At 56.5% G+C, this 55,481-nt stretch overlaps 1 long non-coding RNA gene across 1 annotated transcript; it reads right to left on the bottom strand.

The window, feature by feature from the left end:
• Window positions 1-15,493: 15,493 nt before the first annotated feature.
• LOC131279807 (uncharacterized) lies at window positions 15,494-31,252 on the bottom strand. The gene is made up of 3 exons (XR_009187267.1): window positions 31,180-31,252; window positions 29,689-29,759; window positions 15,494-16,538 (listed from the first exon to the last, which is right to left on the bottom strand). It is a non-coding gene; the product is annotated as an uncharacterized lncRNA (long non-coding RNA).
• Between the last annotated feature and the right edge of the window lie 24,229 nt (window positions 31,253-55,481).

Raw genomic sequence — 55,481 nt, 5'->3', positions numbered from 1 at the left:
GGAGGCAGAGCTGGGATTGCAACCCTCATCTGGCTGATGCTGGGTCCTGGGCTATGCCTCCAGGGGAGGCCGGTAAAGTGAGGGCAGTGCCTGCCAGGGCAGGTGGCACACACACACACACACACACACACACACACACACGGCGGGCACTGTGTCCTCCCAGGTCCTGAGGGAGTCGTCGGCCCCTGCAGGCCACCACCTCCAGCACACTGGTCCCTTGCTGAAATGGGAGCCTGACCTTCTCCCCTTCCACCCCCACCAAACCCTCCGACGGGGGATGGCTGTCAGGCCCCTTGGTCAAGGTCACTGTGTAGGCAGATTAAGGCTCCCCAAAGATACCCACGTCCTGCTCCCCAGAACCTATGAACATGTTACCTTACATAGCAAAGGGACTCCACAGGTGTGATTAGGTTGAGGGGGGAGAAACTATCCAGGTTGTCCAGGTGAACTCAAATCACAAGGGTCCTCAGAAGTGAACTGCCAAGAGGCAGGAATTCAGGCAGGAATGAGGCAGGAATGCAGGCAGCCTCGAGAAGCTGCAGAAGGCAAGGGGATGGCTTCTCCCAAGAGCCTCCAAAAGGACTGCAGCCCTGTCAGCCCTTGGTTTTAGCCCACTTGAGACGACTGACTCCAGACATAAGATGATAAATGTGTGTCGTCTGAGACCACGGAGCCTGTGGCCCCGCTTGTTACAGCAGCAGTAGGAACCTGATCCACTCGGTAGGACTCGGGGCCCCTGACGCTGGAGCCCAAACCCTCGCCTGTGCGCTGCCCCCTGCTCTGCCCACCCCACAGAGAACTCAGTCCCCACCCACGAGTGCAGCCCCTGACATCCTTGCTGTGCGGCTTCGGGCAGGTTGTGACCCACTCTGAACGTCGTTTCCTCCTGCGTAAAATGGGGATAACGATAGCACTGTCTCCTGGTTTGTGAGGATTAAACGAGAAACCCTTGAGAATGTCAGCCCCTAGGAACACATCAAGATCAGTATACTGAGTATGCCCTTTGGATGGACGGTACATAACATGGGCTGTATAACCCAGGGAACAGGGTGGACTGTGGTTGCAGGACAAATATGAGATCGTTCTGCATAATACCAAGACAGGGCGTTAATAATAGGACGGGCTGGGGAAAACACACCAAATGCAAGACACGGGCTATAGTTAGGAGTAATAGTTTGACAATGTCTTTGTAAGAAATGTTTCACAACAATACCCGGTGTTGGTGGCGGGGAGATGTATGGGAGCCCTGTGTGGCCATGTACATGTTTGTTCTATAAATTCACAACTTTTACTCTACACTTATTATTTATGTGTGTTCATGTATTAATTATATACTTCAATAAAATTATGTTTTTAAAAAAGAGAAGGGGGAGGAAATGTCCTTCCTTCCCCACCAACCACAGCAGGCAACTGAAACTGAGCTTGTAAACGCCGCTTCTGGCCGAGACTCCCTGGCTGCACGGATGAGGCTACATTCTGGAAAGTCATCTTCGCTCCCAAAGACGTCTGTAATCCTGATTGGTTGTCTTGCTTAATAATGTGCTGCCGTGGTATGTTAATATTTAAACAGACAGCTCTGTTTCCTCAAAGGCAGAATTTCTTGTGAGTTTTCTTTGATAAGTCGGAGGCGACTCGTTGGAACTTCCCTTTCACCCACATGCCTGGAGGTAAAAATGAAACGCATGACTCGGCCAGGTTTCAGGTTAGACAGCGTGTGTGGAGTCCTGGGGCAGCTCAGTCAGCTCAGGTAAAGCGCTTAGGCTCTGACTCAGGACTCAGGAGTGGGGGCGGTTTTGAATTGATGGCGATCACTGCTATTCTTACTTCTGCCGTTGGTTAGGCCCTTTGCCAGGGTGTAGCCCAGCTGCGCCCTCGCCCCCGCCCCCAGCCCAGAGAGGGGCTGCGCCGCCTCCGGCAGGCCGAGAAGGCGGCAGCTGAGCAGGTGGACTTCCTGCCCGGACGGCAGGTGAGCAGTGGCAGCCCAGGGCAGCTCCAGGGTGCTGTCCCCTGCAGGGACCCTCCCCTGCTCCCCTAGTTCCTGCCATTCCCTCCTGGCCACCCTCACCACCCCGCTCCCACCTTCAGGCCTGCAGGGCTGGGGCCGGGGGCCTGGAAAGCACGAGAAACCCCACAGCGCTCCCTCCCTTTCACCCACCCAGCAGGCCCACCAGGCCTGGGGCCTGCAAGGGCTACCACGATTGAGGGGCTGGCCCGGGGCTCTTGAGTCCCTCTCCCACTCCCCACACCTAAACCCCGGCCAGCAACGGGGGCTTCGGCCTGCGGAAGGGAGTGACCTCGGAGGGCCAGCCTGGCCATCCCGGGGCCGGGCGCCAGTCCTGCAGGCGGTCAGGCGGTCCATCGGGCACTCAGCCCACCGAGAAGGCTGCCCGCCAGCCAGGCCGTCCAGCGGTCGCTGGCTGCACAGGGGCGCAGTCGTGCCATCTACCGCCCTGTAGCTGCTGCCTCAGCCTCTGCAGGAGAGTCCCCGTGGGCAGGAGGCCCCAGGGCGGTGGAGCTGGCAGCCAGAAGGGTGCTGGCCATCCACAGCCCAAACAGCCGTGCCAGGGCCGTGAGGCCAGACCACAGCTCTGGGCACACCCCAGACGCCGGCATTCTGGCTCATGGGTGCTACTGGTGGGTCCACAGGAGCAGAGCACGGGGCCCGGTGCTGGAGAATCCACCCGGTCTGATGGCCATGCCTCCTCCGAGGCTGTAGAGAGGGACTGTCCCTCCTTGTCCAGGGTCGCTGTGGACCACAGGGTCGTCCCTGGCAAGCGTCCATCTCTGGCAGCTCTCCTGACCTCCCAGCTATCAGCTCCACCCTCGGGAAAGAACCTCGAGGACCCAAGCCCACAGAAATGGGTGGCTCAGGTGGCACACCTGCCGTTAACAACCCAGGAGGAGTGACCTCACCGGGGCATTTCCCCCAGATGGGGGATTTTGAGTTCCTCAATTCCAAACTCACAAAGAGCCAAACAACAAAAACGATCGGCCCTGCTGCGGGCCAACTCGGAGGCCAGGTTCTGGGAGAGGTTAAAAAAGTAAATGGAGGGCAGAGCACTACCATTTATAGTTCCAGCCACTGCTCTATTAAGGCCCTTCCAAAGGAAAACGACTTTTGTCCTGACTAAAAAGGGACAGACTCTACCAGCATGGGCTTTTCGTCTTAATCCTCTTCCTTCTATCAGGAATACAGATGCAATACCCAGAGGAGTGGCAGCCACCTTGGGAACATGAGGACAAAAGCCCTAAGGATGCTAGAATGGAGAGACAAAAGAGCCCAGGTCCCCAAGAGCATCATGGACACTCAGTCCACCATGGCGGCTGCCCATCAGCCAGGCCATCCAGCAGTCACAGGCTACATCCAGGGGCACAGTCACACCATAGACAGGTCTGTTGCTGCTGCCTCGGCCTCTACCAGGAGGGCCCCCCTGGGCAGGGGGCTCCAGGGCGGTGGAGCTGGCCAGCCCTGGACCCCTTCCTCTGGACACCTTATAATGTGGGAAAGAGAAACCCTACCCACCCTTCTGACTCCACTCATTCAACCAAGAGGCCTGTTTTAGGCTCTGGGGACACAGAATGAAGAACGCAGGCCCGGGCCTGCTCCCGGGGAGCGGACTCCTAGCGGGGAGACGGTAACCCAGGAGACCATCAGCAAGGTCATTTCAGGGACGGAGACTCTCGGTCACGTTCTGCTGCCGCCCCAGCTGGCGCCTGGCCCTGAGAGGAGCACGGACTTGCGGTGGGACTCCTGGAGGGTCTTGCCCCCACCCCACCTCTGCTTTCCTCTCTGCGACGTCAGGGAGGGGTCCTCATCAAGGCTTTCTAGGCCCACACTCCCAGCTGTGCCCAGTGCATGGACCCCCTCCAGACCAGCAAATTCCTCTAATTCCTCAGCCGTGGGTCAACAGCAGGGCTGGTCAGGGCTCCTGACTGCCACCCAGCCAGGGCTGCCTAAACATCTCAAGCTACTGCTGAAAGATCTGTCTCCCACTGGCTGGGGACAGAAGAGCTTGACTGTGACCGAGGCCCCCTGGCGTGGTCTCTAGGCCGGCTAGGAGGCGGGCCACAAGGGTCAGGCTGGCCCCTGCTGTGCCTCAGGAGCACCGGCCCCGCTCTGGGCATCCCAGCTGCCGCCAGCCCCCTGCCCCGTTCAGCCACGGAGCCTCAGCCCTGCTCGGGGCGCACACCTGCACACTCGCGCCCCTGCATCCACCCTGCCTCAGCCCTGCTCGGGGCGCACGCCTGCACACACGCGCCCCTGCCTCCCCCCGCCTCAGCCCTGCTCGGGGCGCACGCCTGCACACACGCGCCCCTGCCTCGCCCCGCCTCAGCCCTGCTCGTGACGCACGCCTGCACACACGTGCCCCTGCATCCACCCTGCCTCAGCCCTGCTCGTGGCGCACACCTGCACACTCGCGCCCCTGCATCCACCCTGCCTCAGCCCTGCTCGGGGCGCACACCTGCACACACGCACCCCTGCCTCCCCCCGCCTCAGCCCTGCTCGTGGCACACGCCTGCACACACGCGCCCCTGCATCCACCCTGCCTCAGCCCTGCTCGGGGCGCACACCTGCACACACGCGCCCCTGCCTCCCCCCGCCTCAGCCCTGCTCGGGGCGCACACCTGCACACTCGCGCCCCTGCATCCACCCTGCCTCAGCCCTGCTCGGGGCGCACACCTGCACACACGTGCCCCTGCATCCTCCCTGCCTCAGCCCTGCTCGTGGCGCACACCTGCACACACGCGCCCCTGCATCCACCCTGCCTCAGCCCTGCTCGTGGCGCACACCTGCACACACGTGCCCCTGCATCCTCCCTGCCTCAGCCCTGCTCGGGGCGCACACCTGCACACACGTGCCCCTGCCTCCCCCCGCCTCAGCCATGCTCGTGGCACACGCCTGCACACACGCGCCCCTGCCTCCCCCGCCTCAGCCCTGCTCGTGGCACACACCTGCACACACGCGCCCCTGCCTCCCCCCGCCTCAGCCCTGCTCATGGCGCACACCTGCACACACGCGCCCCTGCATCCACCCTGCCTCAGCCCTGCTCGGGGCGCACACCTGCACACACGTGCCCCTGCCTCCCCCCGCCTCAGCCCTGCTCGTGGCACACGCCTGCACACACGCGCCCCTGCCTCCCCCCGCCTCAGCCCTGCTCGTGGCACACACCTGCACACACGCGCCCCTGCATCCACCCTGCCTCAGCCCTGCTCGTGGCGCACACCTGCACACACGCGCCCCTGCATCCACCCTGCCTCAGCCCTGCTCGTGGCGCACACCTGCACACACGTGCCCCTGCATCCACCCTGCCTCAGCCCTGCTCGTGGCACACACCTGCACACACGCGCCCCTGCCTCCCCCCGCCTCAGCCCTGCTCGGGGCGCACACCTGCACACACGCGCCCCTGCCTCCCCCCGCCTCAGCCCTGCTCGTGGCACACACCTGCACACACGCGCCCCTGCATCCACCCTGCCTCAGCCCTGCTCGTGGCACACACCTGCACACACGTGCCCCTGCCTCCCCCCGCCTCAGCCCTGATCGTGGCACACACCTGCACACACGTGCCCCTGCATCCACCCTGCCTCAGCCCTGCTCGTGGCACACACCTGCACACACGTGCCCCTGCATCCACCCTGCCTCAGCCCTGCTCGTGGCACACACCTGCACACACGCGCCCCTGCCTCCCCCCGCCTCAGCCCTGCTCGGGGCGCACACCTGCACACACGCGCCCTTGCCTCCCCCCGCCTCAGCCCTGCTCGTGGCACACACCTGCACACACGCGCCCCTGCATCCACCCTGCCTCAGCCCTGCTCGTGGCACACACCTGCACACACGCGCCCCTGCCTCCCCCCGCCTCAGCCCTGCTCGGGGCGCACACCTGCACACACGTGCCCCTGCATCCACCCTGCCTCAGCCCTGCTCGGGGCGCACACCTGCACACACGCGCCCCTGCCTCCCCCCGCCTCAGCGCTGCTCGGGGCGCACACCTGCACACACGTGCCCCTGCCTCCCCCCGCCTCAGCCCTGCTCATGGCGCACACCTGCACACACGCGCCCCTGCATCCACCCTGCCTCAGCCCTGCTCGGGGCGCACACCTGCACACACGCGCCCCTGCATCCTCCCTGCCTCAGCCCTGCTCGTGGCGCACACCTGCACACACGCGCCCCTGCATCCACCCTGCCTCAGCCCTGCTCGGGGCGCACACCTGCACACACGCGCCCCTGCATCCTCCCTGCCTCAGCCCTGCTCGTGGCACATGCCTGCACACACGCGCCCCTGCATCCACCCGCCTCAGCCCTGCTCGGGGCGCACACCTGCACACACGTGCCCCTGCATCCTCCCTGCCTCAGCCCTGCTCGTGGCACACGCCTGCACACACGCGCCCCTGCATCCACCCTGCCTCAGCCCTGCTCGGGGCGCACACCTGCACACACGCGCCCCTGCATCCACCCTGCCTCAGCCCTGCTCGGGGCGCACACCTGCACACACGCGCCCCTGCCTCCCCCCGCCTCAGCCCTGCTCGTGGCGCACACCTGCACACACGCGCCCCTGCATCCACCCTGCCTCAGCCCTGCTCGGGGCGCACACCTGCACACACGCACCCCTGCCTCCCCCCGCCTCAGCCCTGCTCGTGGCGCACACCTGCACACACGCGCCCCTGCCTCCCCCCGCCTCAGCCCTGCTCGTGGCACACACCTGCACACTCGCGCCCCTGCATCCACCCTGCCTCAGCCCTGCTCGTGGCGCACACCTGCACACACGTGCCCCTGCATCCACCCTGCCTCAGCCCTGCTCGGGGCGCACACCTGCACACACGCGCCCCTGCATCCACCCAGCCTCAGCCCTGCTCGTGGCACACACCTGCACACACGTGCCCCTGCACCCCCCTGCCTCAGCCCTGCTCGTGGCACACGCCTGCACACACGTGCACCTGCATCCACCCTGCCTCAGCCCTGCTCATGGCGCACGCCTGCACACACACGCCCCTGCATCCTCCCTGCCTCAGCCCTGCTCATGGCGCACACCTGCACACACGTGCCCCTGCATCCTCCCTGCCTCAGCCCTGCTCGTGGCACATGCCTGCACACACGCGCCCCTGCACCCCCCTGCCTCAGCCCTGCTCGTGGCGCACACCTGCACACACGCGCCCCTGCATCCACCCTGCCCTAACACATCGCAAGCCAACCCCTGGGGTGGGCACCTCCAGCTGCCCTGCTGCTGGCTGAGTCTGCAGCATCACCTCCGCCCGCACCTGCCTCTCACCTCCACTCCCTGCCAGGCACCCAGCCCTGCGGAGTCCGCTTCCTCCCACCCCCAAACCCCTCTGCCTTCCCATCCCCCCATGGGGGCCGGCTGCCACTGCCTCCCACCTGGCCTTCACCACCAGACCCTGGAGGGGCAGGCTCTGCTCTCAGACCCGGCCCTGCGGCCTCTGTTCCCCCAGCAAGTGTCTGGGCCAGCAATTCAGAACCAATGTGTGTGGGGGGGGGAGGGTCTGCTTGTGCATATACACATATACACGCGTATATTTTTTAAGCATTTGACCAATGAGGAGGACGGTGGGGACGTGTGCGTGGCTGGAAGGCCGTGCCCTCTCCCCACAGGGTCGGCCAAGGCGGCTGCCGGTCCCCCACTTGTGGGGGAAGGCCTTACCAAGACGCATGTGTGGCTCCAGCACCCTGGGCTCGGCGTCGCGGGAACATGGGTCTGCACCCGTCTCCTCCCCCGGGGGACGGTGCGGTGCCCTCCCCTGACAGGGGACCGCATCATCCTTTCATGCATTTGCCAACGACACTGCAGGCACCGTGCTGGATCCTGGGGAGAAAGCCACAAACGAGCAAGGACCCTGCCTGCGAGGTGCTGCCATGGGGGCAGAGCGCCCGCTGGGCCCCAGCCCCACTCACGGAAGTCAGGGTGGGGGTCTCCAGTCGACTCTACCGAGGCAGGCGAGGCTGGGGCTGCAGGTGGCTGCCCAGGGACCCCAGCCCAGACCCTGCTGGGGCAGGCAGCGGCCAGGAACAGAGCCCACCTTAGCGACAGGTCCGAGGGCCGGGGCACCACTGCCTCTCAGTAAAAGGCATAAACGAGATGACACCAGGAACCTGGAAATAGCCGGTCCCTCTGGTAGAGGGGCGTCAGGTGAAGGGGAAGCCTGCAGGCCCTGGAGGGAGGCAAACTGGGGTGCCCATTCCAGCTTCCACCCTTGCAATCTGTGGGACCCTGGCCTCTCTCGGGCCCTGGCTTTCTCATCTGCAAAATGGGGATAACAACAGCTGGACCCTTCTTGCAGAATGACTGGGAAGGTTGACTTAATGAGGAAGTGGGGCTGGACAGGTGGCCTCTGAGCCCCTTTCTGTCGCCCAGCTTGCTGCCTTCCCCCAGCTCAAATGTACTTCCTAAAGGCTGGTTCCGAGCAAGCCCTGCCTGGCTCAAGAACTTTTGCTGGCTCTCTGTGGCCTCCAGGAGCCAGCTGGGTGCGGCCACTCTGTCTGCGGTTTCCAGGGAAGCCACGAGCTCCTCTGGGGCAGGGCCCACAGGGCGGGACGGCCATGAGGCCCCGGGCCCCCTGCCGGTGTGCTCCCCACCCCCAAGGGCCCTCAGCCAAGTGGGCTTGGGGTGGGATGGCCTGAAGACATCACTGGGGTCCCAGCCTCAGCCCCACCAATCCCCCACCCCTCCTCAGCCTGGAGGGAAGCGTGGGGGCGTTTGTGGTTGGCGCAGCGCCGTTTCCCATCAGGGCTGTCTGAGGCTAACATTTTCCACGCCAGCCCTCAGCTGCTTTGCTAAGCAACGCGACCACGTGCTCCCGCCTCGGGAGGGGGAGGCGGCTTGGCTCTGCTCTGGAGGGGCTTCCCAGGGATGACAGTGGGTGGGGATGTGTCCGGGGAAGCTGAAGGGGAGGGGCTGTGGACAGTCCGCCACCGAGCACTGGCCCACGCGACATTGTAGCCCCGTGAAGGAACCGCTCTTCCCGTCCCATTCTGCAGACGAAGAAACTGGGATTACACTGGGAGCGCCATTAGCATCGGGGGTTGGGCTTGAAATCCTGTATCCTTTTCACCACCCCATGTAACCTCCTGATGCTGCTCAAGACTGAAAGGGATTTTGAGACTTGTCCTGCTTTCTCGGCCCTTCCTGCCTCTTCATCCCCCGCAAGTGATGTCTGAGATCACCCACATGAGCTTGTGTATAGAAGTGATATCTCTGCCATTCCCTTTTTTAAAAATTAATTTTTGAATAGATAACAAATGTACATGGTATAAAGTTGAAATTATACAAAAAAGACATATAATGAAGAATATGTGTCCATCCTGCCCTGTCAAACAGCTACCCCATTATGCTCCCCTGGGCATAATGTTTTCTTGTATGTCCTTCCAGAGATTTCTATGCATATCCAAGTCATATCTGAATATGCATTCTTTTCTCTTTAATACAATGGTAGCATATCTTAAACCTGTTCTAAACTATATGTCCTTCTCTTAACAATATGTTTGGGAGATTGATCTGTTTCAGAATATTCCCATTCTTTATTATAGGTGCATAATATTCCTTTAAGTGACCATCTCATAATTAAATCACCTTTAAGTAATGGGCATTGGGTTGTTTCCAATCTTTTTGGCAATTACAAACACTACAGCAATAAATATCATTCTATTATACATGCATCATTTTCACGTTTGAGAATATGTGTAGACAAATTCCTAAAATTGGAGTTACTAGGATGAAGGGTACAAGCATTCTAGTTTTGATCAAATTGATCTTCATAGAGATTGTACCAGTTTATACTCCCAGCAGCAATGTAAAAGAGTTCCTGTTTCCCACATCGTCACCAGTACAGTGAGTTATCAAACTTTTTGATCTTCACCTATTTGATAGATGAAAAATAATTTTTCATTACAGTTTTGTTCTCTTTATGTTTAGGTGTCATTTGTATTTCCTTTTCTATAAACTGCCCAGATCCTTTGCTTTTTGTTTTTTGTTTTTTGTTTTTAATGGTCTATTTCCTATTGATTTATGTTTTTCCTTAGGTTTTTGTTTTGTTTTGTTTCATTTTCTATTGATATGAAAGCTCTCTTTATGTATGAAGGAAGTTAACATGTAGTAATATAAGTTGCAAGCATTTTTACTCAGTTTTTCTTTTGATTTGTTTGCAGGGGTTTGGGTGCGGGGTTTTTTTTTTGTTTTGTTTTGTTTTTTGCCATTTTTAAAGAGCAATAGAATTTGTCAATATTTTAAGTTACAGTATCCGTTAATGTGTCTTAAAACTTCTCCTCTTTGTTTTTGTCTAGTGCTTTCATGCTGCTGTTGTTGTATCATTCCCTCTTGTGAGGTACTTGTGTGTCCTGGTTTGTAGCATTTTCTGGCCCTGTTGTTTGGTCTCTTCGCCCTGCTCTGTGTTCGTCAGGAGCAGATGCGCTAGCGGGCAGGGGCCAGGCCGAGCCCAGAGTGGGTGAACTCGTTTCTCCACTGAAGTGTCACGGGCTTCCCAGGGCTGCTGGACGGGAGGAGCGTGGCCGCAGGGAGCAGGTGCTTTGCTGGGAGCTGTCCCTTGCTGGAGGTCAGTTCTGATGACTTACTCTCCTGTGCCTCGGATTACCCCTTCATAAAATACGAGTGCCTTCCGTCGTGGGTACTCTGTGATTGTATCACTTGGAAGGACGTCGGTCAGGCCCATCAAGGACATCACAGAAGGCAGGAAGAGAGTTCTAGATCCAGTTCTGCTCCTTGGTCAAGTCCTTTCCCTTCACTGAACTTCTAGGAGGTTGCATTAGAGCCTCACTAAGTTCCCTTCCTTCTCCTCCATTTCCCTCTCTCTGCTGAAATATTTATTATTTGAGTGTGGAGGGCAGAGGTTTGCTGGGGCTATGGCAATCAGGGAAGGCTTCCAGGAGGAGGCAGGCCCCCAGCCAGGCCCCATGTGTTGAGACCTGCATCTCTGTCCCAGTCCGAGGAGAGAGAAGTCTGTGTATCAAGCAGATGCTCTGGACCACTCTCTCCTGCTTTACCTGGTTCAATCCTCACAACAGCCCCGTGGCTCAGAGATTGCGTCACCCTTCCCGTTTTACAGATGAGAACACTGAGACTTTAAGAGGTCAAGTAGTGCCCAGGACTCCACAGCCAGGAAGTGGAGGAGCTGGGACTCAAGCGCAGGCCTGCACGAGCAGAAACCAGGTTTCAGAGGCTGGGAGGGCCGGGGCGGGGTGGACAGGGGTCGGCAGCAATGACTCTGCCCCCTGGTAGCAGGAGGGGCAGGGGAAGCAGGCGGAGTTGGAGGCAGGAGGCCGAGGCCAAAGGACTCAGGGATAAGGCCAGGGGTGGGCAGGCGAGGGGTGCGCAGGCTAGTGCAGAGGCTGGGACCTGCACCGCGTCACTCCTGGGCCCGGCTTGGCCCGCTGCCTGCTCCTCGAGGCCACACCTCACAGCCCAGCCCTCCAGCACCCACAGGGATGCTTCCCTGAGCCTCCTTCTCCACCAGGGTCAGCTGTGGGAGACAGGGTGACAAGGGCAGAGAACAACCCGCAGCAGAGCCTGCCAACTGCCCATGCTTCCTGGGACCAGCCTGGTACACTAACCTTGTGGCTGTTTGACTTGGAATGCCTTCAGGTAGGGCACGCTTCCTCCAGTTCTCCACAGTCCCCACCTTTCCCTTTTGCCCCATACTAGTCACATCACATATTGACCTTCTTTACCTGGGCCCTAAAGACTTTCAAGTTTGAGGACATGAATTAGATGCACAGAAGGTCAGTGGTTTTTTTTCTTTATTTTCTTTTGAATGTTGCCTTCAAAAAATATGAGGTCCCTATATACCCCCCACTCTCTCTACCCCAGTCCTTCTACATCAACAACCTCTTCCATCATTGTGGCACATTCACTGCACCTGGTGAATACATTTTGGAGCACTGCTGCACCACATGGACGGTGGTCTACCTTGTAGTCTACACTCTCCCCCAGTCCACCCAGTGGGTCATGGCAGGACACACAATGTCCAGCATCTGTCTCTGCAGCACCACCCAGGACAACTCCAAATCCTGAAAATGCCCCCACACCATAGCTCTTCTTCCCTCTCCCTACCCTCAGCAGCTACAATGGCCACTTTCTCCACATCAATACTACAATTTCTTCCCTTATTAATCACAATAGTTCCCCAGCAGAACACCAGGAAGTCCACTCTAATCTATACTCTAGTCCTCTATCCTGTGGACCCTGGGATGGTTAAGTCCAGTCCCCGTCTATATCAAGAGGGGGCTTAGATTCCACATGGATGATGGTTGCAATTCTCCTGCTTGCAGCTGTAGGCGCTCTTGGCTCCCGGGTGTGGTGGTTGACCCTCTTCACCTCCCTGTCAGCTGGCCAGGGTAAATTCAGTAAACCACAGGGTAGGAGCTGCAAGACCGCTGAGGCCCAGGGCCTGGCTGTCACAGGGACAGTCCAGAGATTCAGGTCTCCTGAGTATGCACCAACCCCAGCGCCAACCACAGGTCTGGTAAAAGTAACAGAAGAGGCATGTGTAGAAAGGTCGGTATTAATAGTTTTCAGAGAGGGGGATCTTTGAGACAAAAGAAAAAGGAGGCCCAGATTGAGTAGTAACGTCTCCAGAGTCCCCAGGCAGAACCAGGACTAGAACAGGGACTCCTGACTCCCAGCCCAGTGCTCACTGACTTGCCTTCCGCAGCCTCCCAGAATCCATGGAGGGAAGAACAGAAACATCCCAAGGAAACGAAAGGATGACACAACAGAGCGTTCTTCTGAGGGCCGGTCAGAAGGCGAGCCCTTGCCACCTCCATGCCTCAGTTTCCCCATCCACACAGAAGAAGGCCAGAGCTACGAAGCTGAGGCCTCACGTGAGCTCCCGAGTCCACCTTCCCGCCCCCAGCCAGGGTACAGGCCACCAAGCTCGGTTCCCTTGCCTGTTCCGCAGGAGCTAATGCCGCCCCGGGCTGCCCCTCCGGCCTCCAGGGGCTCCATCTGCTCTGGCGGGGGACCTCCAGCCCGGGCTTCCCCCTCTGGGCCTCCGCTGTGCTGGCGGAGGCAGGAGAGGCCAGGTGGGCCGTGCCCCAACCAGGCTGGGGGCGCCCAGGACCCCTCCCCGCTTCAGAGCACTGAGGTTATGTTTTAAAAATAGGAACTGCCCACACACAGGTAGAAAACCTCTGGTCTCTTTTTAAAAATGTTTGTGTTTTGTAAATGAACTCTTTCACTACGCTCCTAACAGGCACACACACACACACACGATGCAAGAACTGCATGACCAACCTCATGCGAGGATCCCGTGGAAAGCTCAAAATCAAGCTCTTCCTAAGAGAAATAGTCACTTCCAAGCGTGGGTCAGGGAAAGTACAAGAGAAGCCTTGAACATACTTCTGTGCCCAAAAGTAAGGCAGTTTCCACAAAGGAAAAAAAAAAGGCTATTGGAGTTTTGATAATGATTGCACTGAATTTGTAGATCTCTTTAGTTAGTATTGACATCTTAACACTATTGTCTTCCAATCCGGGAACACAGACCTTCTTGCCATTTATTTAGGTCACCTTTAATTTCTTTAAGAAGTGTTTTGTCGTTCTCAGTGTAAAAGTCTTTTCTCTCCTAGGTTAAATTTATCCCTAGGCGTTTTATTCTTTAGGTGCTATTGTAGACGGACTTGCTTCCTTAATTTCCCTTTCAGGATGTTCATTTCAGGTTTCTAGAGACCTAACTGGTTTTTGCATGTTTATCTTCTACCCTGCCACTTTGCTGAATTCATTCAACAGCTCTAGTAGCTATGCTGTAGATCCTTTGGGATTTTCTATATAAAGGATTATGTTGTCTGTGAATAGGGACGGTTTTACTTCCTTCTTTCCAATTTGGATGCATTTTATTTCTTTTTCTTGCCTGATTGCTCAGGCTAGAACTTCCAGTGCCACGTTGAATAACAGTGATTATCTAAGATGTGTCCTTGGCTCGTTCCTCCTGGGTACAGTGACTATTACCTAAGATGTGTCCTTGTCCTGTTCCTCCTGGGTACAGTGACTATTACCTAAGATATGTCCTTGTCTTGTTCCTGTTTCTCATCTATGGGGAAAGCTTTTGGTCTTTCACCACTGAGCATGAGGTTGCTGTGGGTTTTCATAAGTACCCTACTTCATGTGGAAAAAGTTCCCTTTTATTCCTAGTTTTCTGACCATTCTTATCATGAAAAGATGTTGGATTTTGTCAAACAATTTATCCATATGCAAAAGAATGAATTTGGACCCCTACCTCTTAACTATATACGAAAACTAATTCAAAATGGATCAACAACCTAAATATAAGAGCTAATGCTATAAAACTCTTAAAATAAAACATTGGGAAGTAACTCCAGGGCCTTGTATTAGGTAATGGCTTTTTAGATTTTATACCAACAGCATGAGCAGCAAAAGAAAAAATAAAGGGAAGTGGATGTGGCTCAAGCAATTGGGCTCTGTCTACCACGTGGGAGGCCCTGGGTTAGATTCCCAGGGACTCCTGGTAAAGGCAGGCTGGCCCACGCCACGGAGAGCTGAGCTGGTGCAGCAAGATGAAGCAACGGAGGGAAAGGCAGAGGAGAGGCAGCGAGAGACACAGCAGACCAGGGAGCTGCAGTGGCTCCAACGGTTGAACGCCTCTCTCCTACACCAGAAGTCCTGGGATCAGTTCCCAGTGCCCCCTAAAGAAAAAGACGAGGGGAAAAGACAAGCAGACACAGAAAGAACACACAGGGAATGGACACAGAGAGCAGAGAGCGAGCGCAAACAACAAGAAGGGTGGGGGAGGGAAAAAATAGAAAAACTGGACTGAATCAAAACTTAAAACATTTGCGTGGGGAAAATTACAACGGTGTAACTTATGGACAATAGTTAAAAGTAATATTGTAGTACTTTGCAGCAATGACAAGAAGATATTATTTCCATTCTAAGGGACAACAGTAGGGGATATAAGGGATTATGGGATTTTTTCATTTTGGAGTATTGAAAAAGCTCTAAAATTGACTGAGGTGATGACAGCACAACTCTATGATAAAAATGAGAGCCACTGAGCAAACACTTTGAATGGATTGTGCAAAGCATGGGACTGTATAACTCAGGGAATCTGGTGATGGAGGACGAACTATCATTTATAGGACAAATATGAGAATGTTCTCACATGAATGATAACAAATAAACAATATTAATATAAGGTGTTAATAATTGGGTGGGGTTGGGGGAAAAAACACCAAATGTAAGATATGGGCTATGGTTAGTAGTCATATTTTGATAATGCTCTTTCATAGCTTATAACAAATGCTTCACAACAATGGAAGTCGGTGGTGGTGGGGAGACGTATGGGAGCCTTGTATGATGACACGTATGTTTGTTTTGTAAATTTACAACTTTTTCTATACATTTAATGTTTGTGTATGTTCATGTATGAATGATACACTTCAATAAAATTTTATTTTAAAAAAATGTTTGTGCATCAAGGACATTATCAAGATAGCAAAACAACCTATAAAAGGGGAGAGAATATTTGGAAACCATGTATCTGATAAGGGTTTGATATCCAGAACACATAAAGAATGCCTACAACTCAGCAACAATAACAACAACCAAAAAAAACCATTTGAAAAATGGACAAGGATTTGAATAGATATTTCTCCAAAGAAGATATACAAATGGTCAATAAGCATAGGAAATTATGTTGAACATCATTAGCCATGAAAGAAAGGTAAATCAAAACTACAATGAGATACCACTTTGCACCCACTAGAATAGCTATTACTTAAAAAATAAAACAAAACAAAATATCAGGTGTTGACGAGAAAGCAGAGAAATTGGAACAGTCATACCTTTTGGGGATAATGTAAAATGGTAAAGCCACTGAGGAAAAGTTTGGCAGTTCCTCAAAAAAGTTAGGGAAGTGGATTTGGCTCAACTGATAGGGCATCCGCCTACCATATGGAGAGTCCAGGGTTCAAACCCGGGGCCTCCTGACCCTTGTGGTGAACTGGCCCACGTGCAGTGCTCATATGTGTAGGAGTGCTGTGCCATGCAGGGATGTCCCCCACATAGGGGAGCCCCACAAGCAAGGAGTGTACCCCGTAAGGAAAGCCACCCCGCATGAAAAAAAAAGTGCAGCCTGCCCAGGAGTGGCGCCACACACACAGAGAGCTGACGCAGCAAGGTGATGCAACAAAAAGAGACACGGATTCCTGGTGCCTCTTATAAGAATACAAGACACACAGTGAACGGACACAGAGAGCAGACAACTGCAGGGGGAGGGGAGAAAAATAAATAAAAAATAAATCTCTAAAAAAAAAGTGAAACATAGAATTGCCATACGATTCAGCAATTTCACTTGTGAGTATCTAGCCAAAAGAATTGAAAGCAGGGACTTTAATACACACTTGTACACCAATGTTCATCACAGCATTTTTTGCAATAACCAAAAGGTGAAAGCAATCCAAGTGTCCATCAATAGATGAATGGATATGGAGCGGATGTGGCTCAAGAGGTTGAGTGCCCACCTCCCACATGGAAGGTCCTGAGTTCAGTTCTAGGTGCCTCCTGGAATAAACAAAACAAACAACAAGCATAATAAATGAAAAAACCAACTCGCGCAAGCCAATGTGGCTCAGTGGTTGAGCACTGGCTTCCCACATACAAGGTTCCAGTTTCAATCCCCAGCCCCAGGTACCTTAAAAAAAAAAATAGATGAATGGATAAACGAAATGTGATATATACTCACAATGGAATATTATTCATCCACAAAAAAGTTAAGTGCTGACACATGCTTCAAGTGGATGAACCTTGCCATGTCATGTTGAGTGAAATGAGCCAGACACAAACGACAAATACTGTGTGCTTTCTCTTACATGAAATACTTAGAATAAGCAAATTCATAGAGACAGAAAGCAAAACAGTGGTTCCCAGGGATGTGGGGGGAGACGGAGTGGGGAGTTATTGCTTAACAGGTATGAGTTTCTGTTTGGGATGATGAAAATGTTCTGGAAACAGAGAGTCATGAAAGTTGCACAATACTGTCAATATACTTAATGTCATAGAATTGCTCACTTCAAAATGACGAAAATTATTTTATGTTTATGCTATGTGTATTGTATCACAATAAAAAAAGTTTTTAAAAAATGGTTACAATGCTACATGAGGCTGTATAACACGGGGAAACAGAGGGGGAAGATGGACAGTGGTTAACCAGATAAATACAAAAACGTTCTCTCATGAACTGCAACAAATGTATAATACTAACACAGGGTGTTAGTGATCGGGTGGGTTGGGGGGAAGACACCAATGTAAGATGTGGGGGGCTATAGTTAGTAGTAATATTTTAATGATGCTCTTTCATAGTTTGTAACAAATGTTTCACAACGATGTAAGGTAGTGGTGGGGTGAGGTATGGGAGCCCTGTATGATGATGTACACGTTTGTTTCTTAAGTTCACAACTTTTACTATACACTTATTGTTAATGTATGTTCATGTACAAACGATATATATATTTTTTTATTCCCCCCCTGGCAGCTTGCTTGCTGTCTGCTCTCTGTGTCCGTTCGCCGCGTGCTCTTCTGTGTTTTCACTTGTCTCCCTTTTTTGTTGTTGTTGCATCACCCAGCTGAGTCGGCTCTCCGTGGCACCCGGGCGGGTGGCTCTCCGCGGCGTGCGGGTGAGCCTGCCTTCACAAGGAGGTGCGGGGACGCGAGCCAGGCCTCCCATGTGGTGGACGGGAGCCCAACTGATTGAGCCGCAGCCGCTTCCCTAAATGATATATTTTAATAACATTTTATTTTAAAATGGTTAAAATGTTTTCTCACACACATTTTACCACAATTTAAAAAAATGAAAAAAAGAAGAAAGAAAGGAAGTGTTTAAAGGATGATGGGTAGAGGGCAAAAGGAAACAGAAGACAGGAAGAAGGGGGTCCTTTCGGCACCTTTTGAGCATCGAAATAAATAATGAAAGTAACAGATTAAAACCCAGCAAATGAAACAGGAAACCATAAGTCCATATGAAATAAATGAATGAACAAATGAATTTGAAATTTTGATGAGGAATGGGCAATATACATATTCTCAACATTCTTCCCCACAGAATACTGTTGAATTACGAAGGGAAAAGGAGCAACTTCACAGAGAAGCCTCCTGACCTGACCCCAGCCAGGAGACGCAGAGGAACCTGGGCGACGGGATGCGTCAAACCCGCGCGCCACCTGTCGGGACCGGCGAGGAGCGCCCAGCCCGGCCTCCCTGACCTCCAGCCAGAGACGCCCAACCTGAATGCAGTCGAGAGGAGACGCCCAAAAGGCGGCGGGTCTACAACGTAACCGGCCTGGGATCTAGTACAGCGGCAAGGTCAGGAAGGCTAAATGAAGGTTGAAAGAGTTGGGACCTGTTGCACGCTGAAGGAGGCAGCACAGCTCGCCGCACCCGGGAGCCTCTGCCACTGAGAATATTCCGGGATGGAGTCTGAGGGCGAGCAGGTGACGGTTACCGTGGGTGCCCCGAGTCCGTCGTGGTGCTTATGCCCCAGCGCGTCCTTACAGCCACTAACGCACTCAGCGGTGGGGGGGGTGGGGGGTACCACGTCAGCCACTCGCTCGCAAGTAGTACAGGAGGGGTCGGGTCTTTGAACAATATTTGCAACTTTTCTGTATGTTTGGGGCGATTTCTTAAAAGGCGGGAGGGGCATCATGAATCTGCGCTGCTCAGACAAGAGGCGCCGAGGAGAAAGGGGCCCGTTTGCCGCAGGCTGGAGCCCCGCAGCCCTGTCTCCTTTTCCTTTCAAAGCAGCCCCTGGCAGGGAGGGGAGGAACGGATGTGCGGAGAGGGCAAGGTCCTGCCTGAGGCCAGCAAGCCGAGGGGCCAGGCATGGGGATCCCGACAGCAGCCGGCCCCGTGGGGCAGCCCTGGACAGAGCTGGGAGCCCTGAACCGCAGTCCGGACGTGCTGCGCACCCTTGGGGAAGTGTCTTCCCTCTCTGGGCCCCCGTCTCTGTCTGTTCAAAAGAAACAGCAAATTCAGTCCCTCTGACCCTCTTGCTCGCTGCTTGCTGCAGACCTGGGGATCAGGCGACAGGTTGGGCCGGGGCTGCCTCTGCCTCACTGGACAGCCCGGGCAGGTCGCGACCTCTCGGCATTCGCTTTCTTTATCAGCACATGGGAGGATAATATTTCGAAATATCCACCAATGCCTCTTTCCCCAGAATTTCCTGTTCTCCTCGTCGCCCTCCGCACCCCCTCCTGCCCCCCAGTCCCCACATCCGGGCAGCTGGGCAGGCTGCTGTCATCGGGATGACACAGAAAGATGTAGATAACAGAGAAGTCAAATTCACCGACTTTTGGGTTCCAAAGGTCCAGATTCTGCTGTCGGATAGAAACCTTGGAAGCCTACAGGCTAAGCCAGGGAAACTCTTCTCCACCTGTAAGACAGGTTCCGGGGACGCGGGAGGAGGGCCCGGGGGTCGGGGCAGTGGAGAGAGCCGGCCTGTCGGGCGTCCCTCGGTCCCAGCTGACGGTGAAAGCTCTCCCAGATGATTCCCGTGACCAAGCAGAGGGCACCTGCGCTCTCCTCCCCGGGAGAGACCCAGGATGGTGCCGGCAGAATCTGCACGGGAGCAGGGACGGGGCCCTTGCGCGGGCCCGACGCAGCAGCGGGGCCCGTCCCCTGCCACGTTGCAGGAGCTGCCGGGTGACCAGGCACCCAAGAGGGCCCAGGGAGCTCCCCCTGAGAGGGGCGGATGCCCTCTAAGTCCCCCGGCCCCCACGGCAGCAGGACGCAGCCTCGGGGACCAGCGTGCCCGAGGGAGGCCTGAGCGGGCCTGGAGGAGGCGAGACCAGCGCACACAGGCGAAGCGGAGTGGAGAGGGGCCAGGCCAGGGTCTGCTGGGCCTCACCCCAGGGCCCCTGGCCTGAGACCCCCGAGGCAGGCAGGGGCCGGAGCACCAAGAATGGACGAAGGCGATGCCTCTCTCGTGAGTGGAAAGGAGTAAATAGACGCGAAGGCAGTGCTGGGCCCGGGGAGAAAGCCGCTGCCCTCGCACACCGGAGGTGGCGCGTGGAGACCGCCACCCCCCACACGCTGACGGGAGCGCACCCCAGCGCTGGCACCGCAGCTCCTCCCAACCGTGCGTCCTACTAACTTCCTGTCTGACTCGCGCTGGGGGTATTTTCACCGTGGAAACTGGCAAACACGACAATCAGGGTGGTGGTGTTTTGGTTTGGGGTTGTTTCCTTTTCTTTCTTTCTTAACGTTACATTCAAAAAATATAAGAGATTCCCATACAGCCCCCACTCCTCCCACATCAACAACCCTCCACCACCACCGCGGCACACGCGTTGCGCTCGGCGAACACCCTCCCGAGCACGGCCGCACCACGTGGAGAACAGTCCACACTGCGGCTCACACTCCCCCCAGTCCACCCAGTGGGTTATGGCAGGATATATAGTGTCCATAACATCACTCAGGACAACGCCACGTCCCAAAAACGTCCCCACAGCTCATCTCTTCTTCCCTCTCCCTGCCCTCAGCAACTACCGTGGCCACCTTCTCCACAGCAATGCTACAATTTCTTCCATCACTAGTCACAATAGTTCCATAGTAGAATATCAGTAAGTCCACTCTAATCCATATTTTATTCCTCCATCTTGTGGACCCTGGGATGGTGATGTCCCCTCCACCTCTAAATCGAGAGGGGTCTTAGAGGCCACATGGTTGATGGATATGATTCTCTTGCTTGCAGCTGTAGGCGCTCTTGACTCCCTGGTGTGGTGGTTGACCATCTTCACCTCCCTGTTAGCTGGCCTGGGTAAGACCAATGAAACAGAGGGTAGGAGCTGCAACTCTGCTGAGGCTCAGGGCCCAGCTGGCACATGGGCAGCCCAGAGATTCAAGTCCCCTGAGAATACACCAACCCCAGCACCAACCACAGGTTCAGTAAAAGTGACAGAGCAGACATGTGTAGAGAGGTCACATCTGAGTCCACCTCCGTCACACTCAGGAGCACAAACTCCAAAGTAGGGCCCACTGGCACGGCACTGAACTCCAGAGCCTTCTGCCATGACCGTAGAACCTGTGTGTCTCCGTCGCCCTCAGGAGCACCAGCACCTGGGGTTGTATCTACTTCGGCTGTCTCTGGGGTCCCGCTGAGGCGTGTGTAAGTGCGGCCGCTCTGATGGACGCCTGTTTGGCTGAACACAGCTGGCTAGACCCTGCCCCGCCGGGGCGTGGGCCCTGAGCGAGCCATGTGCGTGCTTGGCGCCGTGCCCGGTGCAGAATAGATGCTCAGCCAACAGGGGCTGCCACTGCTGCTGCCCCAGCAGGAAAGGAAAGCCGGGCCCTGTCGCTGCCCCTCCTCGCCGCCCCATGAGGCTCAGACCTGCCCGGTAGGAAAGACACCCCGTGGCCCGAGAGGCTTTGTCTCCAACGTGCTTCACTTGACATCTGGAGGGACCAGGCCTGCTCCGAGGAGGACGGCGGGATCTTTCCTGGACTCCCCAAGAAGCCAGGAACATCCGTCGCTGAGGCAGGGCCCCGGAGAGAGTGCGGACCAAGCAGAGGGAGAGAGAGAGAAGAAGGTCTGCCCTGGCCGCTCCCACGGCCCACTCAAGGGCTGACGCGCTTCTCGGTGGAGACACGAGAGCGGTTCTGCCCGAGCCGGGGCCCTGCGTGTGCCCGGGGCCAGCGGACGGGAAAGCGGCTTTCTCCCTCGCCCCCATCACACACTGCCTCACACAGGGCTGACACTGGCCCTGTTTGTTTTTCTTTTATTTTTATTTGACTCAGGATGCCCTGCCCAGCCAGGAAACCTCAGCACCATTAAAAGGCCTGAACATTTTACAGTCCTGCCCCGCTCCGCCCAGCCCAGGGATGAGGGAGTCGGGGGCACGGGCCTGACTCTGGCCACGGACCAGTCCCAGAGCCCAGAGGTCCCTGAGCGAGGCGGGCCTTCCAGGGCCCCCTTATCGAGCCAGTTTATTTGGACGAGGGCAGACAGCAAGGGCCAGGGTGTCCCAAAATAACTCAGATGGCCTGGCCTGGGAGAGGGTCCCTCCGTGGAAAATTAAATTTCCAGGCCCCCGGCTGGACCACCCAGACCTACCCAATCGCCAGGGCTCTGAGGGGCAAGAAGCTCCAGGAGCCCAAGAAAGCCATCCCCCTGCCTCCGGGGTGCCTCACAGTCTGGCTGCCAGTTCCTCAGACCCTCGGGATGGGGAGGCTGAGCCAGGGAAGGGAAGACGGAGCCGGGAAGAGCAGACTCAGGTTCGCCTAGTCCTTGCAGGGGCGGGCGCTGCACGCGGGCAGGCTGCCACCGTCACCTGGTCCCTCCACAGCTGCACCTGCGGACTAGCACGGCATCACCCCAGGGGGCACCGGAGGAGGCCGAGGCCCGGCGGCACCGCCGTGGGCTAGGACACTTAACCACCAGGCCACCCCGCCACCCGAGCCAGCCTGACTGCGCAAACTGCAAGGGGGCGAGTGAATGCGAGTGCAAAGAGGGTGCGCGAGTGAACGAGGGAATTAGTGAACGAGTGAGGGGGGAGCGAATGAGTAAGAGATGAGAACGCGGGCAGCCGTGGAGAGTCAACGCGTCAGAATCTGCCCTTGGGCTGGAGCAGCCTTCACGAGCAGGTCCCTTCTGGTGCGGCAGTGACCATCAGCGTGCTCCACCTACGGCGGCTCATCTCACAGCAGAAAAGGGTACCCTCGGGTCTCAGGGTGGGGAGAGGGCAGAGCTTGAGCCCTGGCCCCCAGTCCTGAACCCAGGCCCCTTCCCGGGCCTGAGGCTGCCCCCTGAGCTGGCCTGGAGGAGCCCGGAGCCGCCCTCCACTTGGTCACCTTGCGTGAGGTACAGTGTTCTTGCCCCCCAAACTCCCTGGGAGGAAAGAGCCCGCACCTTGGGAAGGAGTCAGGCTTGGGGGGCAGGCAGGTGGAGCCGACTCCCCGCTCCCGGTGGCCGTGGTGGCCGTGCAGCCGGCCCACACTGCTGAGCCCGTGCCCCCACGGGGCGCCCCTGCACTTGGGCCTTTACATCGGCTCATGTCATCCCAGCTGCCGGAGCCAGAAAATACTCCCAGCACCCCTGTTTTCGAGATGAGGGACTGGGGTACAGAGGTGAAGCAACCTGCCGAGGTCACACAGCTACTGAGGTCACGAGCCACGACTCCGGCCCCAGGCCGCCCTAACTCCATATTCGCCCCCATTTCCAGGTGTCCTAGAGCAAGAGCCTGAACCACGTCAAGCCTCGGTTTCCCCACGGCCACAGAGAATCCTACCCCGGGAGTCTGAGGGAGGAGTCAGTGAAAGAACGCCTCGAAGACCTAGCCCAGCCCGGGACCAGCGTGGGCCGCCGGGCCGCCTCCCAGCCGGGCAGCAGCCAGGCCCCTAAGCCCCCACCCTAACCCTTCCCGGGGCCCCTGCCCCTCTGGCCTGGCGGGCAGGATCTGGAGGACTGGGGCCTCTCGGGGGACCCAGGGCAGGGCAGGGACCAGGCAGCCCCAGGAACACAGGTTCCTTCATCCCTCTGCTCCGCCGGCTGGATCCTCCCTGGCCCCCGGGACCCTCTGGGGACTTAGGGTTTTCATGCATCTGATTAGCATAAATTAGCAGCCGCCAGCAGGAAGGAGGAATGCCGCCCGCGGAGGGCCCAGGCTTTTCTTTGGAACCCTTATCGAGCTGTGCTGAGGGCTTGCCTTGTTCCCCAGCCCGCGCGGGGCCGACCGGTATTTGTGTACCCAGCAGAGGCCCAGCCCAGCCCCGGCGAGCCCACCACCCCCCGCTCCAAGGATAACAGAGGGGGGGAGCGTGGTGGTCAGGAGGGGCCCGGGCCCGGCGCAGCGCAGTGCCCGCAGATCCCGGCCCTCCTCCCACCCCGTGCCCCTCGCTCAGGGCCCCCTTGCTCAGAGAGCGTCCTCTCTCCAAGGCTGCGGGCACGCGGCGGGTGGAAGGAATGGCCCCCTCCAGATTCCCAGCCAGGCGCAGGGGTCCTTCAGAGCTCCCAGCCGGGGCTGGCGCCACTGCCTTCAGCTGGGCAGCGCCCACCTGGCACCTGGGGTAAAGCTGGGCTGCCCTGATTTCCCAAGGAAAGGGATGAGGAACTTCCGTTCCAGAAGGCCTACTGTGTGCCAGGCGACGACTAGGCGCGGTGGGAGAGAAGGAGACCCCCAGAGGCGAGCGATTGAAAGGCAGGCTGAGAACCACGAGCCTCGCGGAGCCTGGCCTGAGGCTGAGCGCAGAGAAGGGGCCGCCTCGCTGCCACCCCGAGCCCAGCAGGACCCCTGGTCGGCCAGGGTGTCCCCTTCGTTGCTAAATTCCTGAATAAACCAAGGTTGAGCATCTCTCTTGTACGGCTGAGAAAATGGAGGCACGGAAAGGTGGCGCGATCGGCCCAAGTGGCAAGGCTGATTAGCGGTGGAGCAGGCGGCAAATTCAGCAGCCTGGCCCCCAAGCCCGGGGCGGGGGGGGGACGGCAGGCAGCTCTGCTTCCTCCCCCCTGCACTGCGCAGCTGCCGTCTATCTGGACAGATGTCTGGAAGAAGAGGAAAAACCAGCCCCACCATTTCCTCCTGTGGGAACCTGAGCAAGTCGCTTCCCTTCCCTGAGCCCAGTTTTCTCATCTGTGAAATGAAAGCTTGTTCCTCACTTCGCTGTGTCAGCAGATAATAAAACGTCCTATGGAAAGCACCTAGCGCATATTTAGCGCCCAGTAAACGTTCGCTTTTCTAGTTCCCAAAGGACAGCGTCTCAACCCCTTAAGAAGCCAAAAGGGCCTTTCTGGAGAATGTTTTCAGTGGCTCCTCAAGGCAGGGAGGGCAACCCCCATTTTAGAGATGGGGGAAACTGAGGCTCAAAGTGCTTCAGCTACCTGCCCAAGGTCACGCCGCTTGTTAAGGGAGCCTCTCACACTTACCCCAAGTTGCCCAGAGTGCCTGCCTGAGCGCTTCACGGTCAGGAGCTGGGCGTCCTGGTGGGAGAGGTGAGGGTGGGGGCGTGGCACCGGTGGGAGGTGCAGGGCGGGAGGTGCGCCCTGGGTCCAGCTCCCAGGCGCTGGCGGCTCCCACTCCCTCCAACCCAGCCTGGACTCTGGGCTCTGGGTCAAGGCCGCCCCCTGCTGGTCACACAGGGAATGCCATCTCCCGGCACCTGGTAAATCCCAGGGATGGCACCACCGAGGCAGGTTGGGAGCTTGGACTCCAGTACAGAGTCTGTGTGGCTTTGGGTACCTCTCTGAGCCTCGGTTTCTTCATCGGTCAAATGGGGATAAAGTAGTTTCTACTTTGAATGGTTAGTGTAATAAGTAAATAATGCGGGAAACGGGCTTGGCCCAGTGGTTAGGGCGTCCGTCTACCACATGGGAGGTCCGCGGTTCAAACCCCAGGCCTCCTTGACCCGTGTGGCGCTGGCCCACGTGCAGTGCTGATGCATGCAAGGAGTGCCCTGCCACGCAGGGGTGTCCCCCGCATGGGGGAGCCCCACGCGCAAGGAGTGCACCCATAAGGAGAGCCGCCCAGCGCGAAGGAGGGAGCAGCCTGCCCAGGAATGACCCCGCCCACACTTCCCATGCCGCTGACGACAACAGAAGCAGACAAAGAAACAAGACACAGCAAATAGACACAGAAAACAGACAAACGGGGGGGAGGGGGGGTTAAATAAATAAATAAATCTTTAAAAATAAATAAATAATGCTGCCAAGTGCCTGCCACAATGCCTGGACCTGGAGAGTTTGTCAAAGCCCAGACTGCCAGGCCCCAGCCCCAGAGTGTCCGGTTCAGGATGTCTTGAGGAGGGCCTTAGAACTTGCATTTCTAGCAAGTTCCTGGATGACACTGATGCAGCTGGTCGGGGGAACACACTTTGAGAGCACAGGCTGGGAATTTAGAAATTATTCAGTAAAGACTAGATTTGAAAATAGAAGAGCACTTGAGCTGAGACTTGAAGGGTTGGGGAAGAGGGTTCCAGAGAGAGGAAACAGTGTGAGCCCAGCCAGTGGGGAGCACAGCCCTGGAGCGTCCCTGGAGGGGCCGGGGGCAGAGGCCTGAGATGTCAGCAGCATCTGACTGCAGGGCCCACTGAGAACCCAGTCTCCTCATCTACCATAGGGAGAAGATGCCGCTCACCTCAGAGACAAGGGGCGTCGATGTCCCAGGCTGGGGAGCTGCGAAACAAGGGAGCCAATCGAGTCAGGTCTCAGCTTCTCTGAGGTAGGGATGTTGGTAGCAGGTTCACATTTTGGGGGCACAAAGGAAAGAAAACAGCTTCCCCCGCGGCGAGGTGGGGGTGGGGGCGGCCCAGCAAGGAACGTGGTGCCGGGCCCTGGAGGGAGCAGTGCTCCCAGGAAGCCACCAGGGGGCGGGCTAAGCACGTGAACCCCGCGTGGCTCCCGCCCTGGGCAGGGGGAGGGCAACTGTCCTGGGGCCCCTTCCTAGGCAGGGGGCTCCCAGGAAGCGCTGAAAGCTGCCCCTGGGTGGGGGACACCCTGAGTCACAGAATGGCAGCCCCAGGGGCTCGGGACGGGGCGCTTTCAGCCGCGCGGGCTGCGGCCAGGCTGCCGCGGCCCGAGGAAAGGCGCTGCGGGGAGCCCAGCAGGAGCCACCCGACGGGGCTGTGACGGGAGCGCGCCGGCCTGGAGCCATCAGGCCCGGGGGGGCTGGCCGTCAGCCGGGTCCCCGGAGTCCCAGCGCGCGGCGCGGGCGGTGGGACCCGGGGCCCCGCGGACCCCCGCGGACCCCCGCGGACCCCCGCGGACCCCCGTGGACCCCCGCGGGCCCCCGCGGACCCCCGCGGACCCCCGCGGGCCCCTCTCCGCCCCGCCAGCTCTTGCCTGCACTCCCTCCTCAAGGCCGCTGAAAGCAGCGCCTCTCCCCGCAGGGCGGGACTTTCGGCGGGGCTGGCGCTCTCGGGAAGGGAAACCGCTCCAAGGAAGCCACCGGAGACCACGGCGACCGCCGCTGAGGCCGGCGCGCTCCTGTCCGTCCGTCCTCACGGCCACCCCGGCCGCCGCGCGGGCACAGCTCGCTCGAGGCCAGCTCGCCGCCGGGAAACCCGTGCCTGGAGGAGGGCGGTGAGTTCCCCGGGGGCAGGACTCCAGGGTGCCACCCGCCCCCGGCCGCTGCGCCCCGGCCCTTCGCACACGCGTCTCTTCCCGCCGCCGCCCACCTCGGACGGCGAGGGCACCCACAGGACGCTCCTCGGCGCCCTAGACGCGCCCTAGCCGGGAGTGGGGCCGCTGGGAGGGCCTTGGGAGGTCAGACCACGGAGACACCGCGGCGGAAGTCCCAGCAGAAACAGGTCGACTCCTCAGCCCCCTCCCCCGCCACCCCAGCACCGCCTCCCCCAGCGCCGGAGGCTGGAAAGCTCACCTCTCAGCAAGGGACAGCCAGGTGTACATTCTGTCCAAGGAGATCTAATTGGGAATCTGCTAGGCAGTGCTTCACATCCCAAATAAAAAATAAGCTTCAAAGGGATCATTGGCCTTTCTACTGCCTCTCTTCCTGGAATGCAGATGTGACTGCTGGAGGCCCAGCAGTCATTTTGGAACTTTGAGGGCAAAAGTCATACATAAGGTACAGCAGGGTAGAGAAGGCCTGTCTCTATCCATGTTGATGAGCTGCTTCAGCAGCCCCTGATTTCTCATTATGTAATAATGAGAAACCCCTAATTATGTAAACACTGTTAACCAAGTTTCCGATTATTTGCAGCCAAATACATTCTCCTCCAATACAGAAGCAGCACTGAGGAGGGATTAAGAGTGCAGTCTCTGAGTTAAAAATCTTAGCCTGCTGATTGGCAGATACGTGACGGTGAGCAGGTGGTTTGTGCTCTCAGAGCCTCCACTTCCTTATCTGTAAAATGGGTATAACATGATACCTTACTGCATGGGGTTATTTTGAGGGCTAACTAGGACATTGAGTGCCCTCAGCCCAGGACAGGGGACATACACATAAAGGTCAGTTATTGGTAGGAAAGGAGAAGAGGGCAAAGAGAAGAAACAGGGAGACCCTGCACTAGATCCTTCCCCCACGTAGCGCCCCATGCCCCCAGACCATCGCTTCCCCTTCCCTTTAATTCACTTTTACGTGGAAGACTCAATTAGCCCACTCAGGGTGTGGGGCTGCTCTCCGCCAGGGCTGGCTGCACACACTCTGTATGAGAGAAGAAATCCCCTCCCTGCCTCATCCCAGCCTTTCCAATCCCTCCCCAGCTCCCTGTCACAGGGTCAGGCATTCCATTCTTAGGGATTCACTTCTTTGGATCTGAAAGTCTTGAAGGAGTTTGGCTCAGAATCTCGGGGCAGGACTGGGGGCATGGGTCTTTGTGCAGCTCCCCAGGTGGTTCAGGCCAGCATCTTGAGCGGCCACTACTGAGGTGCAAGAGCCTTGGTACATGCCACCCCTTCAGCTGTGGCCAGCTCTGGCACTCGGGGGCCGAGGCCAGAGGACAGAGAACTCGTGCCTCAAGGACGCACGCTGCGCCAGGCTCTGTGCAGAGCCCAGGTCCCTCACCTCATTTTGCTGGCACGCTGGTCCTACAGGAGGGGGGTTACTGTCCCCGAGAAGAGGAAAGCAGTCCTCAGGAGAGGAAGGGACTTGCCCAAGGTCACGCGCTAGGAACATCACAGAGCTGGGACTCCAACCCCAGCCGTCGGCCGCGCGGCCCGCGCTGGGGCTGGTCCAGCTCCACTGCTGACTGTGACCTGGGCGGCTGCCCGCCTCGGAGCTTTCTATAAAGCGTGGGGGGTAAAAGACGTGGCCAGACGTGGTGGGCCCACAGGGGAGCAGAGCCTGGGGGCAACCTCCCAGCAGGGCAACCTGGGGCCAGTCGCCTAGCGCCGCTGAGCCTCCGCCTGCCCACCTGTGGCTGCGGTGACAGTCTCAGCTCCTGGGGCCGCTGGAGGCGGAGCTGAAGCCCTGGGGTCAGCTGCGTCTGGCACAAAGCAGGGATATAGCTTCGCTCATGACTCAACCACGGGTGGGTGGCGAGAGCCGCGGCGGGTGCCCGAGAGGCGCCAAGGCAGGCAGCAGGGCTGGGGCGGGCTCCCAGGGAGAGCTGAGCCAGGGGCGAACCCATCCCAGCCACGGCCACGCCAAGGACCGCCCCGGCGACGAAGGGCTCCAGCGCCCCCGGCTCCGCGCTCTTTGGCCCTCGATGGTCCCACGGGTCCCTGGACAGATAAACCCCAGCTCATCACTTCCTGGCCTCTCAAAGAGGACCTTTGTCTGGCGGCCAGCAGAGGCCAGTTCCGGTCCCACTAGCGGCTGATGACTGAGCAGCAGTGCCCACCCCGAAACAAAGGGCCCTCACACGGGCCAAGACGGCCCGGCTCTGTCCAGGACTCAGCCCCGTCCCCCCAACGTCCATGGCCAGGGTGGCCACGTGGGGCCCGCGCCTGGCCGAGATCAGGGGAAGTGGGGGAGAGAGGGCACAACCCCCCAGGAGGGCAGGTGAGGGCAGCAGGGAGGGCTCTGCGGGGGGCGCCCAGAATCAAAGACACCCGAAGATCCCCTCGGGAGCCAGAGGGCATTCGGAAAAGGCGCTCGAGGTCCTCTAGAAGCTCCCGTCACCCTCCAGGCCGACCGCCTCCTCCCCAGACCCCCACGGCCGCCTGGGATGGCGGGGCCTGCTCCTCCTCGCTGCCCGCCCCTCCTGGCTGCCCGGCCCGCCCTGCCCCTCACGCACAGCCCGCCCTCTCCTCCCGGGGCTGCTGACTGACCTGTGGCTCCTAGGAAGGGAGGCTCGAGTCCCAGCCCCAGGCTCCCAGACCGGACCGTTTGGAAACAGGGTCTGTGAAGACATTGCTAGTTAAAACGAGGCCAAACTGGACCGAGTGGTCCTGGGTCAGTGACGGGTGTCCCTGTAAGGAGAGGAGCTTTGGACACGGACAGAGAAGAGGGGGCGTTACACGACAGCCACGGAGCACCGTGGGTTGCCTCCGGCCGCGGCCAGGAGCCCCCGGCTTCCAAAGGAGCCCAGCTCCCCGACACCCCCTCTTCAGACTGAAAGGCCTGTGGGGCCTGACTTGTTGCTGTAAGCCTCCCAGCTTGCGGGGCTAGGTTACAGCCGCCCCGGAAACCCCAGGCAGGGACCTGGCCCCAGCCGCCCCCGCTGCCGTAGAACTTTCTCCACGACGCCCAGATGGCTCACGTCCTCCTTCCTTCGGGCTTTGCTCAGAGCCCTTCCTCGACCCCTGACCCTTCACCCCTCGTGACCTGCTCCAGCTGGCTCTCCCCCTCGCCACCCCACCCAAACAGCTCTTTCGAGGCCACCCACGGCCAGGTGCCATCCTCACCGGGCGTGGCCCTCAGCGGCCTCGTCGCAGGTGATGGCGCCCTCCCAGGGGAACAGCCCCCCTGGACCTGTGGGCAGCCGCTCCCCCCCCCCCCCCCGCTCGCGGCCCCCTGCTCCCTGACTTGCGCCAGAGGCCCGGCCTGGCCCCTCCAGCCCCCGCGCCCGCCCCAGGCTCCGGCTTTTCCGCGTGTCTGCTGATGAGTCCCTCCCACCCCCACCTCCCCCCGCGCTCCAGATCCCTCCGTCCACCCTCGTCCACGCGTCCACACGGCTGAGGAACGGCCTCTCGGAGGCAACATGCCCAAAACCCAGCTCCGGGCAGGCGCCCCAACCTGCTCCCCGCCACCTCCCCCCCACGACCGGGACCTGCCCTCCCTCTCGGGCGCCCTTCGTTCCTCTCCCCCCAGTACCCACATCAGCAAATCCTGCTCCTTCCGCTCCCAAAAGAGGCCCAGGATCCGAGCACGTGCTGCTCCCACTGCTGCCCCCCGGGCAGGCGCCAGAGCTTTCCAACTGGCCTCTGCTTCCACTCTTGTCCCCCTTCCAAACCCTGCCAGGACACCCCCCACTCCCGACTCAGGGCGTGGTCTGAAAGCCCTGCAAGCCGCCCCTGCCCACGCTCCACGGCTACCCTCCGCCCTGCGCCTCCTCGCCCCCTGCTCCAGCCACACGGCCTCCTGCGCCTCCTTGACCGTGCCTGGCACGCTGCCCGCTCAGGGCCTCTGCATCTGCGTTACCTCCGCGGAACACACTTCTCAGATCTGCACGGCTCACCCCCTCGCCTCCTGCAGGTCTCGGCTTAAATGTCACTGCATCGGAGAAACCTTCCCTGACCCCCTCTACCAGGAAAAATGCCACCGTGCCCCCCGACACTCCCCATCTCCCCTCTCCTGCCTCATTTTCCCCGGGCACTCACCCTGTATCTGCCACCTCCCCTCCAAGGAGGAAGCCCCACAAGAAGAGCGACTTCGCCTGCTTGGGTCAAGGCCAGCCCCCGGCCTCGTGCCTGGAACATAGCAGAGATTCCAGGCGTGCCTGTCAGATGAATGAACCTGAGCTGAGTGAAGAGGGGTAAGGACGAGTCTGCCAGGTGGGCGGCAGGAAGAGACATTCCAGGCAAGGGGGAGCAGCGTGTCTAAGGCCGAGGCATAAACGTGGCAGTGTGTTAGGAGAGGGAGGGCAGGGTCTGGGGAGCTGGGCAAGGAGTCCGGTCGTGTAGGATATTTGTTCATTTATTCGCTCGGTGATTACTAAGCCTCATGAGGAGCCCATGGGGAGCCCCAGCCTGCCTCAGAGGGTGGGATTTAAACCCAGCAGTGCTTGGGAGCCACTGAGAGACACAGAGCAGGGGCAGCACCCTCAGAGCTGCTCGCCATGCTCTGCACTCCGGAGCCCCCATCTCCCCGGTGTCTCCCCCAGGGGTGCCTGCTCTGCACTGCCTTCCCTCCAGAGCAGTCTTCTGGAGCTGCTTCTCCCGACAAGGATGCACAGTGCCTGAGTCTGCACATGCTTCAGTCTGTCCATCTGTGACCCTCCTCCCAGTGTGTCCCGCCCACATGCGGGACGTGAGCCTCCCAAGCTGGAAGAGCAGAGGAATTCCAGCCTTTTCATCCTACAAGCGGAGTGACTGATGCTCACCAAAGAGAAAGGACTTACTTATTTGAGGTCATCCTGTGTATCAGTCACAATTTTTTTGTTACAAGTGACAAGTGCAAAAACAAGGGGGGGGGATTTTGTTTCACGTAACTAGCATGTTTAAGGGTGAGCTTCAGGCACAGCTGGCTCCAGCCTCTTACAATGACTGCCCCCCCCCACCCCTTGAGCCGACCGCATTAGCCAGGCCTGGGTGTGGCGTGCCCAGCCCTGGGGGGCGGGCAAGGTGTGCGGCAGTGTCGGCCGCACGCCATCCCGGGACTGCGAAACCAGAAGTGGAGAAACAGAAGCAGACGAGTCCCACATCCAGGGTCCCAGGATGGCTGGCTCCAAGCCCAGGGCCTGTCCCACTTCCCCGGCCACTCCAGGAAGATCAGCATGAGGATCGGCCGGCCCAGCACGGGGCGTGGGGAGGCTGCGGGCGGGGGGTTCTTCCAGGCGAGAGGTAATGAGCCCTTGACAGAAACTCATCAGTCTCCTAACTCCCCAACTCACTGTCTCACTTGGGCATTTTGCTGTGGGAAACATCTGTCACTTCTGCAAGATGAATAATACACCAGCACCATTATTAATGGATTTTTAAGTGGTGTTTAGAATCCACTTCATCTCAAATAAAAGAAAACGACATAGATCTTTCCTGGCTTGTTTAGGCCTCAGAGGCACTGGCACAGCACAGCTGCCACCTAAACAGTGTGGCTCCCGGGCTCCCCCCGGCACCTCACACAAACTAAGCCCACGCTGGCCCAAAGGCAAACCGAAGCGAGAGGCGCCGAGAGCTGGGGAGGGCAGGAGCAGAGGAGCAATTTCATCCACTGCTGGGGGATTTCTGGAAGGTCATTTAACACGATGCTTTAATAGCCTAAAGAGGGAAGCGGACTTGGCCCAGTGGATAGGGCGTCCGTCTACCACATGGGAGGCCCACGGTTCAAGCCCCGGGCCTCCTTGACCCGTGTGGAGCTGGCCCATGCGCAGTGCTGATGCACGCAAGGAGTGCCGTGCCATGCAGGGGTGTCCCCCGCGTAGGGGAGCCCCACACGCAAGGAGCGCGCCCCGTAAGGAGAGCCACCCAGCGCAAAAGAAAACGCAGCCTGCCCAGGAATGGTGCCGCACACTCGGAGAGATGACACAGCAAAAAGAAACACAGATTCTCAGGTCTCTGATAAAGATGGAAGCGGTCACAGAAGAACACACAGCAAATGGACACAGAGAGCAGACGACTGGGGGAGGGGGGGATAAATAAATAAATAAATCTTAAAACAAAAAAAATAGCCTAAAGAGGTTCAACACTTTGGCCCACTCACCCTGCTTTTAGGGATACTGCGTAAAGATATCATTGGAGATGTCAAAAAAGCTTTGAATGCCAAAGCTGTTCACTGTGACATTGTTTATAACGGTAAGAAACAGGAAATAACCTATACTACCAATTGGAGAACAGCTCACTCAACGGAATGTTCTGCCTTGGTTCAAATGTTGGTTGAACATGCCAGGAAAGCTTGTTCAAAAATTGGTCTTTCAGAGGTGGTAACAAATGTTTCACAACAATGCAAGATGGTTGTAGAGATGTATGGGAATCTTTTATGATGATATGCGTGTTTATTTTGTAAATTCACAACTTTTACTATATACTTATTGCTTATGTATGTTCACGTATGAATGATATACCCCAATAAAATTTTATTTTTAAAATGTTCAAAAACGTTGCCTACAAAGATTATTGCCTTAAGATCATTTGATTGGAAGAAGCAGAAACTTAAGGAAACTCGGGTCAAAAAGAGGACTATGTTAAGCATCAGAGGAACTGCCCAGAATTCGACTGTCAGCAGCAGTTGGGCCACAAAGAACCTGTCAGGTCCTCAGACCTGTACCCCCTCCCCGACCAGACCTTTTACCCCTGCTTTTCTCTGATGACAAATTTCTCTCTCTCTGCAGTCCAGCTTGGCAGCTCCACTCCCAGTTTACCTACCTGCCCTTCCAGCCCAGTCCACAGCTAGTTGATTCAACTCCTGTAGGTAGGTCAGTAGGTGGGTGGGTGATTGGGAGGAAGGGAGGGAGGGAAATGGAAAAAGGGAGGGCGGGGAGGGGGGGAGCCTGCTCCAGCCCAGCCAGCTCAGCGCCAGCACTGACCTAACAAGAAGAGGGCTGAGTGTGAGTAGCAAGAGGCGCCTTACACCGTGGCTCCATCCCAGGGCCCAGGCATCCCTGCTGGGTGCCCACCCTCGAGGACAGAAGCACCCCCACCCCACCTTGCGGACCAGCAGATGCTGAGCTCCTGCAGCAGGGACATGAGGAAGGAGCGCTTGGAGGCTGGGGTGGGCAGAACACGGCTGGGCAGGGCCCTGATGGAAGAGCGGAAGTCAGCAGCAGGGGCGGGTGCTTGGTGGGGTGGGGTAGGTAGAATTATGTACCCTGGGGGAGGAGGCACTGTTTTTCATCTTACTCCTTTCGGGTGGGTGCAAACCCATTGTAAAGAGGCCTGTAGAAGATGGTATTTGTAGTTGAGGTGTGGCCCAGCGGAATGAGGTTGGGCCGGAATCCTAACTCTGAGGCTTTATGGAAAGAAAAACAAGTGGAGAAGCGGAAGCTGGAAGTCAAGGGAACCTGGAGAGGAAGGAGAGGACATGGCCATGGCCAGGAAAGCACGCCCATCAGCCCGAGCACTTCCTACCCTGGGAGAAAGCAAGCCTTCCAGCCTCCAAAACCAATGACTTCCCATGGTTAAGCGAACCATGTGTGCTATTTGTCATAGCAGCTAGGAAACAGAGAGGTGGGACAGAGGACAATGCCAGGTGGCTGCCTGGCCCAGGTCGAGGACAGAGGATACCCACAGCCAATTGAGAGGAGCGGGGAACTCACCTGGAGCCTAGAGTTCCTGTAGGAGAAGATGGGGGGCTGGAGCCAACAAGATTTGGATATTGATGCTAATGCTACTGGTGAGACTTTCATGGCTACAATTCTTAGGACCACAGAATCCAAAAAAGACGGGGCTGTGAGCAACATCAGACATCTGGTCCAAACCCCACCTGATGCTGGAATCCCTTGCCACGCATCACAACCACGTACTCAAAGGCTTGACCGCTCCTAGCAGTGGTGAGCCTCCTGCTCCATACGGAAATTCATTCCATAATTGGACAGCTGACAATGGAAAGGTCTCTATGAAATTTTAGCCAAAGTGTGTCTAACTACTTTGTACACACTTTGGCCATGGATCCCTGATGGCCCTAGCTCTTTCTTCTGGAGCTTCATGAAACAAATCAGCAGCAGCCCCTGATGGCCCAACCGTCACCCTGTTCATGGTTCAGACCAGCTCTTCCAGAACATCGTGGACCCTCAAAACTGCAGCGGGAGCCACAGCGAATAGCACTACCTGCCGTCAGAATGGCTAAGATTAAAAAGCCAAGTGTCGGAGTAACCAGAACTCTCACCACCCTTGGTGGCACAACCACTTTGGCAAACAGTTTAAGCATTTCTTAGAAAGTTAAACATATACTTCCTGCATGACCCAGGCCTTCACTCTTAGGTATTTACCAAGAGAAATGAAAATACACAAAGACTAGTACATGAATGTTCCTAGCAGCTCTATTTATAATAGTCAAAAACTAACAACATTCCAAATGTCCATCAAAAGGTAAATGGAAACACAAACTGTGACAAATCCATACAGTGGAATACCGCTCAACAGTAAAAAGGAACACACAGTGATATGGACGAATCTCAAACAGGTCATGCCAAACAAAAGCTGCTAGACACGGAAGTCTACATACTGTGTGCTTTCATTTATATAAATTTCTAGAAATGGCAAACTGATCTATAGTGGCAAAAAACACTTCAGTGTTTGCCTGGGATGAGAGCAGAGGGAGGGATGAATTGTAAAGGGGAATGAGGACAGTTTTGAAGAGATGGAAAGGTCAGGCGTCTTGCAATGGAGGTGCTTTTGAAGGGGTAGACATTGTCAAAACTCACCATATCATACACTTTACGTATGATCAAACTATGCACTTTCAAGATGTGCAATGTATTTTAAGTTCTTTTAGAAACCCTACCATGCAATCCCCTAATTTAATGACTAACAAACTGTTGCCAGTCTGAAAGACCTTCCTGAGTCTGCTTTGATGAACCCTTTGTAATTAGCACATCGACGGATCTGATTGATGCTAACTCAGCCCCATCTCCTTAGCAGGCCTTGACTTTACGCATTTATGACTCGGGAAACTTTCTCCAGTACTTACTAAAGGTCATCCAGCAAATTCATGGCAGGGCCAGGACTTGAGTCCAAGTCTCAGGATTCACAGGCCGATTCTCCTTCCCCACAGGATGAAAAGAAATCAAAACCAATGCGTGTGGAGCGCTTCATGGTTCCCCAAGCTGCTTGACATCTGTAATCTCATTTCCTGGATTAATCCCATTTAACACAGTCGAGTGTGTAATGGATAAGATGGGGCAGGAGAACATACAGCTTGTTCATTTATGGCAGGCGTCTAGTCCGATGGCTTGGGGCCCATGCCAGACCAATTGTTAAATATCTTAGATATCCCTCCTGGGGTAAGCGTTCTGGCCTTTGGGGGCGGGCGGTCCTGGGCTGGAATCCAGGCACCGCCACTTGCTAGTGGGAGACCTTGAGCAAACTAATTAGCCCCGGTGAGCCTTAGTTTCCTCCTCTGTGAAATGGCGATAATAACACAAACTCCCTCCTAATGTTGCTGAGAAGATTAAATGGGATAACATGAGAAAAGGGCTTAGCACCAAGTCTGGCACGTGGTAAACACTCCACGGTCTGGCAGCTTGCGCCGTCAGGACCATCTCTTCATACCATCGCTACTAATATAAAATGGTCCCCATTCTACAGATAAAGAAACTGACGCTCAGAGAGGCAATGCAATTTGCCAAGATTAAACAGCGAATAAGTGGCAGAGCCAGGATTTGAACTCAAGTCCCCTGAATGGCTCCAAGGTCACCTGTCACTCCCTGGCACCACACTGCCTCCTGCTTGGGTGATGACAGGTGCAGCATTATTCACAATAGCCAAAAGGTGGAAGCAACCCACATGTCCATCAACAGATGAACGGATAAACAAAATGTGGCAGACCCATGCAACGGAATATTATTCAGCCATAAAATGAGATGAAGTGCTGATGCATGCTACAATGTGGATGAATCTTGAGGACATCATGTTGAGTGAAATAAGTCAGACCAAAAAGGACAAATAATTGTATTTCTCTTATGCGGAATACTTAGAATAAGCGAATTCATAGAGACAGAAAGCAGAATAGTGGTCCCAGAGTCGGGGCTTTGAAGCTAGGTACCCCTCAAAAACAGGTTCGTAAACTTAATCTATTCCCGTGGGTGGAAGAGCCCTTATAGATAGGAACTCCCCCCGCCACAATGGCCCCCACATCTGTTTGCTCCTTGTCTGTTTCTTCTTTAGGAGGCAAGAACCAAACCCGGGACTCCCGTGGGGGAGGCGGGTGTCCAGCTGCTCGAGCCGCATTCGTTCTGTGCCATGTTTTTGCTCACTGTCTTGCTCACTGTCTGCTCGTTGTTTGTCTTTTTTAGGAGGTACAGGGAACCAAACCCAGGACCTCCCAACTGTCTGAGCCACATCTGCTCCCCATCAATAGGACCTTTCCATCAGGTTACTTCAGGTAGGGCGTGGCCAGGATGGGTCTTAATCCTGTTACTGAAGGCCTTATAGGGAAGGGCACAGAGAGGGGGAAGAGCCACAGAGGGAGGAGCCAGGACCTGAAACGCAGTGGGACCCAAAAGAGAAGCAGAGGCCAGGAGAGGCTGCCGCGTGCACTGCCACGTGACAGGAAAGCCAAGGGCCAAGGATCACCGGCATCCAACCCCGGAACGCCAGTCTTGGGAAGAAAGCATCACCCGGATGACGCCTCGACTTGGAATTCTAGCTCACAACCATCGGCCAATAAACTCCCACTGCGTAAGCCAACCCATTGCACGGAATTTGCTTTAGCAACAAGGAAACTAAAACACCAGGAATGGGGGGACAGAAGCATGGGAGATATTGCTAAACGAGTATAAGCCTTGGATTGGGATGATGAAAATACTCTAGAAACGGTGGTGAAGGTCAACAGTACTGTCAATGCACTTTATGTCAAAGAATTGCCCACGGAAAATGGTTAAAACAATTTTTATCTTACATATAACAATTAAAAAGGAGTAAATTATTTTTTTAAAAAACCACAAGGACAAAATTGATGCAAGTGGTAGAGACTAAATAGTGATTATCTTGGGGAGTTATCAGTGGTGAGGGATCACAAGGGAGCCCCCGGATCCAGATGATGGTTACACGGTTTTATGCAGAGGCAAAAAGCCATCCCGCTGTACGCTTGAGATCTGTGCACATTCCTGTATGTAAATTATACCTCAGTTTCTTTTAGATTTTTTTTTTATTTTTTATTTGTTTCTCTCCCCTTCCCCACCCCCCCACCCCAGTTGTCTGTTCTCTGTGTCTATTTGCTGCATCTTCTTTGCCCACTTCTGTTGTTGTCAGCGGCACGGAATCTGGGTTTCTTTTGGTTGCATCATCTTGTTGTGTCAGCTCTCCGTGTGGGCGGTGCCATTCCTGGGCAGCTGCACTTTCTTTTGCACTGGGCGGCTCTCCTTACGGGGCGCACTCCTTGCGTATGGGACTCCCCTACACAGGGAACACCCCTGTGTGGCACGGCACTCCTTGCGCGCATCAGCACTGTGTATGGGCCAGCTCCACACGGGTCAAGGAGGCCCGGGGTTTGAACCACGGACCTCCCATGTGGTAGACAGGTGCCCTAACCACTGGACCAAGTCCATCGCCTATATCTCGATTTTTTAAAAAATCCCTCATGCATGCCCCGGCTCACATGTGGGTACATACATGAACACACGTGCATACCTGTGCACTCTCAGGCAGCACCTACCCAGGTACCAGTGTCCCATCCCTCCCCCCCGTGGACACTGGAGCCCCCCACACAGACACGTGCAGACACGCCTTCGGCCACTCAGACACAGGGGCTGTGCCCACACTCCCTCACACACAGCACCTGAGCACCTGCACACAGTTTGTGGCCGCCGAGAGACGTTCAGCCCAAGTTTGCAGCAGGACTTGCTGGAGAAAGACAGAGAGTCTGCAGCAGCTCTGCTGACCCAGGGCCTGGCAAGCTCCTCCCCAAGATTTCCAACAGGTAGGAGACATTTCCTCTGGTCGGTGGGGTGGGAGGGGGCCTCGGTGCTATGTCCGCAGGTTGCCCATCAAGCTACAGGCCCCGGCACAGCCAGCACCCGGGGGCCTGGGGGGGAGGAAAACCCAGGTACCGGGAGCAGCAGGAGGCCTCCTGCCCTCCTTCTGGGCCTAGTTTGGGCCAGAACAGGCACAGCATCAGCCAGGGAGCTTGTGAATCCCCTAGAAGATAAGAGTGGGGATCCCCAGTGAGCAGAAGGCTGGACAGAGAATCCTGGGGCAATGGTGGCAGGATAGCAGGTGGCCACACAAGCAAGCTTTGCAGCAGGCGAGTCCTACTTTGACTCCCAGCTCTGCCATTTATTAGCTGTGTGACCCTGAATTAGTTTCTTAACCTCTCTGGGCCTGTTTTCTCACCTATCAAATGGAGAAGATAATATCTCCTACATGGTAGCAATACCAGGGGAGGGGTGGAAGGAGGAGAGAGGAATCTGTTACACGGCATCCTGCACACCCTGGACATAGTAGGTCCTCAACAGTGCAAGTCATTTTGATCAAGAGCCCAAGACAGGAAGGGGCCTGGAGATCCTGGGCATCCCATGGACTGGAAAGGTCAGCCCCAAGCCCAAATGCAGTCCACAAATGCGCTTTGTTTGGCCTACACAGTGTCTTTCTTTTCTTTCTCTCTTAATTGTTGCCAACATTTAAAAATCAAATTTCACATTTAAAAAATCCAAATTTTCTGCCGCTCTTGCAAAGTTCAAAGATTTGGCCATACTGGGCCAGTATTCCCTCTGCCCTGCTCACCAGGCCCCTCTAGGCCAGTGGTCTCCCCCCTCCCCTGCCCGGGCCCTGCAGGTTCCCCCCCGTGCCTGCTCCTGCGCCTTCACGGCGACAGGGGGAACAGGGCTCTGGAGGAGGCAGGGACCCCCGAGGCCACTCCCAAGTCGGCGGCAGAGCTGGAGCCAGCTCTCAGGTCGCCCGGTCCCCGTCCTGCCCCCGTGCTGGGCAGGGAGGTGCCGAGGAGGGAGGCCGGCTCCTGAGCCCTGCACCCACAGTCCTCACGGGCAACACGGCCATCGCTGGGCACGAGACTTGAGTCTCTGAGCCTCAGTTTCCCCATCTGCAAAGTGGGATCACAATAGTCCCTCCTTCACAGGGCACTTCACAGGGCACAGGAAGAAAGGAGTGAACAGAGTAGGGTCCTTAGAGCAGCGCCTGCACGCAGCGGCTGCGCGATAAAAGCAGCCATGCCTGTCCTCAACAACGCCGGCCTGCTTCCCACGCCCCGCTGATTCCTCACAGCCAGCTGCGATGTCACCCTGCTTAGCCCCATCTGACAGATGAGGAAACTGAGGCCCGGGGGGGGGGGGAATGAAACTCACATAGCCCGTAAGTGATGGCACCAGGATTTGGGTTTTAGACCCAAATTCAAGCCAGGACCTTCTGCCTCCAAAATACTCGCTCTCCCCAGGCACCGGAGGCCTCTGCAGAGCCCACACTATCACGAGGGCAACTCTGTGCCAGGCACCGTCCAGGCACCAGGGGTGCAGAAGGGAATGCGGCGGACAAGGTCTCCAGCCTGAAGGGGCTCCCATTCTGGGTGAGGGGATGGGGGCAACACAAAATAAACAAATCGCTCAGGTTCTGGCAGTGGTAGGTGCTAGGAAGAAAAAATAGAAAAGAGTATTAGAGAGCACCTGGAGGGAGGCATGGTGGGTGCCTGAGCTAGAGCAGTCAGGAGGGCTGATTGGAAGAGGCATCATTCAACAGGAACCTGGGGCCGAGAAGGAACCAGCCATGCAACAAAGGGGCAGAGCATCGAAGCAGAAGGAACAGCCATTGCAAGGTTCCCGACTGAAATGAGCCTGGTGTTTTGCAGGCAGAGAAGGAAGGCGAGTGTGGCTGGAGCAGGGCGAGGAGGAGGGTGTAGCAGGAGAGAAAGCTGGAGGGGGAGTGGCATCCCACTAACCAAGCAACAGACGCCTACACCCAGGGTGCGGTGTGGGCACGCATTTCACCCTCCCCCGGCAGCCGGAGCTGCAGCTCATCGTCCCTCTGTCAGATGAGGACACTGAGGCTGGGGGAGAGGAAGGGACTTGCCTGAGGCCCCCCTGCCCGGGGGAGGCAGGTGTCGCTGGCCTGGAACTCACGCCTCACCCTTAGCTGGCTAAGTTCTCCACACCTACCACCGCCCAGAGGACAGAGCAGGGGAAGGCTGGCCTGGGGGTGATCAGAACGGGAGCAGAGGGCCATTTCCCAGCCCACAGGCTTCTTCCTGGGGCAAGGAGGCTCCTAAAGCCCCCGTCCCCGCAAAAGCATGCTTCCTGCTCGTGGGCACACATGCTCAGGCCCAGCCAAGGGACTGGCCAGGACCGGGAGAGCCAGTGCTCTTCAGATGAGAGGCCGCCTCCAGAGGTAAGGGCTCCCAGGCGCCAGGTGGCTGTGGGCACTGCCCCCCAAGCTCCTCCTTCCTTGAGGGGTGCACCCCATCACCCGGGCTGGAAGCCCGGGCAGTGTCTTCGCGTTGCCTCTCTCCCACGCTCGCTGCTTCTGATCTGCTCCCAAGCCCGCCCATTCAGAGCTCAGCCGGCTCCCGCCTCCCGTGTGTCTTCTGCCCTGGCTCTGAGGACGAGGACCTCTCCTGCTCTCGCGGCCCTCGCCTCCCCTCTCCACCTCATGCCTGAGACCCAAAAGCAAGACAGTGGTGGGGACTCCTGGGGACTTGGGGGTGGGGGACCCAGTTTAAAGAGAGACCAGAGCATCTGTGGGTGATGTCGCTATCTCAGGACACCTGCTGACTGAGGCAGACATCACCGTCCGACACACACACGCACACACACGCACACACGCACACACGCACGCGTGCTTCGAGCTCCCCTTTCATGGCTATCAGGTTGCAGTGACTCCGCTCCAAGACAAAACAGGAAATCCCACGACTAAGCCAGCCAGATGGGGGCAAGGGGCCGAGAATATGAAACCCCCCGATCTCTGCCCTGACCCCCCCCACTTCCTCCCTTCCTCCCCCACCTCCCCACCCCATCCCACCCCATCCCCCAGCAAGCTGGAGCTCAGCTGCGAGGACCCTCCCTGGCGAGAAGCCCACCTCCCCACTGACCAAGTCCTGCGTGGATTCAGGGTCCTGCAAGGGGCCTCGTGTCTCCACCTGTGAACTGGGGGCGGATCGTTTCCGAGGGTCTGTCCAGCTTAGACGTGCCCCGTTTTGTGGACATTTGGCCCCCAAAGACCCCATGGCTGGGAGGATCCCAAGCTGAAGGTGCAGTCAACAGTACGGCCAGTAGGGGGCACGCACGCCCTGTTTGCCGGAGGCGATGGGTTTAGAAGGCCCCTGGAAAGGCTGGACCCTTCTTGGTACCCCCTCCCCATTCGGGTTTCCATAGAGCTCCACGCAGTTGCACGACCGGCCTCTGTGCCTTTGCACCTGCAGCCCCGCCCCCACCCCACCCCCACCGCCAGGCGGTCCCGACATCCTTGCCAAGGCAGTGGACCAACTGCCCTGGAGAGCTGGGTGAGGCTTCTCACCCGCCGAGGCCCTGCCCCACCCGGCAACCGCCCCTCTGGGGCTGCTTCACCTGGACCCGCAGGGCCCGCCGCCGGCCTGGCCCTGAACAGGGACCAATGCGTGAAGGAAAGAGGGATGACCGAGGGAAGAAAAGCAGCTGTGCGCAGCCCGCGCAGTTCTCTAAAAACAAATAATTTGAAGCCAAAACTCCTGAGAAGGAAAATGATTTTTAAGAGGAAAACCCTTTTTGAGGTCAAAGGACTGCTGTGGGTGGACACTCTGGCAGGCTCCATGCTCTTACTTAATACTTATCTCTACCCCCATTTTGTAGAAGGGGGGAGAGGAAGCAGGTAAATTGCCCAAAGTCGCCCAGCAGGTAAGTGTGGAAAAGGAAGGATTCAGCTCATGTCTGTTTCACTCGAGTTCTGCTATTACCCCATTTCTGATGTCCCTTCCCCAGCAGCATCCTCTGGATGATCCCCGGAAGCAGACGCCACAGGCAGGCTCCGCGCAGACTGGCAACCCCAAGCGAACTTTTCACGAATTCCATCTTAACTCTCAATCAAACCCAAATTCTAGCCAGAGCCGAATTCTGACCCTCGAAATAAAAAAGCTGACATCTGTAACCTTTGGATGCAACATCTGTGATCCTCGCCAAAATCCTGCACGAGGCATATGGTCACCATTTTACAGTTGAGGAAAGTTAAGATTCCAAGGGGTCAAAAGATCATCACAAGTCACAGAGCTACCAGGGAGCAGAGGCAGGATGCCAGCCCAGGCTGCCAGTGTCCAAAGCCCCAGCTCCTGCCACTTACGCTCGCTTTCATCATCCTTCAGCACATGCTCCAAATGGCCTCTCCTCGCCACGCCTCGGTTGGACTCTGCTCCTGAGAACGTGCTGACCACACCCTGCCCAAGTCCTGGCTTCAGCCTGGTTTTCTGCGATTCCCACCCAAGGAAGCGGAGCTTTGGTGAACTCGTCCTAACCTGGGCTTGGAACTACACAGACCCTGGCTCTACCATGGACTCTCTCTGGGCTTGGGGGAGCCTTTAATAGCTCTATGCCTCAATTTCCTCATCTGTAAAATGAGATAAGCATGGTATGAGTGTCTGAGGACTACAGGGAAGACGGAAGGTAAAACTTCTGATACATTTAGGGCTCATTTCCTGTTATCTCCCTTCCCTTGAACCTCCCAAGACTAATCTGGAGGCCAGCCACGGAAGACTGCCCATTCATTCATTCATTCAGCAAACCTTTGGGTACAGCCGCTCTGCGAGGCCCTGTGCTGGGAAGAAGGGGTGGTTAAGAGGCTAAGCCTGCAGTGACACCTGTATGTCCACTGATGGGACAGGGCAGGTCGTTTCACCTGCCTATGCTTCCATTTATCATCTGCAAAATGGGGATAAGGGTGGCACAGGTGTGTTGTGAGACCTGGAAGTCATGCAGGTAGTCTTAGGCCAGCATTCCACACATAGGAAGAGCTCAGTGCTGGCAGCTGTTTGGATATTTTTAAGGAGTTTTCAGTGTCTGATGGGGGAGGATTCAGCTAACCAAATCATGGACATACAAGGGGACAGCAGCTAAGACTGGGCCAAACAGGGTATTGGGAGGACACAGAGGAGGGAGCAACTACCCCTGCCTAGAGAAGTCAGGGAAGGCTGCCCAGAGGAGGTGCTATTTGAAGAATAAGTAGGATTTCACCATTAGGATGAGAAAGGAAAGGCTTTCTGGCAAGGGGAACAGCACTTACAGAGGCACAGAGGCTCACGAGACTCCAGGAGAGGCTCTGTGTGGCTGGAGACCAGGTTATGTCTGGGAAGGTTTGGGGGCACAGAGCTGGGAAAATGGGCAGGAAGGGATGGTAAACGGGCTTGTTTGTCCCATCTGGGGGGGTTGGGACCCTTTCCTGGGGCAACAGGTGCCCAGACAGGTTTTTGATCAGGAAAGACAAGAGCCAGTTGAGAATGAAGATGGGGTGGCAGGGTCTAGGAGAACGGTGGGGGGTGGGGGGTGGGCAGGACCTCTGAACAGGCTGCATCTACAATAGGACCAAGAAAGTGGAGGGAGAGGGGAGGTCAGTGGTGTCATGGGGTGGGGGTCAGCATTTAGACTCTGAACTTTAGAGACCCCTCCAGGAAGGAGGGGCTGAGGGAGGGGGGAGTGGAGCAGGGGTGACCGTGACCCCAGCCAGCCAAGATCAAAGCTGAGGCTGGGAGTGGGAGGGGGGCTGCCCGCACACTGAGTCACTCCGTTTATTGGATTTCTGAGAAATCACTTCCCTCCCCCACGCTCCAGCAGCCAAGGCTGCTCCATTAAAGCCGCATCCTCAGTTGAGGGAAAAGGACCCAGGAGCTGAGCAGGAACTGGCTGAGCAGAGAGGGGACGCCTCAGGGTCAGCCCCAGAAAGGCCGCTGCTCAGGGTTGGCCAGGAGGGTGCAGGAGGGGCCAGTGGTTAGGGTCGTGGGGCTGGAGGCAGCCACCCTGCTTCAAACCTCAGCTCGCCCTTCAGCAGCTGTGTGGCCCGGGCCAGGTGCTCAACCTCTCTGCGTCCAACAGGGATCATCGTAAGGCCTGGGAGACCTAGCGTTCTGAGGGTTGTTGGATGAAACCATCCAGTGCTGGGCAGCTTGGGGGCCTCGGTAAGGGTGGGGTGCTGCTGCCAGAGTAGAGAAGGGAGTTACCTAATGGCCCTGACCCCGCGGCAACCCCCAGCCTGCAAAGCTCCCGGGATTAAGCCAAGCTCTCTGCTTGGCATCAGGGCCCCTCACGCCATGCCGCAGTTCCCTCCCCAGCCCCTTCTGCCAGCACCCCCCTGCTCCCCGCTCTGAGCCTCCACCTGCCTCCCGACACGCTGTGAAGCTTCCCACCTCCAGGCTGTTGCCCACGCTGGCCCTTCTGCCACCCTCGTCTCTGCCCCTGGTCCCCCCGATGAGCTCTGCTAGCCTGTCCTCTGCTTAGGGGTGCCTTTCCAGACCCCACCTAGCCCCCCCCCCCGCAGAGCGGCTCTCTCCTCTGGTCTCCCACTCTGCGCGCTGGGCTAATGTTTTGTCATGTATGATATACCCGTCGGCTCCTCCAGGCTGGCGACCCCTCGAGGGCCGGGAAGGTGTCTGCACACCAGGGTCTGGCACACCCGCGGGCATCAGCCAACCTGGTGACTACACGGGCACACAGGCACAGCGTGCCCTGACCGGAGCTCCATTTAGAAAGCACCTACAGGAGACAGGCTCCTGCCAGGTGCTCTGCACGGGGCTGCTCGGCCCGTCTCTGCCGTGGGTGAAGGAGGGAGCGCTGCGATGTCCATCTCGGAGGCGAGGCAGGGGGTCTCGGGAACAGTCACCGCCCAGGCTGCCCAGGCCGGAAGGACCGGGTCAGACCTGCCTTCCCACTGCCCGCGCCGCTGCAGAGGTGGGCCCGGCTCTGTGCACCTCGCCGAAATCCTGCCCGGCCCTGTAGCAGACAAAACGCACTGCCACCCTTATCTCCTGTGCAGGGAGTCGCCACAAAGAAGCAGAGACTCCACTTCCAACCCTGGCTGCCCCTAGAGACTTGAGCAGGCTCTAGAAAACCCCGGAAACGTCGTTCCCGCAGTGATGAAGGGAGTGCAACGGCTGCACCTGTCCAAGGTATGGTGAGAAATGTCAGGCACCCGGAGCAGGTAGCACCATGCTGGCTCCACAGATGACAGCTGTTGTTTTATCACTGATGTGCCTAATAATCACCCAAGATGAGCATTCCCCCATTTCATAGATGAGAAAACTGAGGCTCCAAAAGATGAAACGACTTGCCCAAGGTCACATTCGCAGTAAGTGACAGAGCAAGGACTCAGACCACCTCTTTCAGCGCCAGAGCTGGTACCTACCCCCAAACCACTCCCCCAACCAGTCCTCACCCCACAGGCAACAGAACTACATCAAGGGGCCAGGCCAAGAGCCGACAGGCAGCACTTATCCTCGAGCACTTACCATCGCCTGATCTAAGCACTTGTGCCAGCTAACTCAGTTACTCGCACAACCCTACGTGGGTGCTATAATTAGCCCCAGTTGCACAGCTGGAAACTGAGGCATGGAGCGCTGGCCCGACACACAAGTCCTCCACCCACACAGCTGGGAAGAGGCTGGGCCTGGCTTAGACGCCGGCACCCTCCAGGCCCAGGGCGCCCGCAGGCTGGCGGTGAGCTCGGGTCACAACGAGACAATGGAGCGCGCAGGCCGGAAGTCCGGCCCAGGGCGCTGGAGGGCGGGAATTCCCAAGGAGGTGGGCGGCCCAGCAGCCGAGCCTGGGGTCTCCCTCCGTCCCGCCCGCCTCCTGCCCGCCCATCCGGGGATCCGGCGGTGGGCGGGGCAGGGGATGCACCTCCCACCCCCCTCGGGGGCGCCCCGCGGAGGTTAAACTGCCGCTTATCGCGCCCCAAGGGCTCCCCTGGGGGCGCCCCGGAAGCCGCGGTCGCGCGTTTCGTTAATGACTTGGCCGCGGGCCCGCAGCGCCCGGCGCCCCCAGCTCCGCCCCGGCGCCCCCAGCTCCGCCCCGCCGGCCGCGGGGCCCTTCCCCAGCCGCCCTGCGAAGCCGCGGCGCGGAGGCATCCCCTCCTCCCCGCGCCCAGACCAGCTCCCCGGGGACGCGGCCTCGCTTATCCCTTCCCTCGCCGTGCGCTGCGAGCCCGGCTCCGTGCCAGGCCCTGCCCGGGCCCTGAAGCCCAGCCCCTGCCCTCGGGCCGGGGAGCGCACAGTCTGCTGGGGGAGGCCGCTCAGTAAACAGACAATTACCGCGGCGCGGTGGAGGCGCTTCAGGGGTGAGGTTAATGGAAATAATCGCTCTCATTTCTGCCGTGCTTCCAGCGGTCACGGTTGAGAATGCTTTACGTACATTAACTCATGAAATCCTCCCCACAGCCCTCGGAGGAAGGGCTATTATTAGCCCCATTTGACAGACACGGAAACTGAGGCAGGGACTCATGAACTATGCAATAGGGACCACCCAGGCAGGGGACGTTTCCAGAGTCCACCAGGCTGAAAGAGGGGGTGCAGCTGTCATTTATGGAGCACCTGTTTCGTTTTAAACCTCACCACCCTCCCTGATGAGCGAAGGAAGTTCACGAAGCTAGGTTCCTTGTTGCCTATTAAATCAGCAAGGTAAACGGGAACAGCGCAGCCACCCCATCTTCCCGGGGAGAAGGGACGAGAAAGGACTAAAGCTGGTCTTTGTGTCTGGATCTAAGCTCCATGTTTGTCCCCAGACCACACGCCTCCCTGTGCTGAATGCCTGCACAGAGGCCAGGGGGGCACGGACAGGGAGGAGTCAGGAGAGTATTTGGATGAGAGATGATGTTTGTACTGGGTCTTGAAAGATGAGTAGGAGTTCCTCAGAAGAGGAAAGGGCAATAGCATGTGCAAAGGTGAGAACCCTGAAGGACAAGTCCTGGTTAGCCCTTTTTAATTGCTGGGTGACTTTTGCCAAGTCTCTTTACCTCCCTAAGCCGAGGATGGGGTGGGGGGGAGAAGAGGTTGGCATGGGACCACCTGCTAGGTCAGTATATGCTGCCTGGAGGGCTTATCAGCTCCTCAGAGAACCGACTCTCCTCTGCTCATGAAGAAAGAAAGAAATATCCCCATTCAAGCCATGAGGAAACTGAGGCACAATGACATTAGAGAACTTGCCCAAGATCCCACAGTGGTAAGTGGTAGAGTTGGGATTTGAACCAAGATTCACCCGACTACAGAGACCAGCTCACTGTGTCAACTCTAATGGCTGCCCTATATCCTGTTGGGTTGACCCATCATAATTTACCTAGCCTTCTCTTGTTGCACACTGAAGCTGTTTAAGTGAACATCTTTGTGTAGAAATATGTTCCATAGTTTGCATCATTTCCCTGGGACAGACTCCTCCGATCAGATTAGCAGTTGCAGAAGTATGAACAGTTTCATGGCTTTTGATAAATACTCTCAAATTGCTTCCAAAAGGGTGACCAATTTGCAGTCCCATCTGCAACATACATGAGAAATTTTTTCGCTGTATTCTCACTTGTTTTAAAGTCCAAGATGGAAAATGGTATCACATGCTGTGTTGGCTTGGGGGGGGGGTGGTTTAAGGGTTTTTTAAGGGCTGGAAACTTAACAGGCTCAGAAGTCTCAGGGTCCTCAGGAGAGGATGGCATCAGCTGTGACGGTTCCCAGTCCAGGGAATGTTCCTTTCTGGTTGAACAGCGCGGCCAGGGGGACAGGCAGGGCTGTGTGCAGCCCCAAATCACTCCCCCAACAAATCCTCACCCCAAAGGCAACATAAATGCATCAAGGCGCCAGGCCAAGAAACAACAGCGGCTTCTGTACTCGTCTCTCTGCTGTCTGAGCACCCTTCCCTGACTCCTCGGGAGCTGGCTTCAGCTCCCAGCTCAGACGTCCCCTCCTCGTGAGGGCCTGCCCGACACCGGCGTCTAAGGTGCCCCGTCCGGGTCTCTGAATCACTTCCTTGGCCGCCCCCGAGTGCTTATTCATCTCCTGATCTGTTAGCTGCCTCTAACTCTAGACTGAGTCCCTCCAGGACGCCGCCCTTGCTCTCCCTCCTCTGCCGTACTCCCAGCGCCTAGAACGATGTTTTCAGTTAATTCATTGATTGACTCATGTCCATCCGTGGGTCATCTGGCCACCTGACAGTGATATTCCTCTCTGCATCGCGTTGTCCAGAGGCGGGACAGGACCCTTTTCTTATGCCCCAAATCTGCCCTCACACCACATCAACAAAGTGTGTGTAGCAGACTTTCTTGAGGTTTGGGGCAACCGGAAGTCTTGATACCACCATATTGCTCAGCCGTGCTCCCTTTAGGACTCTGCTGCCCTGTGTCGGGTTTCCCCCCGAGGACTCCACCCCCACCCCTGAGAGTTCAGTTCCCAGCACTTTGTTAACTGAACAATCGCACTCTCTCCCTGACCCGGTCTCTGGGCTTCTCATCACCCATCTGGAAACCCACTAAGGCCTGTCTCCAGGAAGGGCCACCCGCTCCAGCTCCCCTGTGGAGCAGCAGCTCAGGAAAACCCACAGAGGCTTCAGAATGTCCCATTGTCCTCTTTTCCCTTCCCCACTAGGCTCGACGCCAAGAAGAAAGCTGGCTGGAATTGTATCTCCCATGATGGGAAATAGGCCACCGCCACCCCGTCCCGTGCCTGAGGAGTGGGAAGTGGGGCAGACTGTTTTGGTTTTTAATCCGTTTTTTTCTCTTTACTAAATGTAATTGTGTAATCCGTATTTCTCAAATCACAAAGTCTGCGGTAACCTTCATGTAATAGTATTTCTTTCCCGGAGTTTCTAAGGAGCCTCACTGGTGCTCCAGAACATTCTGTCTGATTCCAAATGGCAGGTGCCATCTTTCCTCCTTGCCAGTGACCCACTGAAATGCCGGAAGCCACCACGGACGCTCTGCTCCTGAATCCAGCAAGACCACCAGCTGGTGTTTGCAGAGCCAAGTTAGGATGCCATCCTTGCAGGCTCCAGGGTAGCGGTTCTTTGGGCTCAAATGAGCTTTTCCTAGTGGAAGGGAGAAACTGTGGTTATCCTGAAGAAATAGGTTGACCTGAATGAGTGGTTAAAACTGCAAGGCAAAGCAAAGCAGTGATTCAGCGCTGAGTATTGATTACAGAGAGGAAGTGGGTTAATTAAGTGAGTTGGTAAATTGGTTGCTAAGGTAAAGTCTCACTTGGACTAAAATCATCACCACAGTGAGTGCAAACTGTATTTGGATAAGGACCACAGGTGTAGCAGAATCTTTTCTGGTTTTGGACCAACATCAAAAAACTGGAAGGTCCTGGAGAGAGGAAGCGTAAAAATCTTGCCTGAGGTAGCCAAGGCAGCCTCCTTTCTACCAAGATCCCTGCGTGTGAGCCTGAGGACAGAAGCCTCTGTCTTGGTTTGGATCTTGTTGAACACAGGGAAGGAGGCAGGAGAGGAATCTGGGTGCCGCCCTGGGGTGACAGTGGGCAGGCCACCATCATCCACTCTCCACTGGCTAGAAACAGTGGCGTGAGAGAAGGGAACTCTTTTCCTGAGGTTTGAAAGAAGAGCTAAGGTTTGCTTGCATAGAAGCTGAGAACAGTTGAGCTGAGGATAAAGGTGCCAGGTCCTGCCTAAGGTTTATATTTCGTCGCATTTTTCTCTGTATTTGGTTAAATGTTTAAAACAAGCCCCTAGAAAGATGAGAGCAAAAAGGACATCTCAATCTAGCAAACACTTTGTACTATAAGGTTTTATTTACCAACTCTATCCTTCCTGTCTTATTTTCATATCCTCTCCTTCCCTCCACTCTGATTTCCTCAATCATTTTGACCCTATTCTAGTCACGCCCTTTGGTAAGCGACCTGTTTTAGTTTCCTAGCTCCTAAAACAAATACCATGCAAGAACTGGTTTAAACAGTGGGAATTTGTTGGCTCATGGTTTTGAAGCGAGGAGAAGCCCAGGCACCAGCAAGGCGATGCTTTCCCCAGCGGACGGTGGCCTTCGGGGCTGCCTGCCCGGGCTCCTTGGACCTGGGCTTTCCCAGCACGTGGCGCTGCCCGGGGCGGAATCTTCTCCTTTCTCTTCTGGGTTCCGTTGGCTTCCGGCTTCCGGCTGCTCCCCGCAGCCTTCCTCTGTGGCCTTCTCTATAAGGCCTCCAGTAATCGGATTAAGCCTCATCCTGGGTCATTTGGGCCACCCCTTAACTGAGTAACCTCATCAAAAGGTCCTATTCACAAAAGAGTCACACCCACAGGAATGGACTCAGATTAAGAACAGGTTTTTCTGGGGTACCTAATGCCAAGCCAGCACACTCCCTCAAATTCTTTTTGAAATGAGAGGAGAATATAAAGAAATACAATCTGCAATTTCTGTAACTAACACTTTTTCTTGGTAGGAAAAAAAATAAAGAGACAGCACCCCCAGCTTCATATCCCACCTCTTAGTTATCCCCGTGTGGGGGAGACCCTGTCATAGTGTTTGCCTGATTGCAATGAACAGAACCTCAGAGCTGACAACTAAAAAGATATCATAGATGTCTACTTGCAACTATCAAGGGAATGAAAGTGTCACAAGGCCTGTAAAAATGCAAGAGATTGTTTTTCTGAATGGGTGGCAGCTGGCCTCAGTGAGAAGGTTAACAAACAAACCAACAAAAATAGCTGGGATGTATCTGTGTGAATTGACATGGTTGAGGTGTGATTTAATTATGACCATCAAAATCATACCAGATTATCACACAAAGGACTGTGAACAGCTGTTCTCCAATTCCTCTGAGGACGGAGCAAAAGACAGGAGGGTACCTGGCAGCAGCCATGCAGAAGGATTCTTAATGCAAGGGAAACATCTTAGATAAGGTGCATTGTTTTTATTATTGCACATCACAGTTATCACCTTGGTATATATAGCCTTCCAGATTTCCTCTCTGCCCTTGCACAAATTTATTTTTCTAACAAAACTGAATTACATTGGGCATGCCTTTTTGAAACTTGTTTTTTGATTTTCATAATAATATATCATGACTATCTACACCAATGAGGTACCTTCTGCAACATCATTTTTTAAATAATCTTTTATCTATTCCTCTATTTTTGTACATTTAAGTAGGGTTTGTATGTGTGTGTGTTCATGTGGTTTTTAGTTGTTTTTTGCTATTATAAAAAAAATACTTCCAAAACATCCTTGTAATTAAGTCACTGACACATCATGATTATTTCCTTGGAATAAATTCTAAGAAGTGAAATTTCTGAGTCAATTTGTATGCAGATTGTAACGCTTTTCATAGATATTTCCAAATTGCAGAAAGTTTTTAAAATCCAATTTACATTTAGAAACCATTTCTTTAAAAAGTTTATTATTTAAGCATATATAGAGACAAATCAGGAAATAATATGAACAAAAAATATGAAAGTCAAAATCACTTGTCATCTCACTGCCCAGACCTGTTATGTTTTGAGGTCTCTGTTTCTCCCCCTTTCTTAGTCTCAGTCTCTTTGTCTTTTGTCTCTCCTGTGTGTCTCTGTCTTTCTTCTGTGTGTCTCTCCCTCTCTCAGCAGAACTGGGGTCACACCTCATACACAGCTCTGTGGCCTGGCCCGCACCAATGGTCCCTCCCCGCTGGGCAGAAGGTGGGAGCTGGCAAGACATCTTCACATGTTATTATCACCGTTGTCCAGGCGACACCCTGCGCGCAGAGGCCCAGGTCCTCGCGCAGGGCCCACAGCCCCTCCAGGGCTCCAGGTCCAGGGCCTTCTCCACTGCCCAGCACTGCCACCCACGACGGGCATCCAGCCGGTGTCCCCAGGGGGCAGGACCCCCACGCCGGCAGCCAGGGTCAGGCTGGTGAGGGAATTTGGACTGTACAGTAACTCCTGCTCCAACCCCCAAACTCAGTCCCTGTCAGCTGCCCCAGCTGTCCCCCTTCCCCAGGCTCCAAGCCGTCCCAGCCACTCTCTGAGCACCCTTGGACCCCCGCCCTGCCACACGCCTCTCCCCGCACCCTCTTCTCACACCGAGCCCAGCACACTCACTGGTTTTATAGGCCAGTCTCCCTGCCCTTCCCCTGCCCCCCGGCTGCATGCCCCTGACTCAGGGACGTGTGGGGCCGTCAGGGCCCGGCACATGGCCTGAAACATGGCACCCACAAGAAGAGGTTTGCCGAATGAGCCAACAAGTGTGCTCTGGGCTCTGGCTGCCCAGCTAGAAGAAAGACCCCTCGTCTGAGGTCCTCGTAACCCGGGGTCCCAGCCCTCCCGTCACCATGCCTGCCCCACGATAAACCCCTTGACCACCCTGGGGGCCATCTGCCTCAGGTAGAATACCTGGGTCGGACTAGATGGTTTCCACTATAAAGCTTTCTTGTCTCTGTCATCTCTTATCTCCTGTTTTAGTGGAACTAAGTGGAAGGTAAAGTAAATGAGATGACCTCTGACAGTCCCACGTTGTTCTGGGGTTGTCGGTGGCCTTTGAGCTCACCCTGGTCCTGGGAGAGACCTACCAGGAACCACACTGCGCTCCAGTGTCTTTCCACAAACCCTAGGGCAGCCCCACGCTGGGATGAGCCCCCCGCCCAAAGGCCCGATGTGGCTCCTTCCTAAACCGTTTCCCCAATTGTGATCGCCATCATCTTCTAATCGTTTAACACCCGCGTCCTACGGCTCCGAGAAGCAGGGGCTGTGATCTTCTTGCCCCTGTATCCCTACCACCTGGCTCAGAGCCTAAAATAGGGCGGGCTTCGGAGGCCCCTGCTGCAGCACAGCTGCCAGGCTCAGTGCCCAGCGCCCCACTGAGCAGCAGGTGACAGGTGCCCACAGGTGAGCACTGCCACACCATCTGGTGAGCGTCAGCTCAGGGCACACCTCTGCCTGGCACAGTGAGAGCCACCCTGGGGTAGACACCACCCCAGGACAAGCAGAGGATGCAAACTGACCGAGAATAAATCCATTACTCAGAGCCAGGGCTTGAAGGAGGACATACGTCGTTACAGAACAAACGAACAAGTTTTACTTCTAAGTTGTTGGACACTCGTGGATTTCTTGCCTGGAATATGGTGAGAGTTGAATAAATATCGGCCATTACTGTGATTCGAGCCCCCCTAAATTTCCCTGCCGCCCTTGTGAATGGCCCACACCTGTCTGCCCCCCGCCCGCCTCTACCGCAGCCCGGGTTCTCTCCTCTGCCCGCCACCCCACGGGCGCAGTTACAGCCGCACTTGCTTGGCACTGCTGACCTCCCTCCTGTTTGGCAGCCGGGCCCCCGGAAGCCTGCACACTCCAGGTTTGCTGTCGTCCTCAGGACCGCGGCGGCCTCAGTCTCCTCTGTGTGTGTCCCCTCCTCTCACCAGCCTTCAAGCGCTGGGCCCAGCCTCCCTCCTCCCTTGGCCGTGCTTTCCTCTCCTCTCGCCTTCTCCTCCCGTCCTGTCCACGCTCTCTCCTCCTTCAGGCCACCAAGCCCCGTGGCCTTGGAGACCACGTCCACAGCGTGCCTGCAAGTTTCTACCTGCAGCCCAGCCCTCCTCCCTGCCTGCACACCTGGGTCTCTGCTCAGACATCGCTCAGGCACCTCAGCCTTCACACATCCCAAAACAAGCTCGGAGTTTTCTCCCCCAGGCCCGCTGCCCAGCACCCCAGCCCCAGCTCCCTGGGTTTTCCCCATCGCAGTAAACATCGTCGTCATCCGCCGGGTCACTCCAGGCAGCGCTGAGGCGGCGGCGGCGGTCTTTCCCGTTCTCCGCGCCCTTGGAGTCCATCCGTAGGTCTGTCTGCTCGCCGTGCAGACGCCTCAGCTCAGCAGCTGCCTGTCTCCTGCGCTGCTGGCCCGGAGCTGAGGCCACGGGCAGCGCCAACCTGCAGGTGGCACCGTCCTCCCAGCTTCCCTTCTTGCCCCTCTCCTACCCATGCCCCGCGCAGCAGCCAGAGGGAGCTTCTTACCTAAATCACGCTGGGCCCCTCCTGCTTAGAAACTTCCGGCGGCTCCCGCCGCTGCACCAGCCTGGAGGCTCGGGCTCAGCCCTGCCGCCTCCCCACCCATCCCAGGCCTCTCTCCCTCGCTCACCACCTGCAAGCTCCAAGACCCGTCCAGGCCCGAGTCGCACCAACCCGTCCCACCTCAAGGACTTTGTCCCTGCTGTCGCCCTGCCTGCGTCCCTCCCCTCTCAAGGCTGCCTCTTCTCATCACTCTCACACTCCCGTCCTCGCATGCCACTTCCTCGGGAAACCTTCCCTGACCACTCACTCCCCGGGGAATGCCCGCCACAACCCTCCATCTCAGCAGCCTGCCTCAACATACTTCTAACACTTTGCATCATATTTATTTGCCCTTTTCTTCCCTTCTCTTCCGGTGGACCGTGTGTTTCCTAAGGGCAGAGGCAGGCCAGGACACAGCAGGCG

Source organism: Dasypus novemcinctus, chromosome 9 (assembly GCF_030445035.2).
Source record: "Dasypus novemcinctus isolate mDasNov1 chromosome 9, mDasNov1.1.hap2, whole genome shotgun sequence".
In the NCBI taxonomy this organism is placed as follows: Eukaryota; Metazoa; Chordata; class Mammalia; order Cingulata; family Dasypodidae; genus Dasypus; species Dasypus novemcinctus.
This window is presented reverse-complemented; position numbering and strand designations above follow the sequence as displayed.